The sequence below is a fragment of the Raphanus sativus genome, chromosome 2 (genome assembly GCF_000801105.2).
Source record: "Raphanus sativus cultivar WK10039 chromosome 2, ASM80110v3, whole genome shotgun sequence".
In the NCBI taxonomy this organism is placed as follows: Eukaryota; Viridiplantae; Streptophyta; class Magnoliopsida; order Brassicales; family Brassicaceae; genus Raphanus; species Raphanus sativus.
The window spans coordinates 8,908,597-8,968,008 of NC_079512.1; the positions used below are offsets into that span (position 1 = coordinate 8,908,597).

General features: G+C 30.0%; 5 protein-coding genes across 5 annotated transcripts; 2 read left to right on the forward strand and 3 right to left on the reverse strand.

The window, feature by feature from the left end:
• Positions 1 to 10,767: 10,767 nt before the first annotated feature.
• LOC130499107 (protein PLANT CADMIUM RESISTANCE 9) lies at positions 10,768 to 23,517 on the forward strand. Its single transcript, XM_056993010.1, has 4 exons — positions 10,768 to 10,901; positions 11,013 to 11,084; positions 18,418 to 18,627; positions 23,295 to 23,517. Exons 1-4 carry the CDS (start codon positions 10,808 to 10,810, stop codon positions 23,351 to 23,353), a joined length of 435 nt encoding a protein of 144 aa, XP_056848990.1. The 5' UTR covers positions 10,768 to 10,807; the 3' UTR covers positions 23,354 to 23,517.
• Positions 23,518 to 26,505: 2,988 nt separating this feature from the next.
• LOC108840926 (L-ascorbate oxidase homolog) lies at positions 26,506 to 29,459 on the reverse strand. The gene is made up of 7 exons (XM_056992126.1): positions 29,186 to 29,459; positions 28,980 to 29,089; positions 28,450 to 28,720; positions 28,148 to 28,253; positions 27,347 to 28,055; positions 27,184 to 27,268; positions 26,506 to 26,928 (listed from the first exon to the last, which is right to left on the reverse strand). Exons 1-7 carry the CDS (start codon positions 29,330 to 29,332, stop codon positions 26,710 to 26,712), a joined length of 1,647 nt encoding a protein of 548 aa, XP_056848106.1. The 5' UTR covers positions 29,333 to 29,459; the 3' UTR covers positions 26,506 to 26,709.
• A 13,383-nt stretch (positions 29,460 to 42,842) lies between these two features.
• LOC108843570 (uncharacterized) lies at positions 42,843 to 44,361 on the reverse strand. Its single transcript, XM_018616798.2, has 5 exons — positions 44,022 to 44,361; positions 43,575 to 43,817; positions 43,418 to 43,499; positions 43,219 to 43,297; positions 42,843 to 43,118 (listed from the first exon to the last, which is right to left on the reverse strand). The coding sequence occupies exons 1-5, from the start codon at positions 44,310 to 44,312 to the stop codon at positions 43,055 to 43,057; spliced, it is 759 nt and encodes a 252-aa protein (XP_018472300.2). The 5' UTR covers positions 44,313 to 44,361; the 3' UTR covers positions 42,843 to 43,054.
• Positions 44,362 to 46,944: 2,583 nt separating this feature from the next.
• LOC108843483 (O-fucosyltransferase 36) lies at positions 46,945 to 49,456 on the reverse strand. The gene is made up of 4 exons (XM_018616694.2): positions 48,024 to 49,456; positions 47,694 to 47,943; positions 47,270 to 47,446; positions 46,945 to 47,098 (listed from the first exon to the last, which is right to left on the reverse strand). Exons 1-3 carry the CDS (start codon positions 49,211 to 49,213, stop codon positions 47,270 to 47,272), a joined length of 1,617 nt encoding a protein of 538 aa, XP_018472196.1. The 5' UTR covers positions 49,214 to 49,456; the 3' UTR covers positions 46,945 to 47,098.
• Positions 49,457 to 57,133: 7,677 nt separating this feature from the next.
• LOC108841707 (uncharacterized) lies at positions 57,134 to 57,719 on the forward strand. Its single transcript, XM_018614468.2, has 2 exons — positions 57,134 to 57,389; positions 57,494 to 57,719. The coding sequence occupies exons 1-2, from the start codon at positions 57,211 to 57,213 to the stop codon at positions 57,537 to 57,539; spliced, it is 225 nt and encodes a 74-aa protein (XP_018469970.1). The 5' UTR covers positions 57,134 to 57,210; the 3' UTR covers positions 57,540 to 57,719.
• The last annotated feature ends 1,693 nt before the right edge of the window (positions 57,720 to 59,412 follow it).

Genomic DNA, 59,412 nt, shown 5'->3' on the forward strand with positions numbered 1-59,412 from the left:
TTTGGCTTTAGGGTTTAATGTTTATCCTTTGGGTTTAAGGTTTAACATATGTGTTTGAGTTTAAAATTTATCCTTTGAGTTTATAGTTTATCCTTTGGGTTTAGGATTTATCATTTGGATTTAGTGTTTATCCTTTATATATATGAAAAAACTCAAAAAGACTTAGGATAACTTGTTGCACTATGAATTAACTGTCATTTATAACTAACATTAAAATTAATTGTTCTTATATTTTTTTTTTGCAGATAACAACATTTTAATTGCATGTTTGAGAGCTAATATTATGTTTAAACAAATTTTTACCTCCACACTGTAAATCTTAAGCCTTAAACGCTAAATCCAAAGAAGAAACATAAATCATAAACCTAAAATTTTAACTTTAGACATAAATCATAAACCCAAAATTTTAACTCTAAACCCAAAGGATAAATATTAAGCCATATGGCAAAATCTAAACTCAAACCCATATGATAAAAGCTAAAAACAAAACCTCAACCCCAAATATAACCCCAAACCCAAATGATAAACCTTAAAGCCTAAAAACAAATAATAAAAGTTATCTGAATGTCATTATTGTTAGGTTATTTTTCTATTAGTGGTCGAGTATAATTATAGATCACAAACCAAATATTATACATGTAACACAATATTAGTTCTCCAACATATAATTGAAAATGGATGTTAGCCGGTTAAGGGTTTCTAAACCCAACTACGTTACATGTATCACTCGCTTTAAGTGAACCAACGAAAATCAAATTATTTACTCAAACAATCTTTGGTTGATATGTAGTGATAGCCGATCACTGATTGAAAAACCTATGTAACAATATTGATTTCCAGATAATAATTAGACATTACTTAACTTATTAGACATAAACAATGTGATTAAATAAACATATGCATTACATCATTAAAATTTAAAGCAGTACTGGCCGTCCAATATATATGTTAACTTAATATTATTTCGTTTATCCCTCTAATGGCTGTTGTGATTTATTGTTTAGAATTTACATTACTCTAGCATTAGGTTTTACAATTTGATTTTTAAGGTTTACCCTTAGGATATATGATTAAGGTTGGAGTAGATTTTATCTTTGGGTTTAGGATCTAGTGTTTATCGTTTGGGTTTGATGTTTATCATATGTGTTTGGGTTTATGTTTATCCTTTGGTTTATGGGTTATCTTTTGGGTTTAGGGTTTATCCGTTAGATATATGAAAAAAAACCAGAAGAAGACTTAGGATAACTTGTTGCACTATTTATTAACAGTCATTACAACTACTATTAAGATTATTGTTATTATAAAGTTTTATCCAGTTAACAACATTTCAAATGCATGTTGAGCTAATATTATGTTTAACCAAATTCTTACATCCATACTATAAACCTTAAGTCTTACATATGAACAATGTGATTAATGAAAAGTATGTGTTATATTATTCAAATTTAAAGTAGTATTGGCCGTCCAATATATTTGTTAATTGGATATTATTTATTTTATTCCTCTAAAGATTATCATGATTTATTGTTTAGGATTTACATTATTCTAGGATTATGTTTTACAAATTTGGCACTTGTTTGGTAAAGATAAATGTGTAACACATGAAGTAATTGGTTATGAGATGTTATAACCTTGAACGATATATAATAATTTCGTTTTTAGTTATTATTTGTATTAGAATCGCACATCTTTTCTTTAAATTAAAATTTAGAAACTTTTAAAACTTACATTTGAAAAAAAGAAGAGACAAAGAATATTGTAAAAGAAGGCAAAAAACATTAAGAAAGAAAGATAAATATTTTTTTTAATAGATTTTGTGTTTGGGCCTGAACCCAATATACATACACCAATTATATATTGCTTATAAAATATGAAACAAATTATAATAGGTCATAAGTTAAGCCTATTCCATAGACCTACCTTATCTATTTAGAATAATTTAGTTAAACAATAAGGGTTATCTAAGCCATTTTACACCTACATTTTTCCATTTTCAATGCAATTTCCATCCTTACAAATATGAAACTTATTTAGTTATATTGAACTAATTATACATCTATTCAAAAATTGATTTTTACTAAAATACTTTCCAATAACCATTATAAAAAATGTTTTCAATATATATAAGAAAAACACAATACAAAGTCTAATTTCAAACACCAACTTAAATTATGGTTTTTATATTTCACATTAAGTTTTTCAAATATAATATATGTGATTATTTATATGATGATATATTAATTATATGATTACTTATATGATGGTACGTATAAAATACAATTTATTATATATGACACATTTATGATATATAATAGTGACATGAAAAATAATTAGTAACATATTTTTTAAAAATACACTTGCGTGGACGCGCGGATCAAAATCTAGTATATACTTATAACACTAGGGTTAACTAATCTAGACATAGGGTTTAGAGTTGAGGGGTGGAGTTTTGGAAAGTGGGGTTTAGGATTGTAATAAATACTAGGTAGGACCTGCGTCTTGCACATGGTGAGATTGGTTTCTAAAATTTTAATTTAATTTTAACATATGTTCTAAATTTGTAAACATAGTTTATGGATCGGTTATGTAATAACATTCTCAACATATTTTTGTTCATAATTATTAACTACAGATGATAGACATTTATTTTTAACTACGGATGATAGACATATATTTTTAATTTTCATCTATCTCTTCGTTCGAAAGGTACGTAGCGACCTTTTGTATACATTACACTACTTGAGTGATTTTTGTTCGTTAATGAAATAATAAACCAAACTTTCATTCCGGTTTGGTCTTCTGACCAGTGTCTTTTTCTATTTAATTTTGGTTTATGTAGATCTATCTGAGGGAGCTTTGAACAAATCAGTAACAAAAAATCAAATACAAATCCCAAGACAATCTGAAGCACTGACTGGAATCAATCAAATCTTTGATAGGTAACATTAGGTTACGTGTATTTTGCATTGAAAATAGTTAAACTATAGATAGACTACCATCGAAAATAGTTACATGATACGATTCTATAGGTTCTATAGTATAAAGAGAGGAACATTATGCATAACTGAGATCATGATATTGAGTTTTAGGTTAATTGGCAAATATGATTAAATAATATGATTTTGTGGTTCTATAGTATATCATTTATTAGGTTCGTGAATGTAAAATATTATACCATAAAAGGATAACCAAATATCTATATTATTAAAACTGAATTATATTTCAGTTTTGTTTAGAAACATAGATAGTGATATTAAAAAAAATCAATTATGTTTGGAAATAGGTATAGCATTCGGTCGTTTTTTTGCTTCATTCGCTAATGTAATTTTTCGTAATTTCAGTATCACACGGCTTTAACCAAAATCGAAATCAATAAAATATACATTATCAGTTAACTTACCATGTTTGTCTGCTAACCACATGGTTTGTTTAACTAAACAATTAAAAAAAACATCGTGTACAGAAAGTCATTTTAGATATGGAAACAACTAAAATTTGACTTAAGCGTATATCTCGAAAAAAAATATTATTAAATTTGAATCAAAAGTGGATAAATATCCAAACAAATTTATCATTCTGGTATCTAAATAACCAGAACCAAACATGATCCGATCGAAATATTTTGGATATCCGAATGTATTTGAATCATATATACTTGAATATTTTATCTATTTTTATAGTTAATATCCAAGATATAAGCTATCTTAAAGTTGACTAAAATATTTGAAATATAAAAAAACACCAAAAATACTTAAAATATATATTTCTTCTCCATCCAAATATTCAAATTAAACATATTTTTAATTTAGGTAATTTGGCTTACATTACTCAAATTTACATGTTATAGTATTTTTATTTTTAGATTTAGGGAAATTTAAAGTATATAAATTTTAAAATTTTAAAAATAGTTTAAACGGGTTATCCGGACCCGCAAAGATCTGAATTAAACCGGAATCAAAATTTATAAATAGCCGAATAGAGCTAGAATCTTTAAACTCAAAAATCTCAAACCTGAATAAATTTTAACGAAATTCGAATGGGTACCCAAATACCCACCCCTAGCTTAGTCAATATAAAATGATCAAATATTACAAATATATAATTAAGTATAAATAAATGAAAACTAAAACTGAAAATTAATACATGTGCGGTCCTACGGGTCAAGATCTAGTAAATGTTAAATGTGGGTCTTCTATGTGAGGGGCATATTGTGTAGACAGGCTTCAAATCGCCAACAAATTAAATCTAAACCTGCCATTTATTTAAGTACTCGATCTCAAAAAAAGTTAGAGACAAGAGAATAGAGAGAAGATGATATCATTGAAGCACTTCCATCACTTATATTTATATAAGTTTCAAATTATTTCTTTATTAAATGAGATCAATATATCAAATATACGCTCGATGATACTGATTGGCAAATTGCAAGTTAAGATTTTTTCAAATGTTTTTGTTTTCGGAAGTTGATAAATACGGCTGAATACTGTTTTAGGCTAATATTAAACATTTGAATCAAGGATTTCGTTTGTGATGTAAAGATTAAGAAGGTAGTATAAATAACGGCAATCAACACTAATTTTATCTCCACATAAAATTTTGTGATTGCAATCAAGACTTTCCATATACAATACAATATTGACCTAAATAATAATCTAAATTTGAGTGGAGATCAATATATTGATAAAAAATATCACTCACTTATATTCTAAATCATAAATGCATTAAATTAAAGATCATAACTTGCAAATCACGATTATGAATTGATACCATAAAGTGTATTATTTACATTTAAATATATAGAAATTTGATTTCAAATAAATTAGTTTATCTGTGAAAACATTTCAACTTAAATTGTTCTTATATTTTTAATGTTGGAAATTAATATTCTATTTTCTGTAATTTAATTTTTGAACTATAATGTATATGAGGAAAATGTTATTCATTTTGAACTATAATGTTATTCATTTTGAACTATAAATGTTATTCATTTGAACTATAATGTATATGTGGAAATTCGAGTGGTACCACAATGGCATTTCTTTGTAATTTCTCTAGTGAATCATGGGTGATTCTATATATGGGCTGAGAGTGAATATGGTGCTGACACGTCAGCATGGCACTCATGTAAATAACTTACACATTTAAGGTTACTCTTTAAAAATGCTTCTTGATTAATAAGAAGGGGATATCCATCATGTTATGTCCACAAAAACATAACCACACATATCTATATAATCATAGAAATCATATCCACGTCTCTCCGTCCACGAGTTTTCCATCCATAACTAAAAATAATGCTTTCAATAGTTTAGTCCTGGCAAGATAATTTAAACGGTACATAGTTCATCAATTAGAATCTTAAGATCAAATGCTAAAAACAACAATGGTACAAATCAAAATATGAACGATACGTTGTAATTTAATTTTTGTTTGCATTGTAAAATAAAAATCACTATAAGAAAATACATATACAAAAACTACAAAAGAGATTTTGCTACAAAAAATATTATAACAAGGGTTTACTTCTTTTTTTTTTGAACTAATAATAATGATGAACTAACGTAACTAATCGATTATTTCATTAGTTTATACCAGTATATATAAAATCCAGAAGACAAACCTTCAATGGTTGTTAAATATGTCCCAAAACTATGGAGTTTATTACTCTTTTAATATTTCTTACCTTCTTTTGTTTCCGAAATTATACCTGCGAAATCTCTTTTGTAGTTTTTATAATATTTATAAACTAATCGATTATTTCATTTCAATGAAATATTTAGCAACAAAATAAAACAAACTAAACAATGGACGATAAATAACTAAAAATAATGCTTTCAATAGTTTAGTCCTGGCAAGATAATTTAAACGGTACATAGTTCATCAATTAGAATCTTAAGATCAAATGCTAAAAACAACAATGGTACAAATCAAAATATGAACGATACGTTGCAAAGGCTTTATTATTCAGAAACTGAAAACCAAAATAAAATTCGAATTAATATGCAACTCACATGAAAAGGTTCTTCTTGGTATCCTGAAAAACAAATCCTGTCAATGTAGTTTGTGTAAGCAAACATAGAAGTAAAATAATTAACAGATGAAAATGTTCATATATGCTTACTTGTTTTTGAAGGCTTCTATTTCTAGGAGTTCAGGGTCAAACAAAATGTGAGAACATGAAGCTCCTCGTCTATTTGAAGTCACCTGCTTATATATTTGAATCAAAAAGAGAAATCAAATCCTTTTTATCCTTGTTTCAGAAAATGATCAAACTAAGAAACCAAAACCTTTTTAAATGTCGCATTTTGTCCTCCTGCAAAAATTTACCATATGAAAGTGTTAGTTGTTTGGTTAGACAGGGCTAAGTTGATATAGAGCATATTGCAATAAACTAAAAAAAACTTATTTTTGCATCCATGAAAAAATATTATAAAAGTTTCTACACCTTTAGCCTAGTATTGCTTCCAAAAACTTTTTACATCTCTTTTTCACCTTTGAAATGTTTCAACTCAGATATTGAGTGCATAGAACTCATTTTTTGTTAGATTGCATACCGGTTCGAACTTGGTTGGTAATGATGCTGAGTAAATGAGTTTAGAAGGTCATATATAGTCAGGCAACTTAGGGTTTAGGCACACAAGAATTACCAGAAACAAATATTGAGTAGTTTACCCAAAATTTACGCTATTACTATATTTAACTACACGCATTATCGTCTTCCAAAATTTGGTTAGTACTATATTTTCGAACCTAATATAGTAAACAATATTCAATACGATATTTGACCAAATATTAAGTGTATAGTATAAACTTAAAATGATAACCATTTCTGTGGAAGATTTGGCATAAATTACGGTTATATTAAATAACATACTAAATTAGTTTAAAATTTATTGCAGTTTTCATATATTAAATACGGTTATAATAAAATGGCTTCTGATACATTATAAAAAATGTTTAGTTTACTTTTAATAAAATGGCTTCTGATACATCTTGCATTGAAAAAAAAACAAATATTAGATTTTACAACATTATACTACATAATTGTGTAATACATTATATGGCAATGATCTATGGTAACCTTATATATGGCAATATATTTTGATAGAAAAAGAAATCATGGAATGAGTTAATGGGAAATAGAATTAAGAGAAATAGTAATGATCTTTGACTTTCCTTAAACATGAAATGATGAAATCGGACATATCTTTGACTTTCTTTTTTACACGAAATCGTCCAATTATTCATTTTGAACTATAATGTATATGAGGAAATTCGAGTGGTACCACAATGGCATTTCTTTGTAATTTCTCTAGTGAATCAAGGGTGATTCTATATATGGGCTGAGAGTGAATATGGTGCGGACACGTCAGCATGGCACTCATGTAAATAACTTACACATTTAAGGTTACTCTTTAAAAATGCTTCTTGATTAATAAGAAGGGGATATAAATAAATAGCTAAAAAATTTAAATAGTTTCAAAAAGAATTTTTGAATTTTGAAACAAAAATTTGCAAAAACAAAACCGAAAATAAAATCCAAATTTTTTTATAAGAAGTTCGAATTTGAAAAATTATAATTTGAAAACTATAAGAAGGATAAGCATCAGCTTTTAATGATTCCATAGCTTCTAAAGCGAGTATTACTCAATACCTTTCTTGGTCAGTCACCTAATGAGTGTGAAATGGGGCCGTTTCTAGGAGAATGAATGCAAGGATATATTTTCTAAGTTCACTCATGAAAACAATGAATAGTTGAGGGCCACAATGAACACAATACAGAACTAAGTTCTACGAGAAAATGAAGTTGCGTTATGCATGTTGTCTCGGTCTACATAAAATACCGGTTGGTTCAAGATATTATGTTCACCCTCATGTAAAGTAAACCGGACATATATTAACTATGAGTGGTTCAAGGGTTAAAAATGCCACCAACTCAAACACATTGAATTTTTCGCAAACACTCTCGATAAATCTATCCGTCTAGTCATTAGTATAAGTCTAGCCAGTAAAGTTATATTTTTTTTATTAGAGTCTATTGAGTCTGCATTTAGTTTACATATTTTTAGAGTCATTTCTATTTATTTGGGGATTGTTGGATCAATTAAATGCCTTTAGACTTTAATGACATTATGAAAAGGAATGACATGGGCTTTGTACAAACAAAACCCATAATTTGTAATAAGAGGAAAGCGAGAGAGTCCACATTGGGAAAGGAAGCCAAGAAGATTTGTATATAAATGTATTCTCTCTCACCTTGGTTCAAACGGCTCAGTAAGAGAGCTGGCTCCCCATGCGCGCGCCGCCGCCGCCGTCTGGCCGGCTCAGCTCGGCGTGGGCGTGGGTGTGGGTGTGGGTCTTGGGTCTCGGGCCCAATAAGATTCTTTTTGGACCAAGTTTAGGTTAAAATTTTGTTTGGGAAAAACCAAGATTTAACCATTTGTTTTTGTGTTTTGTTTTTCGTTTTTCGTTTTTAAAATTCAAAAAACGAATATACTTAGAATTCGAACAAAATCTTATCCAGATTTCTGCCCAACGATCTCTTCCTCTCTCCGCACGTCAAGCAACTTCCCGAGTCTCACGCCTCGTGCGCACGTTCCTTCGTTTGCAGAACCAACTGAGCTCTCGTTTCCCTTTATAAACAGAGCGAATGTCTTCCTCATTTCTTAATTTCTTTTGACGTCGAAAACCAACAGGGAAATTCCCTTAGCGTAAGTAGTAGTTCGAGAGTGTTTCGTAGAGTTATAGTTCGATAGGACATTCTTGAGTGACGCGTGAATCATCGTCCATGGTTTTATCTTGGGACTCGATATTCGTACAGTTCTGTCTCATTACAGAACGAATATTTAGAGTTAAGGAAAGATATTGTATCTCGACTCCATGATCGTTTATGAAAACGTTTTCCCTTTCGGGTTTTTTTCATTTCGTCTTTTCAATCGTTTATTTCCTTACCATCGCTTTTATTTATCGTTATATTAATTTGGTTTTTCCGGCTTCTACAATCACTAGAGAGACTTTGAAGTTATCCCCTTGTATGTGAATGCTCTGTTGTTTTTATAGAGAAAGTTGCAGGAGGTTAGGTTAGCTTTAAAACCCTATCCTGAGTTAACAAGAAGGATAGAAACATAAAGATAAAAAAGAACCAGGGGAGCAAGCTCGGACAAAAGGTCAGCGTAGATCTGACCATGCTTGTCGTCAGAGAAGTCACGGGGAGGAGCCTCCTTCGTCAAGCTTCGTCTACATCCTCCTGTGTCAAACTTCTTATCCATCCTCCTCCACCTAGAACAAAATTAATATGAATCAAAATTCACACACACACAGACATAGAGAGAGACATTGAGGGGGGGGGAGAGAGAGAGAGGTAACTGTGAGAGAGGTGGTCCGGCGTGAGAGATATTGAGTTCATGCTGCTCTTATCATCAGTGAGTCACCAGGAGAGGTTAAAAAATGGGAGAAAGCTAGAGAGAGAGAGAGAGAGAGAGAGAGAGAGAGAGAGAGAGAGAGAGAGAGAGAGAGAGAGAGAGAGAGAGAGAGAGAGAGAGAGAGAGAGAGAGAGAGAGAGAGAGAGAGAGACTTATGAGATTAGGGGTTTGCATTTTAATATAGTAAAGCAAAATATTTTATTATGTAATATTTAGGCGGAAACATAAAAATTTCTTATAATTTTATGCAAGAATATTATGTACTGTTTAGACGAATTCCAGGATGTCTTCGAGACCATTTCCAAGAAGTCTTCGAGACGACTTCCAGGAAGTCTTCGAAACGACTTCCAGAAAGTTTTCTAGACGACTTCCTCACAATCGTCTAGACCCTAAATATAAACCCTAAACTAAATTAACTAACTAAACACTTCATAAAATCAAATAAAATTTTAAAAGTGTTTACTATACACATAACTAAATACATATAGGTAAAAAATTAACTTTTCAAAAATATTTAAGTTTTAGAAATTTTCAAAATCTAACCCCAAGAATACATACAATAATACATCATATGTTTAACCAAAGAATATCATGACTCACTACTTTCACTTATCTATGTTGAAAATAATTCAATTTTATTATATCTTAATTTATTTCACTACAATTATTTATAATTACATGATTTCAATTTTTCTCTTATCAAAATATTTTTCACAAAATTTCTAAATTATCTTAAGATCAATTATACGAAAAGACTTTCCTAGAAGTCTTCTAGACGACTTACAATATCTCAGAAAACTTTCCGAAGTTGTAAACGTAAAAACAAATTCTAACTTTTTGTTTGGTCATAAAAGGCTGGTTGTAATTTCACTAGCTTTTTGGGTTACTTTGTCTTTGATTTAAGTTTGGATATACGTTTGCATTTAAACTCAAGATTTGAGTTATATTTGGCGAAGTCCTCCATGGGTATTGAGCAAATTCATCTTCTACCATCAAGTGTTTGACTTTTTCAGAAATACATAGTCTTTCAAAAATTGAAGTTTGACAGATAGAATTAAACAAGAATTATAATTTACTAGTGAGATAAAATATATAAGATTTTATGAATTACTTGAAAAGAACAGTCTTCTCTTATGGAACACGTGACCACGACGTTGCTTTTTTTTTTGTTTTTTTTTTTGAACAACTTGTGACCACGACGTTGCAAAATCTAAAATATTTCTTTTCTTGCAACCAGCAAGAAAATATATATTAAATTTATAGTCAATATTCAAAAGTAAGACTGATTGAATATATTAACATAAATAAAGGATCTATAAATAGCTACATTTTGCAGATAATGATCTATAACTATTTCAATAAGCTATTTGTTGAAACAAAAAAAAATGTCTAAAAACGCAGTGAAAGAAGAGAAGAAAGTCTCTGAAGGGCAATGGACTACCGGTTTATACGATTGTTTCTCAGAAGATATCTCTACATGTAATGATAATTTACTATTCTATTTCTTACAAGTTATAAGAATTTTTTTAAAAGAGAATATTTCGTTTGTCATAAATATCTCTTTGCTGTTGCTTGTATATTGGTATGAAGGTTGCTTCACATGGTTTTGTCCTTGCGTTGCGTTTGGGAGGATAGCTGAGATTCTTGACAAAGGAGAAACAAGTAGGTTTCCTTTCAATATGTTGGAACAAAAGGGGCACCCCAATAGTACTACAGAAAGTAAACCGAGAGACACAACAAAACAAGCAACCACTATGCTTTATTAGAATCTTCTTTAAACAATCTATTACAAGATCTGCTTAATTCAGCTTTTACACGTCTAGTGTTAACACCCTAACACACGCTACTGAAAGATTCCTAAGCTACACCGCTTATATATCTCCTACGTCAAGTACTTCAGCCACTGCTTCAGCACGACTCAGAACACTTCCAAGAGCTTCTCTCTCTCTATAAACTCAGCCTCTGTGTCTCTGTCTTCATACAGACGACTCCATAGCTATTTTATATTATTCTCCACGTTCCTGAAACCTAGTTTCCAAGGCAACATGAATATGGACATCTTCCATATCAATAAATGCAACTTTCCTTTTCTTGGAATGCACTTATTCCTTTTCCTTTAAGTCATAAACTTGCTTCTCAAGTTTATTCCTCTTTCCATATCTTCAAGATACTTTCTTGCTCTCCAAGTCTGTTGACTCCAGCTCAGCATCTCGACTCCACATGGTCTTCATCACTCAACAAGACGTCTCCTTCAGCAACTACGTCAGCGACTACTTCAGGGTTGACATTTTACATCAACAATCTCCCCCTTTTAGCTTTGTGTGCCAATCAAGCACAATGCCGTTCTGGTTCAACAACCATGTTTCCCACCTGGAAGCTTCCATGCTAATTGTGCTTTTCTCCCCCACGGGATGTGCACCACACCATGCTTTTCTCCCCCATGAGATAAGCACAATCTACATCAGGACGTCATCCACCATACTCTTCTCCCCCACGAGATATGCACTCCTTGTACCAGAACGTCACCATTCTCCCCCTGCTTGATTGCATACTAAGCTAAAACACAGATGCTTAAATGTCAAGCCTTATAGACAAACTCCCCCTGAGTCTATGCTTCAATCTTATCCACTTCTCGGAAGTACTTCACCAAGTACGTCAGCACCTAACGCACACCAGTGACACCAAGAGCATGTTATCTTCAACGCACCACACGCTCACCACGAGCTCCACACGATGGCTAACTCCACCACACAGAACGTCAACTCCAATGCCATAAAACTAAGTTCACATCGGACTCCATTATGAACTACTTCAAACACTGCTTCGACACCAAGCAGTAACACACACTAAGGAAACCTCTCTCTTTATTCTAAGAGGTTTATCTTTCTCATAAGGCACATATCTTCTTTCCTTTTCCAAGCTCAGGCAATCAACACACGTACTCTAATATAACTCCAGCTTCATGTAACATGTTACGTACTACCTCCTGTAGTACTCCGCGAACTAATACTTATCTCCCCCTTTTTGACTATGTATGTGAACTCATCACCTCTAGATATAAAACCACGTCTTCATTCTCCCCCTATGAATCACATCATGGTCAAAAACTAATATGAAGATTTATATCCTCCAAAGTAAGGAGGAAATCTCATTCCACCCTCTCCATAGTGATCAAATCTCCTAGACCACTTATTCCTGAGCCCAAATCCTCCATGATTAGCCCTTTGAACAGACTTGAAACACTCACGTCGAATATGTCCTTTAACTCCACAAGAATAACATATATGACCATGTCTCCTCATACCATAAGCTTTCACCGTTTGATTCTTCTCCCTCAATAACTTGTAACACCTTGGCCTAATGTGCCCAATAACACCACAATGATGACAAACAGGCCGAAACTTCCGTTGAGTTGCACTCTTCAATCTAGAAACTCTCTTTGGAGCAGTCACCATAGCAGTTGACGTAGCAGTACGTGTAGCAGTCGTGTTCTTCACATCAGTTACAGTCTTCATTGTAGTCTTTCCATTGGATGTCTTCTTTGTAGACACTTTAACCCCTGGTCTTGTAGCAGACGTAGCTAAAACCCTAGTTTTTCCTGATGATACAAAAATACCTTTAGCTGTAGAACTTTCTCCTTGATATCCAAGGCCACATCGATCACTTTTCCCAATACTGAGAAGATGATCTAGCTGCTTCGTCCCACCATTCAGCATCCTCAAACCCTTCTGAGTCTCTGCAAGTTGAGCACTAATCTGTCGTGCTTCTTCTTCTTTCTCTGAAGCATACTTAAGTGCTTCAGCAACTTGAGCTTCTAGCTTGACCTTCTCCTTTGTCAACTCTGAATTCGCCTCAACCTGTTTGAGCCAATTCTCATACAGTTTTCCAGAATTCTCAGCAAGATCAAAATCCCCATCATCATCATCACTTCCACATGAAGCTCCTGTCACAGATGCTGATGCAGATCCCGCCGCAGATTTCGTCTTAGAACCATACTCAAAAGTTGTAAACGCCACCAAGTTCTTCAACTCTTCACTATCATCTGAATCAATATCAGATTCATTCTTGACGTCACTGTTATTATTTTGCTTCAGTAACTTGTCACATTTCTTCTGAGCATTACCAAATTCATTACCCTCAAAGCTTTTGAATCTTAGTCTCTTGAAAGTTGGACACTCCCTTTTGAAGTGCCCATATCCTCTGCATTTGTAACATTGCACCTCTGTGTTGACACATTGCTCGCCAGCTTCATGTCTTCGCTTTTTCAAACCAACTTTCTCATGTCCTTGCCACTTTATCATTTCCTGTAGTACTTGGTGAAGCACGCGAATCATCTTGATCACCTCATCTTCATTCTCTGATTTTTGACTTGTTGTTTCATCACCTGCCAAATTCACTTCAGTATGATTCCCCACGTCATCAAGCTCCATCTCATGAGCTTTTAACATCCCTACAACTTCATGAAAGCTGAATTTATCTATGTCAAGAGACACAAACATTGCTGCCTTATAAGCTGTGAATCTTTCTGGTAGACACCTTAAAAACTTCTTCACCAGTTTCTTGTCCTTGTATTCCATGCCCAGAACACGAGCCTCTTGTGCTAACCCACTGAGTTGAGAACTAAAATCTGATACAGATTCATGTTCTTTCATCTTCAAGTTCTCAAATTTTGATTTGAGAAAATCCATCCTTAAGCTCTTAACCTTCTCAGTTCCTTCAAAGTGTAATTGCAGAATATCCCACGCCTCTTTTGCATTCTTACATCCTTGAATAAGATCTAGCTGCTTCTTTGTGACTGATGTAAAAATACCAAATAAAGCTTTTGCATTGTGCCTTGACATATCCTTCTCACGCTTTGTCCATTTAGCCAATGGTTTGTTGACCACAACACCATCTTTATCTACTGTCTTGGGAACTTCATAGCCATCTTCTACTGATGCCCAAACATCCATATCAATACTTTGTAAGCTTGCCTTCATCTTTGCTTTCCAATGCCCATATTGTTCTGGATCTAGCATAAACTCAACCACCATGCTTTCTGCTGTACTTTATCTTCCCTTCTTTCCTCTTGGCTTCGGGATCCTCACCAGTAACTTAGGTGACCCGCTCTGATACCACTTGTTGGAACAAAAGGGGCACCCCAATAGTACTACAGAAAGTAAACCGAGAGACACAACAAAACAAGCAACCACTATGCTTTATTAGAATCTTCTTTAAACAATCTATTACAAGATCTGCTTAATTCAGCTTTTACACGTCTAGTGTTAACACCCTAATACACGCTACTGAAAGATTCCTAAGCTACACCGCTTATATATCTCCTTCGTCAAGTACTTCAGCCACTGCTTCAGCACGACTCAGAACACTTCCAAGAGCTTCTCTCTCTCTATAAACTCAGCCTTTGTGTCTCTGTCTTCATACAGACGACTCCATAGCTATTTTATATTATTCTCCACGTTCCTGAAACCTAGTTTCCAAGGCAACATGAATATGGACATCTTCCATATCAATAAGTGCAACTTTCCTTTTCTTGGAATGCACTTATTCCTTTTTCTTTAAGTCATAAACTTGCTTCTCAAGTTTATTCCTCTTTCCATATCTTCAAGATACTTTCTTGCTCTCCAAGTCTGTTGACTCCAGCTCAGCATCTCGACTCCACATGGTCTTCATCACTCAACAAGACGTCTCCTTCAGCAACTACGTCAGCGACTACTTCAGGGTTGACATTTTACATCAACATAATATAATCTCATATCGCTAATTAGATGAAATATAATATGAAATTTTAATGATGTAAACCACATAAAATAATTTTCAACTGGTTATTAATTGGAAGAAAATATCGGAAATGTCAAATTTGTTGATCAAAATTTTATGGACGTGACAAAATGAAGAATAAAAATAAAAATAAAATAAAATAAATAGAAATACATAAGAGCATTTTAGTGGTATAGGGGATGATTAGTTGCGGCTGTATATGTTCTGAGTGTCGATCCTTAGTTATCAGAGGTCCAATACAAAATTTTAAATAAAATTTTTAAATAATGTATATAATATTAAATTATTGAATATAGATATATTATTTGTAAGAAACTAACTCTTGCACTTTTGCTGTATTTTATTAGGGTTTTGAAAAAAAATTGACCAAGCAATTAATCATTGTTATTCTTTATTTTATACATTAGATTAAATTTTAGGAAACGTTGTTACGTGGTTGTTGTAAGATAAGCCACAGTTTTATTATGCGTTTTCCACAATTATACATTTTTCTCTGATAAAAATAATGAAAAATTGGTCATAAAAGTTATGGAAAAATCAGAGGCCCTATTCATTTGTTTCTTATGAATGGGTTCAGACCCGGGCCTGCATGTTATGGACATCCGAAATTTAGTCTAGAGTTAATCAAACCATTTTTTTCTTAAAAAACTCACAATAAAAAATCTCTATAAAATCAAAATATACCTGTAGAAAGTTTTATTTTCAAAGCAAAAAATAATAATTATTTACAAAGATACAAAAAAATAATCTACACTAAATAAACTGCAGATTAAATTTTACAGCCAAAAATATAAATCTACAGACCATTTCAACCACTCCCATGAGTTCTTAAGAGAGTATTTGGATTATTTAATAATAAAAAATGGTATATAAACAAAAATTTAAAAGTAAAAAGGAAAAACTATTTATAAAACAAATGTGACTTTCTTTTTTAAACAGTAATTTCAAAATATTTTTAGTATTTTAACATATCTTATTAGTATCTTTAAGAAGATATGTATATTTCCTTTTCATTAATTTTTTTCTTCTTTTCATAATGTTTTATTATTATTTTTAGTTAAGAGACTCATCAATAAACCAGCGCTCGAATCGCTCTCTAAACCGTGACAACACTAAAAACTTCACTCATCATATATATATTATACTATTATTTATGAAGTGATTTTGCTTAATTGTCAGCTTCTCCATTATATTAGGTGATTTTGCTTATTTGTCATATATTCCATAATTTTAGGTAATTTGCTTATTTATTATGTTTTAATATTTTAGTTTTTTTATTTGTCATCTTTTCTATAAATCTAGATTATATATATTTTATTTGTCATGTACTTAATAATTTTAATTAGTAATTTTATATATTTGTCATATTTTAAAATAATTTTATGTGATAATTTTAGTTTTGCTTAATTGTCATGTTCTCTATGATTTTAAGTTTTTTTTAATGTTATATTATTCTTACAAGCTTATCTGTCATATTCTATTATTTAGGTTGAGTCATTAGTTTTATAAATAAATTTTTAAATTGTTAGTTTTTAAATATTTTAGTGAACATTTAGTAAATATTTTCGTTTATTCAGGGATAACTATTATTAACAAGTAGTATTAATTTTTAGCAATAATTTTATAGTTTTGTTCATCCTATGTTTATTTGAGTAATATTAAAGAGAAATTGCCAAAAATACCATTTTCATAGTACCACTTTTCATGTTTACACTAATCATTTTTACCACTACTTTTAACGAAGGGTTTAGATTTGAAGGTTTAGGATTTAGGGTTTAGATTTGATGTTTTAGGGTTTAAGGTATATAGGTTAGGGTTTAGAGTTGAGTATTTAGGGTTTAGAGTTGAGGATTTAGGGTTTATAGTTTAGGCTTTAGGGTTTAGGGTTTAGGATATTGAATTCATGGTATATAGTTTAGGGTTTAGGGTTTAGAGTTGAAAATTTTGGATTTAGAGTTTAGAATTGGAGGTTTAGGATTTAGAATTTGGGATTAGAATTTTGAAAAATATATAAAAACAAAGATATAAGATCTTTACCATTTTAATAAATAAGGTATTTTTAAAAATGTGTTTTTAGTGATGGTAAAGATGAATAATGATACCTTGAAAGTGGTATTTTTGAAAATTCCCCAATATTAAATTGGTTAATGTTTTTTTTCAAAAAAGCTTTTTTCTCCTTTATGTCATCGAATAATTTATTACTTTTATTTATAAAATTTTAGTTAAATAGATGTATGTTTTTAATTATTATAGATTTTGTTAATATGTGTCACTATGACTTCCGATGTAGATGAAATTCATATATAATTTAGTTAAGACTTTGATAAAGAAAGATTTGATTTCATAGGATTCACTGATATTTGATAATTATGGTTTGTTTTGTAGATTTATCTTTAGGTCATTATAATATTTTATTAAATTTTTATTAGGTTATGATGATAGTTTTTATATATGTGGTTTGGTAATAAAAATAAATATAAGATTTTACAAGTACTAAACTACTGTCTATATTGTAATAGAAAAAGTAAATTATATCTTCTAATTAATTTAATATTTAAAATTAATTAAATAATTTAAATTGAAATTAAAAATTATGTTAAAATTTAATTTAGTTGGATATATATTAATCCGCACAGTGTGCATGCGGATCATATCTAGTACTTATTAACTATGGTTATAACTGATAAAATAATAAAAACTGGTAAAACTAAAATAATACGAATAGAATACAATAAAATAAAATAAAATCCTCATTCCACTTATTCCACAATTACTTTGGTTTGGAACAATCTTTTTAAACGATATGGAATGATAAAGAGTGAAATTGAGTTTTCTTTTCATTTTTTCATTGTAAATGGGTGAACATTTTGGGGAATGCAAAAGAGTTAAACATTTATGAAGATTTTTTTTTAAAATGCATTCGAGTCATACTCTTTGTATTTTATCTATTTATTTGTGGAACTGATGACATGCATATTCTATTTTATCCATGTTAGATGATGAAAAAATTATTGATTAACGGAATAAATCATTTCATTTAAGCAAAAAAAACTAAAAAAAAAATCATTTCATGCATTATTCTATTCGAGAAATCAACAATCCAATTGCAGCATATATACACGTGTGCAATGTATTTTATGTTCAATACGTGTTACCAAGTTTATTATTTTATTTTTTTGAAAGCTGATTATCTTATGAGTTATGATCTCTTTAAAAGGTCAAGGACTTGCTGGATTAATGGTTGTGGCAATGTCTAAAATTGGATGTGGATGGTACTATGCTTCAAAATACAGAGCCAAGTTGAGGACCCAATACTCGTTGCCCGAGGATCCTTGCTCGGATGGCGCAGTCCACTTCTTCTGCTGCTCATGTGCTCTTTCTCAAGAACACCGCGAACTCAAATATCGAGGTCTTGATCCCTCTCTAGGTAACCAATCTCTTTTCACTCCTCTTTTTTTTTTTTTACAAACAAAAGGGTTAAACCTGTGTTTATTAAAGACACATATATAACCCCTGAGTGGAGATATAGTTTACGGATAGACCTTCTCTTGAGCATTCAAATGAACCGAAAGCAATATCTCATATCCGTGTGGCCGGTGGAGTTTGAACCCGATTTCACGGTATTGGGTTTTTTAATTTCCTCAAGCGCCACTAAACCACCACCACCGATTTCTTTTCACTCCTCTTTTTAGCAATTACGCCACTTCTGAATTTAAGCGTGTTTGTCACCGTTATGATTATTTCACTATAAAGAAATTGATTTGGGGAGGGTTTCTAAGAACATATGTGTATACGCCCAATTACAAGGCCACCACCCAAGACCGCCCCGAACAAATTAAAGTGACATTCTTTCGCATTAAATTTCTTTTTTCTTTTTTCTCATTTCGCATTAAATTTCTTTTGTTGCGGAAACCCTACTCACAATATACTTATCTGTAGAAAATTATGAAAATTAAAGAGTAAAACTTAAATCACATAGAATTAAATATCACGAAACCAGCTGGCATGTTTCGTAAGCTAAACCCTTTCACCAAAAAAAATGTTTCGTAAGCTAATTATATGTCTCAGTCTCATGATCATGATGTCATAATTATCCATCAATTCAAAATTATATATGGAATAAACTGCAAATAGATTAATGTTTGTATTAGTATATATTTGTTGACCGTTTCAAGATTTTGTTATATAATCTCTCAATATTCGGAATTGTCTACTAAAATTTAGTTTGTAATGAATAACACTCTGTACTAAGAAAATGTTTGAACTCTAGACACAAGAAAAAAATACCCGTAAGTTTTATCCATAAGGTAGGTAACATCATTTAGAAACTGCCAAATTATTTACAAGTTAGAATCACTTCAAAAATAATTAACACAAAATATATCCCCTATATATTAAAGGAGAAACATTTGAAAAATTGTAACCTCAGTTTTGTAATAATTAAAATAAACTTCATGCTTAGGTGTCATTCAATTAGGTAGTTCATTACATTCAATTGAAAAATAAGCAGGTTCACATTCGATTTTTATATGTCGTTAGATACACTCGTTGGTCAAACTTATGATATGATGATATGATATGATATTTACAATAGAAGCATCTATAATTGTTCCGCTAGATATAATTACTATTTTATTTTCTTTCCTTAAATAAAACCTACGGAAAATTACCATAAATGACTAATATATATATGACAATTAATGTTTGTAATAATAAAGATTTGATAACAAATTATATCTCCTCCATCATTTTTCTTTAATTTATATTTTTAAAATAAATTAAACAATCGAATTAGCTATAAAATTAAAATTTAGTTTTTTTGTATATGTTATATTTTGAATTTAAAAAAATGACAATAAATGACTAAAACTATTAAAATTATTATGTTAAAAATTAATGATCACTGGTTAACACTTTTATTATACATGATTTTTAAATTATATGAATAAAAAGTATCATTTAATAATAAAACAAATATATATAGATTAAACTATATACCATATAAGATATCATAAATATTTTAATTTCAAAACTTTTAATGAATTTTCAAGAACATTTATAAATTATAAACTTATTAAATTTTTCACATTGTAAATTTGTTATAAAACGATATGACTGATCATAGAACCGTATGATTATGAAGTTTCATTTAATAAATAACTATATAAAGTATAATATATAAAATATACTATTCTTAGAAAAGTAGGTTGGTCCATCTTAACTTATATTATATTTTTTATTAAATTAACTATCGAATTGATAAATAATGTACAAAAAACAATCCTGAACTTTCCTTAAATAAAAGCTATGAAATTAACCTAATATGATTAACGTATATATGAAAATTAATTATTATGAATAATGAATATTTGATAACAATTTTTGTATCTTCGTTCTTTTTAAAAAAATTATATTATTAAAAGATATTAAACAATCACATTAGTTATATAATAAAAACATTTAGATTTTTACTTATGTGCTATATTTTGAATTTTTCAAAACGTTTATAAATTATTAGAAATTTGAAGATCTCACTTTGAAATTTTTTTGATCAATAGCTTCATTTTTTTTAATTATAATGAGATACAAATAATTATAAATTTTTATTAATATGAATTTTTATTTATTAAATATTAAAATTAAATAATATATATGTATATATATATATATATATATATATATATATATATATATTAAAGATTTAAAGCAACAAAATTGGCTGCATCAATTTTAGTCATTCACTTGAAACTTTTCAAAACTATGTGAAAGACTAAAGTCAAATTAATTTAGTTTTGAAAGTAATAAGATGATAGTTCTAAAATCATTAAAATGGTTCTCAATGATGTGAAAGTTAAATATTAAAAAAATTGTAGGATATGTTTTTGTAATAAAAATGACTTATTGACCACATTAAAATTTTTATAGATATAAACAGGGTGGTAAAAAATTTAAGCCCAAATCGACCAGGTTCATCATAAATTCAAAAGTGATTTCGGTCCATAATTACAATTACAAATGTTCAGCCCAACATATTCTCTATCTAATCTATTTAAAAAAGTACAAAATTAGATTAATCCTTAGTTTTCCACTAGAATTACATTGCCATGCCATTGAGATATTAAATGAAACTATATTTAAGTATGATTATTTTTTCTTAATTTAAATAATATATTTAAACATTTAATGTCTTTTCCTAATTTAAATAATAGATTTCCTTAATAAAATCTTAACCAAAATAGATTTCCTAATATATTTTGTATTAACATATTATATTTTTAATATTTATTAGTAACAAATAACAAAATAAAAAATCACACATCATAATCAATTTATATAATATATAAATAAAATATAAAATAATTTATTTATATATTATTAGCATAATGCTTTCATAATACAAATTAAATTAGTTATAAATATAAGATTGGTTTATATGATACATTATGATATATATAGACGATTAAATCACAAAATATAATTATTTTAAAGTAATAAATAAAATTGTTATGTTTTAAAATGTTATATTAAAAATTATATAATACATTTTAATTTAAAAATATATATATAGTACCATAAGTACACAAAAAGAAACTAAAGTGAAAGAAAACATTTATACAGTCACGGGTCATGCTTTAAAAATAAACAAAACAACGCAAGATTATTTTTCTGTAACAAAATTAATTTTAATAGAAATTATAGTTCTAAATATGTTTATATATTTTACGTATTTATAATTTTTTTTGTTTCTATGGGATGCTAATAAATAAAATAAATATCCGCCCGGTCGGGCGGGTCAAAATCTAGTATATATTAAAAGAGAAGCATTCTAAGAATTGTGTTTACACTATAGTGAACATGTGGCAATCTCACAATGATTTGAGAATGAGCATTCAAACACTCATAAATGTTTTCACACTCTACATAAATGTGTTCAAACTATATATTTTATGTTTTGTTTTTAATATAAAATTCACAAGGTTCCAAAAAAATATGAATTTAAAATCTAATTCTATAATAGGATATTAACACATGATAAAAACAATCCAAAATCAACTAAATCCAAATTAGGGCTGTTCAATATGCTAAATCCGAAGAGTACCGAACCGAACAGAAATAGATAATATGATTTTTGTTTTGGTATATACCATCGTAACCAAATTAATTTGATTTTATAAAAACCGTCGGATTTGGATATGGTTTGATTTATAACCGATTAAACTCAAACATGTAAATATGTATATATTTATAACGACGCATGAATATATATATATTTTTATATGAGTTGAATTATAATTTGTAAATTACTTGAATCACTTGAATTATAATTAATTAATAATTTACCGTAACTAAGGTTTCTTATTTTCTTAGTCTTTCTTTTTTGATCTTTTTGCTTTATTTTAACAATAACTAACTTGAAGTAAAAATTATAAATTTGATGGACAATAATTCGTTGAAATTATTTACAACTTTTCTTATCTTTAAACAAATAGAGTTGTATTCAATCGAAGACATATTAATTTTGAACACTAAATATAGAAGAATAGAAAACCTTTTATTTCATGCTTCTGTTTTGTTTTTTAATTTTATTTTCAAAATTTAGAATTTTGATATTAATTCTATATTTGATTATTTTATTAGATGATAGAAGCATTTTTCTGTTTTTTATTTTTTTATTTAAATATATAATATTTTTTAATAAATGAATTTTTGACAACATAACTCTAAAATTCGTATAATATATAATATGATCTCAAACTAAATAATTATGTTTTTTTGGTATAAAACCAGATAAACTGAAAACCGACGGTATATAAACCAAATCGAACCGAAGTAAATATGGAATTAGAATAGTAGTTATATTTTACTAACTGAAATACCAAAAAAACGAACCGAACCGAAACCAACCCGATATCCATATTGAACCTCTCTAGTCCAAATGAAACCGAACTATTATTTCATTCTCCAAAACATAATAAAATAACAACTTCATCCTAGTATCTTATATTCGCCAAAATAGTTCATGCGAGTATGAACTTGATTTACAACAATTAACATACTTTAATAATACAAAGTATTTCTATGACTATTGAAAAGGGTGGCAAGGAAACATGGACAAAAGACCGCCGTCTTTGGCGTCAAGCATGGAACGTTGAAGAATAATGTAACGTCGACAAATACTCATATATATATAACTGGATGCTTGAAACATAATATTTTTATGGTAATTTCGTTTGTAAAATCTTCTATGTATGTGTATACCTTTAAAAACAAATGTTTGTATAAGAAAATATTTGATTTTAATGTATATATTTTTGAAATTATACATTTATATTGGTCTGATTATATTATTTTATGTATATAAAATATTTTTATAGAATTTAAATTTTATTTTAGATATACTTTAACTAGATCTCATCAAAATATATTAAATATTACGAAAATATAAAGATAATTCCATTAGGAGTAAAAAATAAATAATATATAGCTTGTTAGTATTTATATAAAACGTAACTACATCTAAATTATTAATTTATAATTTTGATGGGACCATATATTTACATAGGATTTAATAAAACATTATTTTCTTGTTATCTTATCTATTTGTGTTATTTTTTAACTGATCCAATTTTAGAGACCAGAAAAATTATTAATTTATAATTTATAATTTTGATGGGACCATGTATTTACATAGGATTTAATAAAACATTATTTTCTTGTTATCTTATCTATTTGTGTTATTTTTTAACTGATCCAATTTTAGAGACCAGAAAAATTATTAATTTATAGTATTTATTAATTTATCGAGTATTAATTTATATAGTTTCTACCGTGTTACTATCTCTTCAATTTGTTCTTGCCATGTTGAATAGACAATTTTAACAAAATTTCCCCCAAAGACAATAGCTCAACCATTGATCACTAAAAAAAATTAAACTGTATAATTGGATCCCCAAATGTTAACTTTATTTTTAAAGCAATACTATAAACCAACCTGTTTTGAATGGATTCACATATTTCATCAACTCTATGATTTACATATTAAAAGAAATTAGTAATATTTTGGTTGAAATCTTGATCTTTAGATTGCTAAAGATAAGCTTGTATTTAAAATAAGTGTATGCCACTAAATTTAGAAGGTCAAAAGATATTGCTTAGAATAATCACTTAAAAAATATGGAAGCTGATATATATTGTAGATCTAATATCTTTTTTTTCTTAAAAATATTCCTTAGAATATTCGTAAAAAAGACAAGTTGTATTTGTTAAAGAATATTAAAATAATTTTACTAAAAAATATTTTAATTCTGAAAATCCATGTAAAAATCTTTGTTAAATATATTACAGTTTTAATACTATTTACTATATATTGAAAATTGGGAATTTGATAGCATATGACACCAAAAATTAAGTCTATAACCATAATAACATTTTGGTTATGATATTCTTTGTATAATATGTATAATGACAAAATTACCCTTCATTCCCTGTTCATTCTCACTCTCACTTCTATCGTTGATCTTTTTCTTCTGAGACTATTTTTATTTTCCAAATTGTCTGTTTTATCCCATGATCATTTTGAAGTTTTATGAAGCTTTTGGAAAATGAATTCTTCGGGACACTGTATAATTATCATCAGATCCAATAACTGGTAGACTTATATAATTGTTTGGTTTTACAATTTTGCTAATTGTCGGTATATGTGGATTAAGATTCAGAGAACGCGTCGAACTGTCTAGAGAAGATAAATAATATAGGTTACTTCGTACTATTCTATTTTATAAACATAGAATAGACACGATTTCTAACTTTTTCAAGAAAATATGAATTTGATAGTGTGTTTGTGTAGTTGATGCAGTGCTTCAATATAAAGTTTTATGTTTTAAAACTTTATATCTAACTAGATTTTGACCCGCACGCCCGTGCGGGTGTATATTTCAAAAATATATTGCTATTTATTTTTATGTCAATATCAAAGCTGGATAAAAATTCAAATTTGAAGAACCGAACCGATCACGATCCGAAAGAGTAATACCAAACCCGAACCAAAATTGATTAAATATCTAAATTATTCAAAATTTTGACATTTAGACAACCGAAACCATAACCAATTCGAACCGAAGTATTTTGGATATCAAAAAGTATCCGGAAAAGATTTATATACTTATATATATATATATATATATATATTAATTATTTTTAGTTTTAATGTATATAAAACATCCAGAATATATATGATCCTTTTAGGTTGGTTTAAATACTTGAAAATATATAAAAATAGTCAAATATAAATATCTAACATAGTGGAAGTACACTCGAAACACCAAAAAGATTAAAACAATTATTGAATTTTGATCCAAAATTTAAATCAAACCAATTTATATGTTAAATTTAGCTATTCTGACATATGTTATTCAGACTTATATACCATATATTATTTTATTTATAGATTTAAAAAAATTCAAAATATATATTGAATTAAACAAAAAAAATGAAATGGGTTATCCGAACCCGAATTGAACCCGCAAAGATCCGAATATAATTCGAACCGAAATTTAGAATTATCTGAGTGGAGCTGAAATCTTTGACCCCGAAAATTCAAAACTCAAACAGATCCGAAACGAATCCGAATGGATATTTGAACGCCTAGCCTTAGTCATAGTTCGAACTGAAATTTAGAAATATATTAATGGGATTGAAATCTTTGACCCCGGAAATCCGAAACCCAAACAGATCCGAAAAACCCGAATGGATACCTGAATGCCTAGGAAACATTGGAGAGAGATTAATATTGTCATTTGCAGTGACTCCCAGGAATTAAAATCGCGGAACAAAATATATTCGGATTTCAAACTAAAGACATAAAACATACAAAACATACATGGTATGGTTTCCAAACCATAAAAAAGCATGATGAGACAAATTTCATACCTAACTAAACGTTAACTTAAAAAAAGTTCCCGAAACTTTTTATATCATTCAAAAAAAGATTAGAAAAAGTTCTTGAAACTTCTTCTAACCAATAGCGATGAATTATAATGATGGAATATAGGTGTAATAATATAGGTGTAATAATAAATGTGTAATAATAAATATTTTCTATTAAAATCTAAATAATTTAATTAGAAAGAAAATTTAAATATGTCTGAGTTCCGCAAAAAAATTAGGTCACTGAAACTAATATAAATTTTATACACAAATTCAAATATGAATTATGTACAAAAACTATAAACTATTTCTCTTATAAAATTATATTTTTATTTGATAATTCTTGTTATCAACTAGCAAATACTCCCAGGAATTAAAATCGCGGAACAAAATATATTTATACATTAAGAAAGATTACAAACATTACACGTGAATTGTTTTTTGAAGTGTATAGTCAGGAGCTACTTGAAGCTTTATAGGTGTAACCTTTCATCTTTGTGGTGTGGTTATATTATATTACTAATTAAAATATATTGGTTAATTCATTCAAGATTGATATGAACCCCATCATTGTCAATAGGAGCTAGGGTGTGAAGTCGCGCCTGTGTCTGTTGGAGGCTTGACCACACAACAAAGCATTTTTTGGCAAAGGATATTCATCTTTGATTGAGCTAGCCGGAGAGTGAACTCGGAAGTAGAATTGTTGACCTAAGTATTGTCTTGCCCAAAACTCACTTCTGAAATTCCACATCCCCACATTATCTAATGCCACATATACAGCTGTCCAAGATTTTTGATAGACCTAATAATAATGTACACATTTCCAACTTTAATTAAGAACCAAGTTTTGATCAAAAAAAAAAAATTAAGAACCAAGTGAATAATTCCAGTCTGGTGGTACTATTTAGGAATACTAAAAGTGTCTGCTGCTTAGATCCTCTATTGTGAATTTCATTTGGGAGGTACGTGCCCCACGGGAATTGTATGAGCTTCAGCATAAAATCTATTAACAAAAAATTCCAAAAATGTATAGATATATGGAGAGAGTATACGTCACCTGAGTAGTGGAGCGAGAAATAGCATCCTTAAGGTTATACTCTCGTCTGCTCGCCGGTGACCATGTAGACCATCGATTACCAATCCTGTTGAGAAGTCACATACGTCAATGACCTTCAAGGCTTAATATGATTGCCATAGTATGATAAAGTTATTGTTCTCACCCAACAACCCAGAAGTTGTATCCATCAAGGTGGTAAGTCTGGACTATCTTCTCGTGGTTTAGTAAAACGATCTCAAGAAAATCCTTGTGGTGTACTCCCATCACTGCTGTTTCTAGTCTGATCCCTGCTCTTCCAGGCTTATCAGGGATGCTTCCTACTTTGAAAACACCTTTGATCTTAAAGTAATCTGCTAGCTTCAGTGGAGTATCAGCAGGAACGAATGATACGCCATTTATGGCATATCGTTGCTTCCTATTCACAACGCCTGCTGAGCTTTCAAGTATTAATGTCCTGGAAATCTTGATTCGACCATAATGATATGAGCCCTCAGCATTTTGCCTGGACGCAGTCAGGTTAGTCTTAATGGACCGAGCCTGCTTAATAGAAAAGTCTACCTCATTTCCTGGTTCTATTCTAGGGACAAATTTAGAGGTTTTGGATTTGGTGTTGGAGTACTTAAGAATTACTGCATTTTGAGATTGTATGTCGGTGAATCTCGTCCTGGCCACAATGGTATAATTTTGGGGAGGCTGGTCCATCGTGACCAGGACAGAAAGAGATTGACCAACGTGAATGTCAAGTGAAGTGTACATGGATTGGATTGTGTAGGTTCCCTCGACCTCAACGAGCTTCAACATATGGCCTAGTATTTCAAAGTTAAGGGACATTTGAAGCCCCACATTTGATATTCTAAATCTGTACGTTTTACCTGTTAATTAAGCCATGAAAGTAATAAGATCGCCAAAATGCTCGATCTTCTTTGTAACTAACGTATTAAAGTTTTGAGTTTTAAAAATGAACCTTTGTCGACAGTTAAAGAAGTAGAGGCGGGGTTTCCATTGCCATTGATCAAAACAGCGAAAGGCCTATGTATCATGCGTCCTCCATCCAAACGTGCCGTCAAATTCTACTTGTGGATTAATAGTAGTACTTTTTAAAAACAAACATTATTTAATAAAATGGTCTAGAAATCCTATGTGAATCCAAAAATAAAATTAAAAATGCCCATGTAAACCACAATAATCTTTTTTTTTAACCCACAATAATCTTGAGCCAGCCGTTGTGCTAAGCTAACATGATAAGTTAATAATTAAGATATAAACCTTGTAGTCTTCTAGGTACCAATCCCCGATGAGGAGGGTGAAGTCTCCGGCTGGTTGCGGGAAAGGGACGGGAATGCCAGGGCGACTGAGGATACGGATGGCACCAAAACCACCGGCGGCTTTTTGAACGCCCAGTGAAGGGAAGTAGAAGAAACTTCCGATCTGGTCTCCGACATGGAAGTCATAAGTATAATTCTTTCCAGGTGGGATTGGACAAGTCGTTCCATACACTCCATCTTGGTAAGAGTTTCTCTTTAGATGCAAGCCGTTCCTGCATTTATGAAAACATTTTTTGTATTTATTATATTTATGATAATTTTTTTTTATGATACTGCAATTAGGATGAAACATTGACGTGTAATATTATCCAACAAAATAAAAAGACTGGGAAGAAACGGCACATGTGCATGCAAATGGCCTTCTTCTAACAACTGATAAGTTCCATACATGAATGTAGAAATATTTCATATGAATTGGGTTCAAATTATGTTTACGGAAAGGTGAAACTAAAGAGGTAAAGAAATAGATACCAAGACAAGAGAAAAGGCTCGTCCAGACCATTGTGAACATTGATTATCAAATTATCATTGGTGACTAAGGAAAGCTCCGGTCCGGGAAATTTTCCGTTTATTAGAATTACCTGCATGTCGATATGCATGTGTATTTTACATAAATAAACTTTTACATTCATTCAAAAAATAAAAATAAATAAATAAATACACACATATATATATACCCTTTCTGGAGGATTGCGCTTATTCAAAGAGATGTTGCCGTAAGTGACCCTCAGGTCGAAGAAGCGGAAGGAATCTTCAGCTTGAACAAAAGAAATGATGGTCATCGTCATCATCATCCAAACACCGCCGTCAGGACACCACGCCATAATCGCTCTCGTAGCTGCCTTAGATCCTGATGAAACTTTGGTAGCGAGAAAGGACAAGAAGCAAACGTTGGAAGAAAAAGCTTGAAGTTTGTAATAACCCAACTATAGGACTCGGTGACGTATTGAAAGTCTGAAATCTTTCCAATAAGCTAATTCCGCAATTCATTGAACTAGCTTATTCTCATGCTTTTTTTATCATCTAGAAATTTCATTAAAAAAAATTCATCAAACCTTATTCTCATGGTATAGAATAATTTTCTTTCGTAAACTAAAAAAAACTAAAAACAAAGAAACTGAAAAAGGTATACAAATCTTATATAATAAAGTTGAGTTTTTTTTCTCTTTGGAGGAAAAAATGTCATCCTTTTAATAACTAAAATCTTTTCTCAACTTTATTTAATGTGTTTTGATGTTAATTTATTTTTGTTATTTACAATTTATTACAATGATGTTTTAATTTTGGATTGAAAGTTTAATTTATTATTAATTTTATGTCTTGATTTTCTTTAGATTTAATAACTCTTATGTTACATACTTTTTTAAATATTTTTAAACTATTTTTTAATATTTTGTATGTCAAATAAAAATACAAAAATGGAAACTAAAGTTAAGTATTTTCAAAAAAAATTAAACATAAAATAGATACATATCCAAACTATTACTTTACGTTTGAAAACATTTAAATTATTAACTTTAGTTTTTATATATTTATTTTCATAGCTAATATATTATCTTATAATAAAATTAATTCATTTACTAAACCGCGGTTCACCCACGATTGATCCATAGACCCGGTAAATCGTCCGGTTCAGTGTCCGGGTCGGGTGTCAAAACATTGGTTTACAGGATTTATTTATATTTGATGTTGACGATGGAAAATGGAGCTTCTACGATTCTCTTTCTTTAACGCAATCGACGTAACCGTCATATAATCAATCTAAGAATTCCACTCATCCCACTCTAATAATGTTTAGTAATTGATGGCGATTCAAGTCCAAAATACTAACATTTGATCTATTGGTATTGGCACATAAACTCTATGGTATCTTCCCATGTTACACTATACAAGGAAACCAATTACTTCCCTTATGTATGCTATCCGTGTTTAGATTTTAAAAACCGTGAATATGATTAATATACTCTTAAAACTTAACTAAACAAAAAAAAGAATCATTACTTCCAATATGAAAGAAATTTTAAAACGTTGCCTGGTTGCTAAAGTTATTTAAAATTGATGTAAACCACACACCACCCTCACCATTAATCCTTTGCAACACACTAACCATTTATTGTATAAACCATTATTAAATGCAGCAAGCCCGAATGTCACATATTGTTAGAAATTTTCTTTCTCATGATCATTATAGATGCTAACATCTCATTTACTAATTAACAAATTGATTTTTTACTAGGAAGATTTGGTGAAATTGTTCTATTCCGGTTAAAATAGAAGTTGTCCATTAAGTAGAGGAGTTTAGGAACCATTTATAGTTTTTAGCTAAAAAACATATTTAGATTCATATTAAAATTCGTTGATATTTCTAAATAAGGGTGGACAAACAAGAATTTTGTTATGAACACACACAAAATCTTCCATTATAACAAAACTAATATAGAAAATAATTTTATGTTTCTTATTTTAAGATACATCTTTTTGAGAGATCTTGAAACTAAAGTAACACATACAACTCGCACTCTATATTTTAAAAGTCAACATAGTAATTTAAAAATATTTATTAGATATTCACCAATTATTTTATCAAAAATTGACACTTCACCCTTATTTTTAATAAAAATTATAAAATTTGAAATGTATTCCATCTTTCTATTATTTGAACTACATATATTAGTAAAAGTTTTATAGTTCATATATAGTTATTTTAATAATTAGTTAATAATATAAGTATGTTCTCTATATAAACATCAACTTTGTTTTATGTTTAAATTCCAACTAAATTAATTTTGTTGTGACTATCGACTTTTTATTCTATTTTTATTAAATCGATTAGTAATAACCATTTATACTATTCCACTTTGAACTAAACAACTTCAAACAAAGTAATGCACTACGGTCACTAAACACTATCAAAAAAATATCAGAAAATATCATTTTTAATATATTTTATTTCATATTTAACATATTTTATTTGTTAAGACGATATAATAATTTATAAATTTATGTAAAAGTATAATATACGACCCCGCCGCGTAACGCCGGAATATCACTAGTTTGTACTATATAATAGGATTTAATTAAAAGCAACTTAAACAATTAATGTCAGATTAAGTACTCAAAGTTAACGAGAAGAGCCAGCTCAGCTTAGTTGCCATGTACTCTTATCTATATTATTAAAACTAAAGTACAAATTAGGTTTATTTAGAAATATGAATAATAGATTTAAAAATGGGTTTGTTTCGAAACATGGTTAGCAGATTAAAAAAGGATTTATTTGGAAAAATGAATAGCAATTTTTTTTTAAAAAAGAGATGTTTGGAAATATTGATATCAGTTTTTGAAACAATATGTGTTTGGAAATATGGATAATAGTATATTAAAAAAAGTAATGAGCTTGTTACTAAGAAAAATTGGAGCTCATTATATTATAAGAAACTAAATATTTAGGTCCACTTTAAAATATACGAAAAATGAGTCAATTTAATTACTTAAAAAATATTTTGTCTAAAATAATCATAAAAAGATTTAAACTTTATATTTCAAATCAAAATAACAATTTAAAGTTGATTAATATCAAAAGTTGATTGAAAAAATATACATGTATTCAAAAACTGTTTTTACTAAAATATTTTCTAATAGCCATTATTTAAAAAATGTTTTCAAAATATATAAAAATACAATACAAAGCTCAATTTCATATACCAACTTAAATTTGGGGTTTTATATTTCACATTAAATTTTTAAAAATATAATATATGTGATTATTTATATGATGATACGCGTAAAATACAATTAATTATATGATTATTTATATGATGGTACATATAAAATATGATTAATCATATGATGACACATATATGATATATAATAGTGACTATAGATGGACGTTCGGGTACCCATTCGGGTTTGATTCAGTGTTTGGGTTTTTGGGTTTCCGGGGTCAAAACAATATGTGTTTTGCTGATGGTATTTTTAAAAATAATTTGTTTTTGCTGATGGTATTTTTTAAATGTTTTTTTGCAACTACTAATATTTTTTATTTTTTATTTTAAAAACATAATATAATTTGATAATATTTTATTTATTTTTTAAAAGATAATGAATATAAAGAATGAATTATTATTGGTTGGTGAACCTACAGAGTAGGTAAACTGTTTCAGCAAGTATAGTAAAGATAGAAAAGAACATTTTTATGTTAGTAACTTAATTTCCTTAGAGAATTAATTGCTCTTCTAGAGTTTGCTCAAAACTTTTTGTAAAACTGCCACATAAACAATAAAAAGATGCTAGGTGTTGACACACCATAATATTTAAAATGTAACTAATACAAGTACAACATTGAGACTACATCTTTTTAAAAGATCCTCAGATAATATATAGGAGATATGGTGATTACGATGCTATTGAGCGATCTTTAACTAAACCAAATAAATGATATTGCAGTGTTATACAACTATTTTGTATATATTATGTGTTGTCTATTATCAGTGTAATGATACACTCTATTGTTTTTATCAACACAAAAATTGACAAACGATAACAACAAGAACACCATTTAATCTATTAATTAAGGGTCTTAATTTTTATTTACCATTAACAAGTCATAGTAGAACCACTTATAGAATTAGTTAATATAACATATTTGATTATTTACGTTAATAATTTAATTTTATTTTTAGTTATAACAAAATCTGTTGAAAAGAATCTAACAAAATCTTACTTCAAATTTAAATATTGTTTATAAAATAACATATTAATTAATTTCGTAATTAGTAATATAAAATATTTGTAAATAAATATTGACTAAAATTTTAATATAAAAAAAGAAAATAAAAATTTTATACTATTTTCTACAAATTCTATAATTACATTCTGTATTATATAAAAATAGAAGTGCTATATAAATTAAATATGAAATTTTTATTAAATAGGTAAATTAACAAAAAAAAAATTTAGATTGTTTCAAATTTAAATAAATTATCACTCATCATTAAAATGTGTAAATTATATAATATTTTTATACAAAAATAAATTTATTAACATAGGTTAAACTTTTATATCTACAAGTATATATTATCTTTTTATTTATTTTTAAACTGTAAACAATACATTTTTAAAAATGTTTATATACAAAAATATAATAGTATATAATAACCTTTATTTCATATACTATTTAAAATATATTATTAGAAAACTATGAAATTTTGAGTAATTTTATTTGAAATTATAATGAGAAATAAAATTTTGATTATATATTTTATTTTAATTATAAAGAAATCTGTTGAGAAAACTTTAGAAAATATTAACAAAAATTTAAATATTCTTTAAAAAATAATTTATTAATGTACTAAAAAAACAAATTCAAAATTCATGTAATCTTCCAAACACAAAAATAGTAGTGTAATTTTTCAAATTTTTCTTGACAAAATATAAGATTTTGAAAATAAATATTCAAACCCAAAATGATAATATTTAAAAATTTACAAAAGATAATAAAGAATAACTTTTTGAAATGCACCACGAAAAACAAACTATATATGTTGTAAAACTAAAGCAATCTAATATTTTGAAATCTTAACTAAAAGTAAAAATAAAATTTAATATGATTAAAAATTTCTTATATACTAAAATAGTATTATAGATGCTACTATGTATAAAATTTACTAAAACAATAAGGCTATATTATTTAAACAAAACAATTTTTACTTATAATCCCGTGAAATACTAAAATAATATATGTTAAAGTATATTTTTTAAACACAACATGTAAGTTTAAATCATCTTAAACATATTTCTTTTTATAATATAAATAAATAAATTTTAAGAGTATATTATAGCAAAATGTATAAATTAAAGAAAAAACATATTTTGAAGGATGTTAACTATTTGATTTTTCATATTGTTATTTTATTATATCTAACTCCAAACTATATTAGTAAGTAATAAATATTAATAACAAAGTAAAATGTACTAAGAAAATCACTATATATTAATAATTGAATAAGAAATATAAACAATAATATTATAGAGTTACACATATATAGTAATAAAATGAAAATATATATTTAAAACATTTTTAATAATGTCAAAAACATTTATAAAATGTAAAAATATCTGCACGGATATACGGGTTAAAATCTAGTTAACGTTAAAATTCCACTCAACGTTGCCAACCTGATGCAACCGTGAAAACCGCTGGAGCTAGTGGCAACATATCAATTCTATTTTACCAACCAAAGGCTCTGCCCATTTGTTTGGTCTCAAAGCAGCTGTTTATACGCAATTAGTTTTGTTGGAACTCATTTTTACAATCTTACCGGTCCGAATAAAAATAAAATTCGTGATTTTATCAGTTATTTAGAAATTGTAATTCATGTTTTACATTTTCTAATTCAGTTAGATTTTAATGGTTCATTGAAATCAGTTATTTTAAAATAAACTAGATTTTGATCTGCGCTTTAATTTTTCTTTATTTTTTTAAATTGACAAATATTTAGTAAATGTCATATTTTTATATTTTTTTTTTATAAAAAACTTAAGCTTTTTATCTTTCTTTATCGTGTTTCATTTTAAAAGAGTATAGGCATGAGCACAATATCTGGACCCGAAGAATCAACCCGAAACCGACCCGTAAATCAGGGTCCCGAACCCGATCAGACCAGGAGTAAATATCCGAATGAGTTCTAAATTGCTATATCCGAAAAACCAGTCCCGAACCCGACCCGAACCGAGAATCGGATGAGTACCCAAACATATCCAAAATGTGAATATATATATCTAAATATATATATTATAATTATATTTATAATTATTTTAATATTTTAAATTAATATTATAAGTTAACTATAGTAGTTATTTCGGTACTTTTGAGTATTTTTGGATAAAATATGATAGTTTGGATAAAAGTTTATTCAAAAAACTATATAGAATGGATATTTTTGGTTACTTTTGAGTAATTTGGATACAAAAATTTGAACCGAATCAGATACTTTGGTTATTTAGTTATTTTTCAGGTTCTTATGCATGAGAACCAAACCCGCCCGGACCCGGAAAGACCCGACTCGAACCCGACCCGAAATTTTATAATACTCGAATGGGGTTTAATTTCAAAACTCAAAAAATCCGATACCCGAAAGAACCGATCCGTACCCGAATGGGTATCCGAACGTTCAATTCTAATGAGTATTTATGTTCAGAAAATTAAATTTTTTTTTAATAAATTAAGTTGGTATAACTCTGATAAATTGATTTTATTATGTGGTTAATTTTTTAATTAAAAATTTATACTTTTAGTAAATATTTATACTTTTCAATGGAAAAAATCAATTTTTTTATGAATGCTTAAATTATATTTAAAAAAGAAAAAACATAATAATTAAGTGATTAATTTTTGTTCACTACACAAAATATTAAGAATGGTTAAAAATAAATTATTTGAATTTGGAGAAAAAAATAAGAATTGGATTTGATTTCTTAATCGGTCCAAATGGCCCAAGAGAGATAATGTAGACAATGGACTGGATCCAAAAAAAATGACCTAATATAAATGTTTTATTAATATTACTTGATTGTCCTTAATGAAATATGCAATGTTAATAAATAAAAAGGTATTTTTAGTAAAAAACTCAATAAGATCCTGCTTTAATAGTATAGATGTGTATACTAAATTTATTGTTCTTTTATAGGAGCTGAAAATAAAAATAAATTATTTTACTTGATAAATACAATAAACAGACACACTAATATTATATCAATACATAATAAAATTTACAAAAAACATATATTTTTATATAGAATATACAAATTTAAGAAAATGTGTAATTCATAGTTTGAATCATGTAGTGCAATCGGCAGGTCTCATAGAGCAATAAGCGTTGTATATCAAACCGCCGTCACCTCCTGGACGAACTTTATATACTGGATGGAATTTTCCTCGTCTATTGTAAAACTCGTCACAAACTTTTTTGCATGTGGTTAAATCAGGATTTTTCATTACGTTCATGCACTGATTCAAAATACAATATTTTTGAGACATTGAATTGTGTGAATGAGAAATGTGTGCAGAAAACATTATCATAATTATAACTATGATCATAAAAACGCTTGATTTTTTCTGAACTCCCTTGAGGTATGTATTTAATTATCACAAATAAAATTTGTGATTTTTATCAGTTTTTCATAAATTGTAATTCATGTTTTTACATTTTCTAATTCAGTTAGATTCGAACGGTTCACTGAAATCCGTTATTTTTAAAAAGAAAATCTGTATACTAAATTTATTGCTTTTATAGGAGCTGAAAATAAAAACAAATTATTTTATTTGATAAATAAAATAAACATACATACTAATATTATATCAATACATAATAAAATAAAACAAAACAAAAACAACATATATTTTTATAGAGAATACACAAACTTAAGAAAATGTATAATTCGTACTTTGAATCAGGTAGCGCAATCGGAAGGTCTTGCAGAGCAATAAGCTTTGTACATCCAACCGCCATCACCTGGAGAAATCGTATAGTCTGGGTGGATTTTTCCTCTTTTACTGCAAAACTCGTCACAAACTTTTTTGCATGTGGTTATATCAGGATTTTTTATTACGTTCATGCACTCATTAGAAATACAATGTTTTTGACACATTGCACCGTCTGAATGAGAAATAAGTGCAGAAAACACTATCATAATCATAACTATGATCATGAAAACGCTTGATTTTTTCTGAACCCCCATGATGTATGTATTTAATTATAACAAATGCTAAAAAGATATTGCAATTTCTTCTTTTTAAATCGTAAACAAGATAATTTGTTGAGTAATGTTAGGTTAACGTAGGTGATTTATATAGTAGAACTAATAATAACTATTTCTAATTGTTATCTTAAATAAGTTAATTATTTTTCCTTAAAATATATATGTCTGATTAGTTTTGTAAAGTTCAGCTGTGATTTGTCTATTATAGTTCTCCAAACAACTCTTGTTATAACAAACCAATGGTTAATCGCTTGTATTATCCAGCTTGCAATACATCCATATATCATTTTGGTTTATTTTGTAACCACTTGTTTTTGTGCTAAAATATCATGGACTGCAATATACATATCACTGGACAATCTAGGAATGTGGAACATAAGATCAGAGTTGTGGGAAAAACATAAGTTCCATATAAATTTATCATCAGGAGCAAAACAATCTAGAAAAAAGTAACAGTGGCAACCTTGCACAACATCTAGCAAAGGAGACGTCTGACATGCTTCACCAGCATCACGATCCTTCCATTTCTCTAAAGACGTTTCAGCCATAATGGACGAAGCTAAGTGGGAGCTCAAGTCGACTTTTTTTGTGACAACCCGTCCCGTGGAACACCTGCCCATGGACCCCAGGTTCACAGCGCTGCAGCGCACCGACCCCAACCCCTCCACTATGAGATCTCACTATCTCCATAATTAGGTTGTTGGTGAGACTCGAACCCAGGTCCTCACCCTTTAACAGCATTCCCACAGGACAAGCTGTCACCAATTGACCTGCAGATCAATTGGAGACAGCTTGTCCTGTGGGAATGCTGTTAAAGGGTGAGGACCTGGGTTCGAGTCTCACCAACAACCTAATTATGGAGATAGTGAGATCTCATAATAGAGGGATTGGGGTCGGTGCGCTGCAGCGCTGTGAACCTGGGGTCCATGGGCAGGTGTTCCACGGGACGGGTTGTCACAGACAGCCCACAGGCTTGGGTGTTGGGTGTTGGGTTTAAGCCCAACCCTCAGGAACCCACGACCAAGATCAGTGGAGTAACCACTGATCCATAAGCTAAGATAACCGGATGATCCGTTGGGATCTAAAGCCATGGGCAATTGGTTATGTCCATCTCTTCCCTTTTGATTTGATTATTATATGTGCTTCTACTTCTTAGTGGTTACTGTTAGGAGATTTTTGTGTAGGATCTTTGTGAGTACTACAGAACAATGACAAGCTTGGTATATTGTAAGAAACGTAAGAATTGAGACGTAAATAAATATTTTATTAAGCAATTGAGCAGGAACTACAACATTTGGAGTATGAACCCTAGTTCTAGCCGCCTAACTCTAATCTCTCAGTCTCGAAGTGTTGATCCCCTGTTCTAGGGTTTGGGCTCCCCTATATAGTCGTATTTAAGTCGCTTGAAGTCGGTGAGTAGGTTTAAACTCTTCCATATTCGAATATATGGAAGAATTCCCTATAGCAAGGGTCGGAGGCGGAGCTTCTCTTAGCAGGAACCTGGAGGCCGGTGTCCTGCCCAGGATCTGGAGAAATTTTATACCGGATTATTTTTCCCCAACAATTACATATGTATATGGCGAGTGGGTTGGGGGATGAACAAAGTCCTTGGCTGGTTCATACCATCATGTTCTAAGTCCGATGGACTACAAGCATGATCGGACCAATCCAAGGTTGAGATCGATTGGATCAGGCGGTTATGGTGGAGGTTGTACCCTTTCGCTGAATGGTTACAGTGATTCATAACTTGTCCAAAGGTGGTCGGCATTCCACCACCTCAGCATCTTGCTACATTGAATTATTTAACCCTAATCTTCTACACTGTGGTTTACCCCCTTTGAGATATACTTCAGCTCTAAGAAAGTTTTTTTCCAATTAGTAATGTGATCTTCCTCTTTCAATCGATTAAGATTGCTTATTAATCAATGATTCAGTTAAGTGCTTAAGATAGATAAAATATACATGAGTACCAATATGGTCTTAGTGCACTGTAATATATAGCATATAGTAACACTATCTTTTTTTGTGTATATACTATATAGCTAATATATAATTTTTGTATTACATAATATAATTCCTCAAACAACATTCGTTTTAAGAAATTACTTTAATCAATGTAGAAATACTAAATTCTATTAATCTAAACATCTTCATAATATCTGATTAGTTATACTATTACAATGCCTAGAAATATTACATAGATATTAGTGTGAATATAATATATTGTATAAGTCGACAAAACAAAATATTTTGTATAATTTACTATTTACATACTTCAAAAGAATATTTTTAAGATATTAGTCTGAATATAATATATTGTATAAGTCGACAAAACAAAATATTCTGTATAATTTACTATTTACATATTTTTTTTTGTCAATTTTTGGATTTTTATTAAATCCCAACTGATAAAGAGTACAGATAGGTATCACATACACACACATGTCAACTTAAAAAGAGAAATACAACACGTGTCAAAAAATTTACATGAAGTTCTGAGACTGTAGCTCCACCGCCTGTCGTCCTTGTTTCAACGCACCACCGGCCCACCATCTATTGAAGCTTCGTCTCTTCCGTCACTATGTTGCATCCTCTGAATTTTGCACTCCTTGAACTCCATCTTTCACCTAATCCTTAGCTTGTGCTTGGAAACACCATCTCCATCAGATAATAACCACTTGAATATAAATCGGTTTGACCAAACAAGAGCTTTTGCCGGACCGTCTTCAGTATAGAGAAGTCGCCGACTTATCTAAGACTCCGTTAAAGTCAGCTGATTTCAATCCCACACCACCGCTTCTCTTCCACAAAGAGACTTTACTATAGCCATCTATGGGCTTCAAACAAAGCGTAAAGATTGATTCTTTGTCAAAAGAGATTAAGTGCAAATCTTTGAAGAAGGAGAATACCCAGCACAAGATGAAGGAGGGCTCTGTTCGTTTCGTGATCTGGACGCGGCATCCAGATGCAGACGCGGACCGATGTTCGTCTGATGCGAAATAGGAGGTTAAGTTGGACGCAGCATCCAGATGTATTTTCATAACTCATCCAGATTTTTCAGGATTTCTGGATGCAGTTTTCAAACGTTTCCAGAAACAGTAAACTCATCCAAAAGTGTTAAAAGTCAATAATACCCTTAATTTATCCTATGAATTATAAAGTTTTACCTGATTTCTAAACCTAATTTTTTTTCTCCCCGTCAAAGCAAATCTCTCTCTCTCTCAGATAACCGAATTTACCCCCAAAACTGAAAAACCAAAAACCGAGTTTTGCCACCAAAACCGAAAACCGAGTTTTTCCGCCAAAATAGGAAAAATGAATTTTCCGGCCAAAACCGGAAAACGAGTTTTCCCGCCAAAACCCGAAAACCGAGTTTTTCGACCAAAACCGGAAAACTGAGTTTTCGACCAAAATCGGAAAACCGAGTTTTTGGCCAAAACCGGAAAATCGATTTTTTCCACCCAAATCGGAAAATCAAGTTTTTTTCGTCAAAATCGGAAAACCGAGTTTTCGGCCAAAACCGAAAAACCGAGTTTTCCCGCCAAAATCCGAAAAAACGAATTTTCCCGCCAAAACCCGTAAACCAAATTTTCCCACAAAAATCGGAAAATCGAGTTTTTCAGCCAAAACCGGAAAATCGAGTTTTTCGGCCAAAATCCGAAAATCGAGTTTTCCCGCCAAAACCCGAAAACCGAGTTTCCGGCCAAAACCAAAAAATTGAGTTTTCCCGCCAAAACTGGAAAACCGAGTTTTCCCGCCAAAACCGAAAAATCGGATTTTCCGGCCAAAACCCGAAAATCGAGTTTTTCCTGCCAAAATCCGAGAATCAAATTTTCCGAGACTTAGTTAAATATTTTGTGTAAAAGTCATTTGAGTTTGATGTTATCATTGTTGTAAAACATGAAAATATAATTTAGTGTTTATTATTATTACTTTATAATGTTATAAATCATGAAAAATTGAATTTGATATTTATTTTTATTTATGTCTATTTTATATGCAGTTAAACAAAACTTTTTACAGGTTAATATATGAAAATTTAATATTTTTTTTTAAATGAAAAATTGAATTTAATGTTCATTTTTATTTATCTCGATTTTATTTGTAGTTAAATATATTTTTCTACAAGTTAGTTTCACTTTTAGATATAGTTATATATATGTTTAGACCAAAAGAAAAGATAAGGAGTTTTTGGTCATTTGACATAAAACTCATCCAGATTCAAAAATACAGAATACAAAACGAACAAAACTGCATCTAGATATAGTTTCCAGACGCATGATCTAAAATTTACAGAATCACAAACGAACGACATCTAATTGCTGCATCCAATTAGTGCATACAAATACCGCGTCTGGAATTCTCATCCAGTTCACGAAACGAACAGGGCCGAGATCTAGAAATTTGTTGTGAAAGAGGAGAGTAAAAGCTAACTCAGTTTAAAACCGGGGAAAAGAAAAAACTTGAAGAACTGCACCGGTTTGAACTGAAGAAACACACAACAAAATCGCCATAGCGAAGTGATTACTCGCCTTGCGAAAATAGAGATTCCGAAACGGAAATATTATATTACAACAAAAAACTGAAACAGATCTCTTTCTCCCTATGAAAGATGTTGGTGTGTGAACCATTAGTCGAAGTAAACTGCTACCTTATCAGAAGTATCTTAGATTGATCGGACGGTTGTTTTGAAAGCATCACATTTTTAGAAGCACGACGGTTTAAAAGCTCGACGTTTTCGAAACATGACGTAATTTAGCCACTAAGTTTTCCCCAAAACTTCGTATGAACAAAATATTATTCCAAAGACATTATAAGTCGGAAGCAGGACGGGAATTAAGCAAGACGGGAAACAAGCATGACGGAAAGCACGACGGGAAAACCCGAAATCGACCAAAAATCCTGATTTCAGTATTGTCTATTTCTCGAGGAAACCAGAGGCTTGGGAAATATTTTTTTTGGCCGACAGCATTGTGTAACCCACATTGCTAGGCGTATTAGGAGTGAGTTAGTGTTCCTTCAGCCTCGTACCTGGTGGGTTTAAGGAAACTCCTTATTTGCTGGATCGGAAAGACTCAGAGAAACAGAATCATGGCCTAGGGCTGAGTGATTACACGACGGTGTAATGTGACAGTGATCCGAAGAACTGTGGGCTGTCGTGCGGTGATCCGAAAAACTGTGGACCGCGGTCGATTTGAAAGTTCCTCTCTTCTGGTTTTTGTGGTAGGAAGTTAGGATGTTGCCGATATTGGGGATGAACACGAAAATAATATTTTTAAATAGTTATGGACTTTAAAAGAATATTTTTTAATAGTTATGGACTTTTTTAATATTAATTAATTTATATATATTTAAAAGATATAAGTATATATGTTTTAAATCTTTTAAGTATGTTTCTCATATTTTATTCTATTTTTCTTAGAAAATAACTCAACAAGTCGCAACAATCGCATACGTCCCCTTTCCTCAAACACAATATGTTTAGGCCGTGAGCAACATTTAATGAAAATTAAAGAGGCAAACATCGTTTTACAGCCCATTGTGAGCATATCTCTCCCTCTCTCTTCTCGTTGGGCCTACATAAAGTCTTTGGCAGGATCTTAAGTCTAGAAAAGGTTACAAGTTACGGTTTACATTCAAACTAAACTCCATACATCTACATGACCTTACCATTTCACAAACAGTTCTACAACACCAAAAGCAGATAACAGACGTACAATGTCAATCAAAAGGAAGTGTTTGAAACCAGCTTCTGATTTACTTTACACAGAAAGTAGGCGTAGATAATTTCATGTGTTGGCTATTCGAGGCCTTGAAAAATGCGGAGCTAGTTTCTTCTCGAGCTCAACCAAGCTGGATGGTGCGTAAAACAAACATTAGTATGACCTTTAAATGAATGGTTAAATAAAATCTGTGTTTATTACACAGAAAGTGTTTGAGAAATCCGACTCACATCTCAAATCTGCGTTTAGCTTCTTTGAGTTTTGTACGGTAGAGGTCACTGTCTTTTGGTATATTGCTCATGGGATCAGCTAAAAAAACATTAAGAAATGACAACACTACATCACTAACAAAACGCAACGACGCCCTAAGAATCTAAACAATAATCATAAATAAAAACAATTACATAAAGCGTTTCTATTATCCGTTACCAGGAAGTGTGGCATTATGATGTTTCTCCCCAAATTCTTTGTGAACTTCCATCGCAGTTTCTCTACTCAGGCGGATCAATCCCTGATCCAAATGCAATGCAATGAGAAATAAATGAAGAAAAAATGGCAAGGGAGAGAGACTAGTTTGCTTTACTACCTTCTTCTCCTTTCTTTTAAGAATCTTGAGATGACATTTTTTGACATAGTGAGTCAAATGATAACGAGAATGCCTTGAAGAGAGCTCTTCCTTAACCTCCGGATTCGCATCTAGCCACTCAGAGATATCCTTTGATTTCACCAGCTCTCCGTTATCCAGAGACTCTAACCACGAATACACTGGTAACCACTGGTCAGTCCTCTGAAACCGAGCCGGATGTTGATCACCTTGATTACTCTCTTGCTAACATCATAAACAAATCCAATTCATCAATTCCAGATACAGGCTTCGAATGGAAACAGTAACAAAAATCTCTACATATATCATATATCTATACGTTTTTATAACTGCTAGAAGCGCACCGCAGTTAAACCACTTGTCCCGCACTGCTCAATCCGCAGCCATATTCAGAAACGAGTATCTATAGAGAAGAAGAGAAGATATTACCTCGTTCTGTTCTGATGCGGTTCGTCTCATGTACTGTTGCATGGAGAGGAAACGGTCGACGAGATCGGAGAGGGGCCTCTGGCGGAGATCGGCCGGCAAGGATTCGAAGTTGGAGCCGATCCAAGTCTCGACTTCGCTGGCGCTAACGACGGACTTGGCGTCGGGGAAGGCGGCGACCCAGGCTTGAGCCAAGGTCTCCCAATCTTGAGACGGTTCTGTAGGTTGATTAGAGATTTTGCCGTCGGATTGGCCCTTTTCGTCTTCCAGGGTTTCGTTTGTTGAGTTTGACATCTTTCCCTTTTGGTCACTAGTTCTATCAGATTTTGTCTTTCTAATAAATTATGTTCATTTATCAAACCAAATACTCTTCCTTCAAGTTGAAACATTTAACAAAAAAAGAAAAAATTAGAAGAAACCCAACTCTATTATCAAGCCCATGATTGGCCCAGCGACATTTAGGATTTGATTAGTTTTCAGTATTACAGTGTACAGACAATAAAGTTTAGAAAGTACTCTTGCATATTACCAAAAAAACGTTTTTAATCTCAAAACTCACATAAAATAACTAAAATAGCATTATTGAGAACTGGCATGAAATAATCCTACAACAAAGTTTTGTTTACAAACTAGCACTCAAGTATCAAATTGACCAAAATTTTATTAAATACATGATAAATAACAATTATGTCATTTCTCGATGAATATATAAAAATAAATAAATATTTTTAAAAATAAATCAAAGTTTTTATTTCAACAAATTAAATTTTTTAAAAAAATTGTAACTTTTACTTCAAAACTATTTTTCTTACAAGAAATTTAAGAAGAACTTGATAAATGTTTATAATATATTCCTGAATTTGAATTTACAAAAACTTTCATGAATAAGAATAATATCTTTATAAATTTTAGGAAGACATTGATATATATATATATATGTATATCATAAAAACTTTAAAATCTTTCATAAATATGTATTTAAATCTACTATATTAATTTAGAGTCCTATCTTTTATCTACTTAAAAAGTTCTCATTTAAATTTGGACTTATCACATGTTATTGGAAACAAATATAACATCTCTTATAATTTGGTCATACAATATTTATCTCATTTAAATATTATCTAATTTATTAATTTACATTTATATATTAGATTTTGTGCGATATTTCAGTTTTAGATTACTTTTAACATCCCAAATCTCACAACAAAAAAAAACAACTTTGTTCACTTACGTGTGGTCTAACCATATATTTTTTTTCTTTTTCTTTTTGGTTTTTCTTTTGACTTGATATTTCTTTTTTACAAATCTTTTAGGTATATAACTAATGAAGAATACCAAAGATATTTTGACAATCCATATAGGGTTTTTAACAAATCCAACTTCTAAAACTCATATAACAATGAATTTATCTGAATGTTTTTTTTTTTGAAACTAATTTATCTGAATGTTGTTGTTTCGATAAACAAAAACATCAATTAGATAAATGCAGGGCTGGGTAAGATAGAGAGATCTATTGCTGTAGATTTAGGGGAGATCTTAAACCATATTGAGATACTATTCAGAGTTATATCTATAGGTGCATTAGAGATGTGAGAAAGTCAATTTCAGTAACAAAGATGAGAAGGAAACTTTTGTTGTAAATTAGCTCTTTACCTATTCTTTGATCCTAAAATGATATTACTTTTCTTTTCTTTTCTGTCATGAACTTAACATGTAATTTTTCAAAAGACCATCTAAAAACACTAATTTTATTTGAATAATTTTTAAATATCCGCGCTAAGCGCGGACTAAGAATCTAGTATAATCTTAAGTGATGGTCTAACACGAAGTGCTCGCTGCCAACCATCACTCTTTGTATACATGGATACAAAGTATTCTCTTTGGTTAGCAGAGTTTTTATTAATCTTTATCTGTTGATGATAAAAATAATATATTCTTAAATATGTATTGAGGAAGATCTTACTGGATATATATATTTATGAATATCTTACTGAAGAGATGACAAAAAAAGAATATCTTACTGAAGTTGAATTAACAATACACTGTATTTATTAAGATACTTTCAAATATTTATAGTATTTTTTCTAAAATTTTGGAAATACCTTCCTCAATTCAATATATATATTTTATAAAGATATTATACCTATTTACAAACATCTAAATAAATTTTCAAAAGATGAACAGTAGAGTTTTTGTGGATTAAATCCAAGCAATACATTGATTTTTTTATCTGAGAGAATAGCTTGAAACTTAATTTGAATAAGGAATATCTAGCCACGATTTTTGAGATTTATCATTGTTACTACAATAGCTTTGGAAAGCAAACCAAATTTTCGTAGGAAGCACACTTTACACTGATGTATAGAAAGTGTTGACCATGGAGTTTCCCTAGGGAAAAACTTACTGGTGTGCTACAGAAAGGAACTGAGTCGTAGGATGCAATGATCTGCTTCTGCTTCTGCGTCTGCCGTTCAGATACTTGGATGGCTTGTGACTCTATCTGATGTTAAAGAAGTGAGGCTTGCGGCTTTATAACGGCACAAAGAGGTATATGGATGTTTGTTTGACATATGGATTAAGGTTCTTTTGATTAAAGGCACTGCAGTATTCATGACAACATTGACAAGAGTCCCACCCTATAGGCTATATCATAAATGTTTAAGCAGTGTGAAAAAAATGTATAGTTTTGTCTCTAGTTTGGGTAGACTATGTTTGCTTTTAGTTAGGCTCGTTTGATTTAAGGATGCTATGGCTTATATTTTGACTAAGATTTCCGTCTAAACCAAATTCGGTTTAGATACCAAGGGTCCTCATACAAGTTACAAAATCAAAACTAGATGATTATTATTACCTTGGAACGAAGAGCAAAAGTGAACACTCCAAATGTCTGAAAACGATGAGAGAAGGAAAAATTCTCCAGTAGTAAAGGCAGCGGGGAAAAAGCAGCAATTTTATTGTCTAGAAGTCTTTAAAATGCTTGAAGAGAGACAAAAACAATACATTTGGTTTGAGAAAACTTTATATAATATATGTATCACTTGTTGAGAAACCGAGGCTCTTTCTTCTATCGATTCACACTGTTATCTCCACACCATCATGGAAAAAAATAAAAATGGAAAAAATAAAAGTGGAAAGAAGTATCCAAAATCGGATTTCTATAACTAACTACGATTCAACTAGAACAAGATAACAATGGAATGTGGTAATAAAACAAGTTCGTAAGAAGAAAAAAAATGTGTGCTTTTTACCTATTCATCTTCTGCTATGAAGTTTGGTTCTTCCCCTCGACATAAGTACTCATCGCACGTAGAAGACGTCCCCCAATCTTTCCTTAGCCTCAAGATATCCTCCGTGAAAGTCGATCCAGAGGCTCCAATGAAGACGCTGGACATGGCACATATCGTTTTATCCAGCATTGCATCCACCTACACATTTGCCAAAAAAAAAAATTTACCGGTCTATGACTCATGAAGATGGTAACATGCAAAGTTTGATACATCACGCCATGATATATATCATTAGGAATTGTCTAGTCTGCTATAATATACACTTCAGTTCAGTTGAGTAAGTGAGCAACCAAATTCAGACCACACAGAACCAAGTTTAAAGCGAGGCGAACAGCATTTCAAGATTTACGGTTTTTAACCATAGTAGAAACAGTGAGATTGGCACCTGAGAGTCATCCTCTATACCATGTCGATATAACAATGCATCCCATTTCTCAGCTGAATTACGCGGTGGACGTTTAACAAGTGGCACAATTTTTCCATCGACCACAACAAGTGACTGAAGCAGACTTGTTTCACTTTCCGCAGCATCTGTCGAAAGATAGATTACTGCACCGTTGGATCTTTCCACCATCCTAGCAATACACTCTGCCGCTTGTGGAATCGGATAGAAGCAACTCGGCGCTTTTGCATTGCTGCCAATCAAATAATTTTTTTTCAGTTTTAATATTACTACTACAAGTCTAGCCTGCAATGCCTTATGAAAAAGCCATACCAAAATTTGAGAAACCCATGTCGACGGAAATGAATGGCGATGAAATTGCTCCCCAAGAAGGTCTGTATGAACCGCTGAGCTGTCAACAAAATAAGCTTACTGGGTTCAATCAAGGTCTTGCACTTGTGATTAATAGGTCCACCAGGCTGCATCACCCAGTCCTGCTCCATATCAGCATAGAAAACATCCCCAATCGCGATCACATCATCATCATCAGACTTGAAACTTCTCTTCACCTCGTCCACAGTTCTCTTGCTAGGTTTCTTTATATCTTCGCTCCAAGGAGACTCGAGCTTCCCTTCGATGGAAACCCCCAAGCCTTTCAGCTTCTTCACATGCTCATCGTCTACGTAGCAAAGCTGCGGCGACGAGAAGTAACATATGAAACGGTCGATACGAGGAGGACGAGGAGCACGATTCTTTTTAAACTGATCGAACGAAACGACGACGTTTCTTCCCAAACAAGTGTTGATCCGGTCAATGTCTATCACTCTATCGTACTGGTAATCAAATTTGGAGCTCGGGATTACTAGAACCCGGTCCAGCAAGGCAGCAAAGAACATGTGTTTCTCTAAACAAATCAAGTGGTTGCTCATTTGTCCCGACAGACATATCGCGAACAGAAACTTGTCCGATCTCGGTTTCCACTCAACCGTTTTCCGATCCGACAGCTTCTGATCCACCTTCGCGCATCCACCGTACGGGTTAACCACAACCGAACCGGGTTCCGGTTCGGAGTAGTTTCCGGTTCTGTGCGGCGACAGAAGCGCGTCCTGGATCTCTTTATTCAACGAGACAGCGAGTTTCACATCTGAAGAGTTTGCGTTGGAGATAGAGAGGAGCTGGAGCTGTTGCTGTCGGAGGAGGTAGAGTGCGCGGAGCTCGGATTCTTTGACGCGGGTCGAGAGTGGATCCACCTTGAAACTGGAGAGGTTCAGCTGACGGAGATCGGTGAATAGGAAGATGAGACCGATTGAGATTGTTAGTGCCACGGCGGCGGCGAGGACGTAGCAACTGCGCTTGTTGAGAGAGATCTTCCTCCGCGACTGCGAGAGAATGTCTTCGATCTGGAGAGATGATCTCCCGTTTGCGGCGGAGGAGGGCGGATCTTCTTCTCGGTGGCGGCTGCTGCGAGTGTCGTTTTGAGGGATCAAATGGTGGTGGTCTTCTTCGTCTTCTCTACGCTCCATTGCTTAAGAAAGAGATAGAGATCAAACAGTAAGAAGATTGTCGTTAGGGGTTAATCAATCAAACTACATTGAGTAGTGAATGGATAAAGTGGTGAGATTGAGCGTGAAGGAGAAGAAATAATAATTTCGTCGGTTGAGGAGAGACTGTGGAGAGTGGGTGGAGGAGAACGACTCAGTACGAGTCATACCGGGTTTTATTCAGTACTATATTATTGTTAGATTTTAGATGATTGATCAAAACCGATTTGATTTGTTTGACTTGTTCTGCTGATTGTAAATTTGTAGTCTATTCTATTGAAATAAAGTCACTAAATATTAGGATTAGAGTTTTGATAATGTATATATAAAAAAAATATTTAAACTAATGACTTCATATGATAAGTGTATGTTTTTATTAATAATATCAGAGTTTGACATGTGCAACCGCACATGTATTTATTTTTATTTCTTAAGTTAACTTTTGTTTTGTATAAATCAACATTTATACATATAATATAATTATTTAATATCATTTTAGAACATAATAATCTTCTCTATTACATCAAGTGATTATATTTTGGTTTTAACTGGTAGTTATATTACCGATATTTTTATCATATAATTTATTGTATTCGATTTCAGTGGATTTTTATTAGTATAAGAATATGCTACAATAATATATTAATGAAATAATTTATATTTTATTTCTATACTATACAAATAATTATTTTATGTAGTTTTAACTTTTAGTTATTACTAATAAATAATGAAAAATATAGCTATATAGTTTTAAAACAATATCATGTTTAAAATTTAGTAAACGAATACCTAAATCGGTTTATATGACATTTACAGGTTATTTTACATTTATATTAATAAATTATTATTTTATATTTAATGACACACCCATCCTTATTCTAAATCAATTGTATATAAATACATGTTGTGCTTATATAAGTCTATTAGACTATATCCAATAACACACATAACTAAATCAAAATGTTAGACATATTCATCTTTATGTCAATATTTTCAATATGAAAATTAATTTTTAATATCAATCAAAAAATATATTTAATGTTTTAGGTTTTAATCCATATTGTAAAGCATTTATTTTGCTTTTATAATTATTTTATTTAATTATATTGTAAACTTTGACAAAACATATATTGTAAATGACCTGATTTGTTTTTTTTGATTTTGTGTACGTTTACTTAAATTGATTTTAAAATTTATTATATAATTTCATATTAATTTATTTAAGTATTAGTATTACTTGGTTTAAGAATATAATTACGATTGTTAAATATATATATGTATTATCATATTTTCTTTATTTAATTGTGTCATCAAAGTATATTTTATAATAGTTTATAATAATTTATATATAGTTGTTTATTAATTAGTGAAATTTATTTTTAAGAAAATCTGAAACAAAGTGATTTCTGGGAAAGTAATGAATATAAAATAGATTTATTATTGCATATGTTAGAAGTTATCAGTTATTAAAATAATTATAAAAGCAAAATAAATGATTTCTGGGAAACTAATGTTCGTCCGAGATTATTACATCACCATTAAAAAGACCAAAGATAAAAATAAGGGGATCTGAATTCTGTTGGAGCAGATATATATTTTCAATACAAGTAAGTATACTTTTTTTTCTTATATATGCTATGTATTCATATCTATATTTTATTTATCTATATTATTAAAAAAAATTACACTTATAAATTACTCCTTAAATTTTCAATTTGTTTACATTTCAATGCCACTGAAATAATAATTAATCCTAACTTTAAACATTAATTGTCTTTTTCTAATTTAATACATAATTACTTAAACTGAATTAACAACAACTTCATGATAAATTTTAAATTTAATTAATATTCCATAATTCAAAATTCATTTATTTAGGATCTTCTTAATTGGTAAGTCTCAAATATTCATAGTTTAGAATGGACCATATCTTGAAATTAGAATGGACTTTAAACTTTTGGGGATTTATTATCTTCTTTTAGTAATACTTTGAATGAGATGAAGCCCACCTTCAACAATAGTTGTACATGTTCACTACTATATAGTATATTTAACAATACAAGTAGCAAATACATATTATCAAAATATTTATTAAATATCTAAGATAATTGTAACGACCTGAGTTATGATATATGAAAAAGGCTTAAGAGAACTGATTTGGGTATCTATGTCACCAAACTCGATTTATCTTATCCGGAGCACATCCAGAAAGAACTCCAGAGTTATGCGTGCTTGAGCTGGAGTAGTGGAAGGATGGGTGATCTATCGGGAAGTGATTCGTATAGCGTGCGAATGAGGCCAAAACACGGAGAAAGGTCGGGTGATGATTGTAGGGCCAGTAAACATGACTTTTGGACCTTGGAAAATTAATGGACCGACCGTTAGAATGGGATGGGGCCTACGGACCGAGAGAGCGGGTGTGGGTAGTGCATTAGCCATGGGCGGTCGGAGCGTTACAAGTGGTATCAGAGCTGGCTAGTCGTCTCAGTTCTAACCTCAGAGGCATCTTGAGATATGTTATGGGGCGCAACGAGGACGTTCTGTTCTTTGAGAGGGGGTGAATTGTAACATCCTGAGTTATGATATATGGAAAAGACTTAAGAGAATTGATTTGGCTATCTATGTCACTAAAGTAGACTTACCTTTTCCGGAGCACATCCAAAAAGAATTCCAGAGTTAAGCGTGCTTGAGCTGGAGTAGTGGAAGGATGGATGATCTATCGGGAAGTGATTGGCGATAGCGTGCGAGTGAAGCCAAAGCACGGAGAAAGGTCGATGGTGATTGCAGGGTCAGTAAATATGAATGACTCTTGGACTTTGGAAAATTAACGGACCGACTGTTGGAATGGGATGGAGCCCACGGACCGAGAGAGCGGGCGTGAATGGTCCATTAGCCGTGGACGGTCGGGACGTTACAATAAAAGTCACTATTAATCAATTAATTTAATTTTTAATTTAATTTAATATATTAGTAATTTTGATTGTTAAATATTGGTGTATGTTTTAGCAAAATTTGTATGACATAGATTTTTTATATTAAATTAAATTATATACAATATATATTGTACTAAAATTTTAGTAACCAAACTAAATTACATACATTTATTTGTTTTTGGTAACCAAACTAAATTAACCAAACTAAATCACATTATACAATATTCTTTTTATTTTCTAGACTGATTTTGAAACTATTGAATGGCACATACGATTATATAGAAAATCGGTTATTCATATTTAAGATATCAATTTAAAATTAAATATTCTATTATGTAAACAACTAAAACTATTCCTAGATTTTACTTCTAAAATACAAGATCTCATAAATATTTTCTCCATAGTCCATAGATATGAAATTGTTCGTTATGAAGAGCCAAAGAGCTTAAATAATTTCAGGTAGCGTATATGGATATCTAGGGGCTGATGTATTTTTGTAGCAATGGGTTCATGTGCCCCCAATTCGTTTTTTCTTCTTTAACTAATCTTATGATAACGGTTTCTAACTCATTCAAATCCTATGCTAGTGTCCCCAACTAGTTCAAATTCTATGATAGTACCTCCAACTATAAATTTTGCTAGATCCGTTACTAGAGATATCCTTGGGGGAACTTGATCTTTCAAAATTAGAATCCACATATCCAAGAAATTCGGAATACTAAAATCGAATTCTGTTTTTGAATTCAGAAGATCATGTTTTCTAATTATCATATTATTAACTTAATATCGAAAAAGTTAAAATATGATATTACACTTTTAAATTATGATTGTCATTTAACTTGGACTGAAGAAGACCAAATCAACTGAAAGCAAAATTTCTTAGTTTTGTTTACAATAATGATTTGGATCATAACCAAATGAGATTCAAAAGATTACCAATTGGTTTCCTTGTGCAATCCCAAATCGAACAAATTTTTCTTAACTATTTCCGAAAATAACAAATATCAATTTTTACAGTATTTTGCAAAAACATATTTACACTCTTTTTTTAACAACATATTTACACTCTATGAAAAAGAATTTGACTAAATATAAGTAAATAAAAACCATTCGAATTGTAGGCTGATTTGAGGATAAAGTTGTCATAGTTCAGTTCAAAGGGATACTGTAATCCAATCTATTCAGTCCATTTTATTTTAATTGCCGTTCTATATTTGTACACATAATAAAAAATATTTAATTTTGTATATTTTTAAAAACAAAAACATCATTATCTATACATATAACCATAATTTTAATCAATAAAAATAGACTCGAAAATATTAATAACTATATGAAGTATAAATCTTGTATTAAAATTCTGAAAAGATACTTATTTTGAAAAAAATAATTTTATTCTAGAATGACAATTAAAATGAAACGGAGGGAGAACCCGATACACTGATAATAAAATTGATCCAAATTCTCAAACCCGAAACAATGTAGCTAATTAAGACAACACCATAAATTCTTTTAGTTACTTTATTTTTTATTCATATCTTTATAATATTATTTAAGAAATCAATTTTTTACGTGCTGCACTCACTTTAATTCTTACTATAGTTATTTACAGAGATATTGTTAAGGAACTAAATTATCATATCCAGTTGTCATAAAAATTACTTAATTTTCTGTCAATTATTAATTTCTATTTATATTTTCCTAATAATTTAAATAATAAAAAACGAAATATATATATATATATATATAATATATATATATATATTCCATTTTCGAACTTGAAATGCAATTTTACTGATTTGGCGGATAAATGTTGTTTTATAGTTTCAGCGAAAAAATATATTTTTACGGTTTTTGTGATAAAACTTGATTTTCAGATTTAGTGAAAACATTAATTTGAGGATTTTGCAGAAAAAATGTAATTTTGTGAACTTAATAGGAATTTTTTTTTATATTTGGCAGAAAAATATAGTTTTACAGATTTGGCATAAAAATGCGATTTTGTGGTTTTAGGAAAAAGAAATATCTTGTAGTTTTAGAAAAATATACGATTTTGGAATTTTGTTGGAAAAATAAAATTTGGAAAGAACTTAGTTTAAACTGATTTGAGTAAAATCATGTAACCTAGTTTATAAGATTTTTCATTTCTGGATTGTCCAATGATTATGTACTCCAACCCATAGAAATTCATCCTTTTTCACAGACAAAACTGAGTTTACCATTTAAAATAATGTCCAAATAGTCATGTACATATTGGGTGATTTGGAAACGGTCCATTAATGATATTTGGTTGATTTCTCTAGTAATTGTTCTTTCTGGAGAGGGAATGATACTTTGTTGAGTTAATGATTGAAAGCATTATCTTAGGATTTGCAGGATGAATGTCTGTAACTTTGAGTTGTATTAAACTTGTTCTGTGATTCAAGCATTGACTATTGATATGAAATTTATCAAATTGCTTACAGCCTTACACTGTTTTTTTTTTCATAGATATATAAATATCATGTTTATTACATGTCGTTGTTAAAAATTACTTGTGTTTTGCTATATAATTTAACACTAAGGTAATTCATGTGTTCAGTGCTTATGCACTGATATAAATATTAATGAAATAAATATACTATACTAATTTGTTAATAATTTACTTTTGATCTTAAATTATTTTATAATTTAGATTTTAATGTATATGCATGATTATTTTAAATAATAGTATATTATTTTAATTATATGTATGATTTTTAAATATATAATATCTCATATTTGGTTATTATTTGCATATATTGGATAACATCTATTTCTTCGATGCAATCCTTATATTATTTTCTATAAATTAAAATTTATCATGTATTTTTTATTACAAAATACATCGTTAATAAAATAAAAAGTATATCTAATGGTAATTATTAAATTGTTAAATATTTTTAATTTTAGTTTCATTTTTCTTTGTGTTATTTCCAAATAAAACATATAAGAAAAAGAAAAATATTAAATAAAATAATTTAATTTTTAAAAGATATATAATAGCCTAATATTATTTCATAAAAAAAAGTTCACAAACATAATCTTAATATTAAAATATTCCTTTTAAAAATATTTAAAATAACATAATATATAATTTAGAAGTAGTAAAATATTTTCTTTATATCAATATATTTTCTCAGATGTTTAAAAATAATTTAGATAACATAAATTAGAAATATTTAATAAATTACAGTAACATAATATTTTAATTATATAAATTTATTTCTAAATAATAATTCACAAGAAAATATTTTGGGTATTTACTTTAAATGTTTCTAAAAATAACTTAATATTTTACTTATATAGAAAGATTTATCAAAATAATTCACTAACCTTTTGATATTTATTTAAACTATTTTATAATATGCTTTAAAATTTTATTTTAAGGAAGAGAAAATAAAACTAAAGATTTGTTTTCCTATAGGTCTATTTTGACAAAATAATTAAAAGAAGATATTTATATAGTATAACTCAATATAATTTAATTGAAATATAGACATTATACCTTACCATTATTAAAATGTGATAGTTCGTATCCTTTTAGTATGGTTTTTAATTGTTTTTATTTATATATGTACACTGAATATATATACATAATAAAAATATCTAAAATAATCTGAATTATTATCTTCAAGATTATTAAAATCTTTCCATTTATATTCCATACATCAGAATACATTACTCAGAATATATAAACTATTTTAATTATTTTCTTAATATTAACACACATTTATGAACTTTTAGAACTACATTGCTTATGTTCTTTTATGTAACTTCGTACCTATCATCACTTTAGTTTTTAGTAAAAAATTTAGAACATCAAAATCAAATATACAAAATCTGTGAAAATATATTTAAGGCATCTTAGATGAAAAATTAAACTCATGCAATGAATAAAAATAATATGTTTTGGTTAATTTTGAATAAAATAGTTGTATTTCAATTTGAAAAATATATATCTAACTTAGTATATCAACAAAATGAATAACTATACTAATCCAAATTCTTAAATTCAAAAATGAAGATATACTAAAATAACAACTTATTGTTATTTATAGTAATATTTTTTTATTTTAATACATATAAACAAAATGACTCAAAGTATATCAATAAATGAAATAAAATATAAATTAACTGCTAATTTTAGTTCTTTTTTTGTAAAATTTATATATATGTTTGTTTTCAAAATATTATTCATATATCTTTGGATTGATCAATGTTAGTTTATTTTGTTCATTTGATTCTCAAAAATCATATATTAAATTAAACATAAACTTACTAAAATAAATTTAAGAATTTAATATAACAACCAAACATATTGCAAATAAAAATAATTAATCAAAATATAATCTATTAAAACATATAATGCTTGAATTTAGAAAAGTAGATACAATCCAGTATATCTAAATAATAACCAAACCGATCTAAAATCACATGTCTAATTAGTAATATTAGTTATAAAATATATATAAATAAAAATAATTAAAATAAAATAAAAATAATTTAATATGATATATATTAACTTTGTTAATATTTGTACCGTGCATGTACACATGAAAATCACCTAATATATTATAAACTAGTACCATAAAACTTTGAACAGATAAAAGTAAAATATTAACCAGCTATTATAATTTATAGTAATTTATTAAATACTAATATGTATATTGGGAAAATTGTAATTAGCATAGATACAAAACCCAACATGATGGTACCTCCAACTTTCCCCTACTAATTGATAAACAATAAACATATATATAATTTTGATGGCTGATGCAACGTGTATACATGTGCTTGTTTGAATATGAGGATGCTACTCAGTAGTGAACCTTCCATAAATCAGTAAATTAAAACGAAAAATTAAATATCCCAGCATCTGAAAAAATTCACGTGATCAGATCTCAAAGTATCACGAACAATACAAAGCGAACAACCTTTACAACTCGTCTTTCTCTTTAATTAATTAAAACATACTCTACTCAAAAATTCCTCGTGAAAAAAATTGACCAGAAATAGAAATTACCAATGAAGAGATTACATCCATCAAGATCGGTCTCAGCAGCTCTGCTTCTGATTTTGCTAGCTTTCTTTAGCAGCAATTTTCACACTGAGGGACACATAGATTTGGAGACAAGCATGGAGAAATCTATTGGAGGTAGCTTACGAAGAATCCCAAGGAGTCGATACAGTCCTATACAGAACAAGTAAGTGAAAGCGAAACACTACACAATTAAAATTTCAACCTATATATCCACACCCAAATCGTTTAGATGTATTTTGACATCAAGATTGTGTATTTATGTACCAGGAGAGATCCAAGTAGGAAACAGAAGATCACATCAAGAGAACCATAGATCTTTTTCTCTCTCTGTCTCTTTTAAGTTAGATCTTCTGAGTTTTTTTTTTGCTTGGGTTGTAAAATAGTATGCATACACTTGTTTGTGAATGCTACAGTGTAGAGTTTGATACATTTACTGTTTTAACTAGTTTACTCTGCCACTGTTTTTTTTTTGAGTCAGAACTCATTGTGTAAGGTTTAGACCTCTAAGTAATGTTTAATGAAATTTGTAGATTCTGAAACATCTTCAAGTTCCTATTTATTTACTTGAACTCAATATGGATTTTAAAATACTCATGGTATATGTAACTTTTGTTTTGAATGGAATGTTTATTGCATGTTCTGTAGAAATCCTGGAGCAAGTTTAGCTACTCATCACTAGAATAACTAAGTCACATACCGATCAAACAAAGAAATTTAAAAACTTTGTTTAACATTTGAGTATACTTCAGGAGCCACTTAATCGCCTAAAATGGCATATTTAAAGACAGCAGTAACAAACTAAAACTCCAAATCGCAGCATCGAAACTAGAAGGTTTACTCTTTTTCTTTTACAAAAATTCTTGTGTATAAAATATATTTGGACAGATTTTAAGAGGTATCTGAATCTGTTTTTAGTTTTGTAAATTGGTAAAGTAAATGTTTTTTACTTGTCTTTAGTCTGACACAAGTTGCAAGAAGAATTGAAGCCCAAGATGATTCGTGTTTCTTGCAAGACATGTAATAAAATTTCGAATATTTGCAGAGAAACAATTTTAAGTTGGAAGAGATAACTTCTGAGTAATCGTGATCATGGTTTGCATATTAAGGAAGATGCAAACCTGAATTTGTAAATATCAATAATCTGCACTAACGAATTAGGTGATGCAGTCACTGATACAATGCATTTAGAGTGGGAGTACTTTGTAGATGCAAAATGCTGAAATGGAGAATAATAAATTTGAGGTTTATCTTGTTGATGTAGGTTGCGTCAGACAGTATTTCAGACAGTGTTCAGAAGACATGCATAGTGGTAAACACCATGTGAATGCAAAATGTTGAATTGGATTAAGCTAAACTTGAGACCAGGTTTATTTTTAAAAAAATGCAAGAAAATAAATTTAGGAGCAATTTAATGTTTTAAAAAGGAATAACCAACCAGTAAAAGGCCGAAATTCGGTTAGGCGATGTGAAAGGCGAAAACAGAGCAGTTGGGATTCCTGAGTTTTCTCACCACGATTCAAGTGGTTCGAGATTTTTATGATGATGGAGTGGAAGTTATCTCTTCAATTTTGACCACGACATCAATAATACCCGTGGGGGAACACACGATCTCTCATGATGAAGCAGTTACCTTGCGTTTGAAGGAAAAATTTGGGTTTAAATATCCATTTGAAAGACAAGCAACTTCTCACTTTCTTTCACTTTTCCTTGCAAAATTACTCTTTTTCTTCTGGAAATTTTCTGATTGTGTGTTCATAATGGCTGATGGTATTAGAAGGGCTATGCAAGACATCGATCTGGGGGTTAATGATGAGCCTTTTGTAATGCCTCAGGCGGTAGTACAACAAGCGGCTGCAGAGAACAGATTTATTCTGGTGGGGCGTCCGGTGATGCCAAGAAAACAGAATCTGCGTGCCATCTTAGCGGTGATGCCTCGCACTTGGGGTCTGGAAGGTTTAGTTCGGGGAAGAATTACTGAGGGCAGAAGATTCCAGTTTGTGTTCCTTTCGGAGGAAGCCATGGAAACAGTGATTCGAAGGGGTCCTTGGTCTTATGCTGAGAGAATGCTGGTTCTTCAGCGATGGACTCCTTTAATGGATATGGAGCTTCTCAACTTCATTCCTTTTTGGATACAGATAAGAGGAATCCCTCTGCAGTTCATGAACCGTGAAGTAATTGTTAATGTT

Bases quoted from the DNA above. Each gene is read 5' to 3' on its own strand.
- LOC130499107 (XM_056993010.1), top strand. From the start codon at position 10,808: ATGTCTAAAAACGCAGTGAAAGAAGAGAAGAAAGTCTCTGAAGGGCAA. The intron at 11,085-18,417 runs GTAGGTTTCCTT...TCTCTTTAAAAG, and splicing joins TCTTGACAAAGGAGAAACAA to GTCAAGGACTTGCTGGATTA. The intron at 18,628-23,294 runs GTAACCAATCTC...ACTATTGAAAAG, and splicing joins AGGTCTTGATCCCTCTCTAG to GGTGGCAAGGAAACATGGAC.
- LOC108843570 (XM_018616798.2), bottom strand. From the start codon at position 44,312: ATGTCAAACTCAACAAACGAAACCCTGGAAGACGAAAAGGGCCAATCC. The intron at 43,500-43,574 runs GTAGTAAAGCAA...CATTTGGATCAG, and splicing joins TTAAAAGAAAGGAGAAGAAG to GGATTGATCCGCCTGAGTAG. The intron at 43,298-43,417 runs GTAACGGATAAT...ATGTTTTTTTAG, and splicing joins TCATAATGCCACACTTCCTG to CTGATCCCATGAGCAATATA.
- LOC108840926 (XM_056992126.1), bottom strand. From the start codon at position 29,332: ATGGCGTGGTGTCCTGACGGCGGTGTTTGGATGATGATGACGATGACC. The intron at 29,090-29,185 runs GTATATATATAT...ATCGACATGCAG, and splicing joins AGCGCAATCCTCCAGAAAGG to GTAATTCTAATAAACGGAAA. The intron at 28,056-28,147 runs GTTCATTTTTAA...CTTAATTAACAG, and splicing joins TTCTTTAACTGTCGACAAAG to GTAAAACGTACAGATTTAGA.
- LOC108843483 (XM_018616694.2), bottom strand. From the start codon at position 49,213: ATGGAGCGTAGAGAAGACGAAGAAGACCACCACCATTTGATCCCTCAA. The intron at 47,944-48,023 runs GTATGGCTTTTT...TTTGATTGGCAG, and splicing joins CATGGGTTTCTCAAATTTTG to CAATGCAAAAGCGCCGAGTT. The intron at 47,447-47,693 runs GTGCCAATCTCA...GCAAATGTGTAG, and splicing joins GTATAGAGGATGACTCTCAG to GTGGATGCAATGCTGGATAA.
- LOC108841707 (XM_018614468.2), top strand. From the start codon at position 57,211: ATGAAGAGATTACATCCATCAAGATCGGTCTCAGCAGCTCTGCTTCTG. The intron at 57,390-57,493 runs GTAAGTGAAAGC...TTTATGTACCAG, and splicing joins TACAGTCCTATACAGAACAA to GAGAGATCCAAGTAGGAAAC.